We start from the raw sequence: 62,943 nt of genomic DNA, 5'->3' as shown, positions 1-62,943 counted from the left end.
TAATGTACTTATTATAAATTATTAATCGATCGATCGATTTATCAATCAATCATTTATTTATTTATTTATTATTATTATAATTTATTTATTTATTTTTTTTGCTCAACAGTCTTAATGAAATCATCTTGTGGTTTTTTTATTTTATTTATTTATTAATTAGTATATATATAAATTTTAATTTATTATAATTATTGTTCCATAAAATTACAATTATTTATTTAATTTTATTTAAAAAAAAAACTCTACGATTTTTAATTAATTATTAATTATAATCATCGTCATTATTATTACTATTACTATTATTATTATTATTTATTTACTTATTACTTTTTTTTATTTATTTATTAATTAATAAAATCCAATAAAAACCACGTCGAAAAACAGTCGTTTAGAAAACGAAGTTTACAAAAATTTATTTATTTATTTATTAACCTTTTACACATCTCGATGTTAAGAATATAATTAATAATAATAAAAAATAAAAATTGTGCGTGTACATGCACATACATACATACATACACACACGTACACACATGCACAACAAATTTAAACTAATATACACAATACTAATAATATATATCTACTTTCAAATTAACAAACTACATTTCAAACTAAATATATATATATATATATATATATATTAGCTCTCTCTTTTCGTGTTTTATTATAATAATATATATATATATATATATATAATTGGCATCAATATCGCTTATATGGTTTTTTTTTGTTTTTATATTATTATTATTATTATTTAAAAATAACTTTTAATATAAAGTAGTAACGAATAATTTTTTTTATTTATTTAATTATAAATGTCTTTTTTTTAAAATATTATTATTACTATTATACATATATAATTTTTTTTTTTACTATTTTTTTTTTAAATAATTTTTTTTTTTTTTTTTTTTTTAGTCTTTGATCTTGATCAGACTTGCAATAGTGAATACAGTTAATATTATCAAAGACCGGTTATTATTATTATTATTATTATTATTATTATTATTATTATTATTAAACTCTTTTAATACATTTATTTAAGAAAAACGAAAAACGAAAAATAATAATTATTATTATCATCAGCCATGAAAAAATGGATTTTATTTAAAAAAAAAAAAAATTTATTTATTAATTTATTTAATTAATGGGACGTTTAATTTAAAAAAAATTTTATTATTATTATTATTATTATTATTAAAATGTTACGACGACGAGCAGTTTACGAGGCAGTATATATTTATTTATTTATTATTATTATCATCAATATCATATATTTATTAATAAATAAATTGCTTTTCACGAAAAAAAAAATTTTAATTATTTAATTAATTAATTGATTTTCGTTTTACATTTAAATAATTATTATTATTAATATTTATTTATTTATTTTTATAAAAATATGGCTGATAATTACGGAAGCCTAAAGTTTTTTTTCCTATTTTTTATTTATTTATTTATTTATTATTAATCAAACGCATAATAAAAAAATATTTGTGGATTTTTAATTTTTTTTTTCGCGGTCAGTTTTCTTTTTTTTTTGAGCAAATTATTATTATTATTATTATTATTATTATTAACAGTCACTTTTTTTTAGCAAATCCATCATGTGTCATATATAAATCAAGATCTTTATTTTTTTTCTCTCTCTCTCCTCCTCTCCCCCTCTCTCTTCATCATTTTTTTTTTATTTTTTTTTCTTATTTATATATATATATATTTTTTTTTTCGAATTAAATTATTAAATTTTCTTTAATTTTTATTATAAATAATTTTTTTTTAATTTTAAATATGTATTAATATTATTATTATTATTCTTATCGATAATATTATTATTTATTACATATATAATTAAATATCAATAAAAAAATGCAAAAAAACTAACTACAAACACTATTTATTATATACTATGTAACATACTCTTAATTTTTTTAAATAATTTTTTAAATAATAATAATAATAATAATTTTTAAGTAAGAAAAAATAATAAAAAAATAAAATAGTAAAAAACTAACTCATAATAATAATAATAAGTTAATAGCGTAAACATATAATATCATTACAACACTATTAACAATTGATAATAATATTAAAAAAATAATAATAATAAATAAAAACAATATTAATAATATATATAAATAATTACTACAGGAGCGCCAAAAAACAATGTAGTGGCAGTTTTTCAAATCACAGCCTCGGCTGAGATTGTCTTTTTTTTTTTGTTTTAGTTTTTCTTTAATCTGACCAAAAGCATATAAATAAATAAGAAAAGGAAAAACAAATAAAAATATAAATAATACATCGTGTTGTGTTGTCATACATCAATTAAGTATCGAAATTATTATTATTATGATTATTATCATCATCCTGACACGTGGAAATATACAAATTTTCATTTATTTATTTATGTGGAACTTATTAAACGCGATTTGAACACAAAGAAATATTATTATTATTATTATTTTCATCACCATAATCGTCGTCGTCGTCGTATTAATTTTTCTTTAAAAATTTTCCAAAATTATTATCATTTTTTTTTAAATATTTTTTTTATTCTTAAACGACCATATAAGAATTTGTTTATATATATATATTTATATAAATTTGAAAACTTTAATAAATTATTATTATTATTACTTCCGTTCGGTACAAAAAAATTTTCTCAAATCCGAAAAGAGAACTCCTCGTGTGTGTATGTATATAAATATTTAAATTTTCAACTGTAAAAATAATTATTTAATATTATTAATAAATAAATAAATAAATAAATATATTTTTCTCTCTCACTTCCTCACATTATTTTAAAAAAAAAAATGTAGTCGTCAAAACGGAAATGACGTCATTTTAAAAAAATTTATATGGTGAAACGCAACGTAAAAATAATTTTTCTTTTTTCTTTTTCTTTCTCCCCACCCCCTCGCGTTAAATTTTTTTTAATAATAATAATAATAATAATAATTGTTATCGTTAAATATTATATCTGCATGTACATAAATATATATATTTAATTAATTAAATAAAATGAAAAATATAACTTTTTTTTTTTTTTTTAAACTCCCTGACAATTATTTCTCTTTCTCTGTTTCTATACAAAATTGGCAAGATTATTTTATAAAAAATTTTTTTTATCATTATTATTATTTAAATATACATATATATATAATCAATTTAATTTAAAATAATAATAATAATAATATCTGAATCTAAGTAATAATAATTATGTATTTTTTCATACTATAAATATCAATAATAAATATATATATATATATATATATATATATATATATATATATATATATATATATATATAGTGCATATTATTTAAATATATAGTTTTTTTTTTTTTTTTTTTTTTTTAAAAAAAAAAATTTAATAACTTATTGTACTTTAAGTAAACGAATTATTTATATATATAATTACAGTATTAATAATAATAATAAATGAAATATTTCTTCAAACTGTATGGAGAAAAAAATTAAAATTAAAAAAAATAACGTTAAATAATTTTTAATACTGACTTTGATAATGAAATTATTATACGGATTTGAATTATTATTATTATTATCATTATTATTGCCATCATCATCATCATCATCATCATCGTTATATTCATCATCGAATTACGAATGATAAATAATCGTTTGATTATTACTATTGTAAATGATTCGTTTTTTAATAAGGAAAAGTTTAGTTAAGATCATGTACCTGTTTTCCCACGACTGGAATTTTGGAATTTCTGGAAAACACACAGGGATGATCCTGTTAAAATTGTATTTTGTGCGTAATTTTAACTAACAAAATGTTTTAAAAATTTTTAAACAGAAGAAAAAGCGATCGGTTGGTAAACCTGTTCAAGAAAATTAGAAAATCATTTCCATGAGATTTGGATTGGACAAATAAGAAAAAAGGTACTTAAAAAGGGTATTAAAAAAAAATTATTTAAAGGTTATTTGGCACTTTGTGTGAACCTGTATTGGGTATGAAAATTGTATTTTTTTGGAAATACCGGATGCAGTTGGAAAACCACCGGAAAAATCACCATCAAAACGACATCGAAAAAAAATTTTTTTTTTTTAAAAAACATAATAATGTGCGTAAAAATCTGATAATTGAAGAAGAAAATTGTTCGTCATTAGAAAAAATTAAATAACAATTAAAATGATGATGATAATGATCATATTAATAATAATAATAATAATAACATCATTCATGCATATTTTATATATATTCGTAATTTCGAAAACAGAATTTTTCCCGACATTTCCACAAAATTTAAATTTTTTGTAATTCGACGACTACGACGACGACGACGAAAATAACAACAACAACAGTAATAATAATAATAATAATAATAATATATATTTATTATAATTATTTTCTTAGCCTTTAAAGCCTTTAAGCGCCGGAATGATTTTAGTTCTTTCTTTGGAGAGCAATTCGTTCAAATGGGGCAGTGAAAAAAAAGAAAATTAATTATCCGTCACTTTTCATGTTAATATATATAAATTTATAAATTTTTTTAAAACTTTTATTTCGTTTCAAAAATAAAAATAAAAAATAATAATAATAATAATAATAACAAAGAAGAATACTGTGCGGCCCACATTAAAAAAAAAAAAAAAAAAAAAAAAAAAACAATTTTAAATCATACGATGAAAGAACGGACGTGGTTATTCATAGTTAATATCATCATCATCATCATCAGACGAAAACAAAAACATAAAAATTAACTAATAGATCAAGTTCATGCACGGTTAGGCAGACCGAAAAATTAAAAAAAAAAGAAAAAATTAGACAAATTATTATTATTATTATTATTTTTTTTTTTGTGATGGCCAAGGCCAACAAACGTTTTCCCCTTAAATTAATGATTATTCATGCCTGATGTCACTAAATCGTGGTAGAAGATTTTTTCGTCCATTAAAAAAAAAAAAAAAACGGCCTCAAAAAATTTTTCTTTATAAATTAGCAATAGTGCGTTGTCTATTAATAATAATAATAATGATGAAAAGTCACACACATCCGCGTAAACAATGAAAAAAGAAAAAGAAAAAAAAAGAAAAAAAATCATTAACAAATATTAAAAGCATCCTTTACAAAATATATATATATATAACAATATTTCGGTAATTAATTAAATAATAATAATAATAAGTAATAATAATAATAAAATTAAAAAGTATTAAAAACTTATCTTAACGAATCCGTTTGATTAAAATACATATATATATATATATAAATTGTTTCTCCCAACATCATCATCATCATCATCATTATCACTCCAGGTACTAATTCCAACTCATAATAAGAGGTCAGGTCATTTTTGCAAAAAAAAAGAAAACAAAAGAAAAAAAAAAAAAGAAAACATATAAGTACAAAACGCCAAATAGTAAGTTTTCAACAAATCCCCAATAATAATTTTTTTTTTTTTTTCAAAAACAAACAAAAATGAACTCAAAAATATATATATATAAACACGTGGAACGCACACGTACACACGCACACACACTCCCACACACTCATTATACATATAAAAACGTCAAAAAATTAAAAAAAAAAAAAAAAATTAAATCTCATTTTCCCGCCATTTTTCTCAATGTGAATATGTAAATAAGTACATAAACACTCACCTTGTAGAAAAAAAAGAAAAAATGCATCGGAAAATTAAACTACTACCAACTGAACAAAAAAAAAAAAAACATAAACATGATCAATAAATATTATTTATATATATATGTGTGTGTATATATCACTGTTATAAAAATATAATCTGATGAGAAAGAAAACAGAAAATTAGCGTGTTATATGAAAATAAATTTTTTTTTTTTTTTTTTTTTTTTAGCCCGAAAAGCTAAAACTAAAAAACTAAAAAACTAAAAACAAAAAAAAACCTTCTTGGAAAAAAAAAAGTGTTTCGATTATACATCATCATGAGGGGAGTCAAATAATAATATTAATAATAATACTTTTTACACAACCTATATAACAAAAAAAAAAAAAAAAAAAACGTAACAAAACATAAACTAATTTCTCTATCTTTTCTCTCTCTCTCTCTCACTCTCTCTCTCTTTACTACTTCCTTCCTTTTTTTTTTTTTTTTTTGCTTTTTAAACTTTTCATAACAAGTATAACATAAAAAAAAAAAAAAAGATTCTACAACTGTTGTTGTTAAGAGGTCGGCCATAATTATTAATTAGTATTAAAAAAAAAAAAAAAAATGATAATAATAATTAATGCCTTCTTTCCATCTATCTCACTCTCTCTTTCTTTTTCTCTTTCCTTAGGAACAAAAATACTTGATAAAAAATTAATAAAAAAATAATAAAAAATAAAAAAACTTACACGTAGACAAATTGTAAAATTATATATCAATAAACAATCAATCAATCAATCGATAAAAAAAATTGAAAAATTTGGTACGAGGTTTCTGCGAATACTTTTTAATTTGAATTTTTTTTTTTAAAAAAAAAAAAAATAAAACTTTCTTAAAGCAAGAACAATAAACAAAACTAAAAAACTAAAAAACTAAATAAAAAATAAAAAACTTGGTCATGGTTATAATATATATATATACCAATTCGATTCTTACAAACTAACTAATAATAATAATAATATATATATAAATATATATGTATATATATTAATAATAATATAATAGCTAACATAATATTAAATAATGCAATTAATTTAGGCAGAAATCTCATGCCAAACATTAATCAATCAATCAATCATCAAATCAATTCATATATATTAATTATATATATATTATATATAAGAAAAAAAAAACGGAAAATAAAAAAGTAGTCTTTTCGTTCATTTTTTTTTTAAGTTTTTAGTTTTTTAGTTTTTTTTTTCTTTTTACATTTAACAGAAATGATAGGCAGAAAATTAAAAATTGGGGGGGGGGGGGTTTGAAAAAACGAGTGAGCTATATATATATATATTTTCTTAAGATAATATACGGATTGCTTGACATACTGTGCGAGAGCATATGGGGCAAGCGGGTTCGGTTCCCTCGCAAAGACGAGTAGCACAGTCTAAACAAAATAAATTGTGACCGCAAGGAACGAGAGCAGCGTTGATTTCCTTTTCCGCGCATACCAAGCAGTCTCGTTTGGTACCCAAACTCATGCCTGTGATGCTGGCAAGGGAATCAGTGGGAGACGCGGAAGCCGTGGGCGAGGGCCTTGTTGTTATTCCCGTTGTGCTTGCCGACGATGGAAACGACCAAATATTCGATGAGGTAGTTGTTGTTTCGAAACCGGGGGATTCTCCAATCCCTTCGTCGCGTTCTAAACTCGAATTCCAAATCGAAACGAGATCACCGATTCGACCCCCGTTCGACGATGAACTGCTGTTCGAGCTAAGAGAACCGGATGAGCTAAAAGCTCCCGAACTGGCCGAGGATGTAAGAGAAGTCGGATGAAACATGTTAAGGGCATCCGAATTCAGAGTCGTGGAATTTGTGTCGGAAGGTTCTAAACAACTAAAAAGGCTTCCCAAACCAGTCTTGTACAATGATGCAAGTAATTCAGAATTGTCTTCGATCAAAGGTGCCCCCAATAGATCGGCCATGTTCGTTCCGTTCAACGTTCCCGCTCCCGTTCGCATCGCTATATGCGCTTCGATTTCCCTTTTGGCAACTTGAACGTTTTCGGGCAATCCGCTCACTTCGAAAACGGGTTCTTTGTCACGCGAGGGAGTTACTATGTAAGTGTGTGTTTGCTGTTGAATTCTTTTTATTGTGGCGCCTTTGGGTCCCACCACGAGACCGACAACTCTATATGGCACCCTTACTTGAATTGTGACTTGACCGGGGATATTGGCAGGAGGTCCGGGGGGTGACAAACCTCCGAGTAATCCGCCCAAATTAGTCTTTCTCGAAGCTCTGATTTGTGAAAAGTGTTCCGCTGCCGAAAGTATTTCACGTTTCGCCTTGGCCACGTCTTCCTTCCTTCCCGTCACAACGAAAACCGGTTCCTCTCCACGTACGGGCGTTTTGATGTAAGTGTTTGTCTTTGCTCGGAGTGCTTTTATTTTACACCCTGAAACAAAAACAAAACGGAAAAAAACGTTAGTTAATTTTTTAAAATTATGTAAAAAAAAACTTTAATATTCCGTGTGTGTATCGACAAAGAAATTTTGACCCTGGAAATAATAATAATAATAATAATAATAATAATACTACGACGTTTTCACCGTGAAAGCAGATCCGTATATAACCTTTTGTTGATGAAATTCAACAACCACGAATTCTCGTTTTCTCTTTAAGTAAACTAAAACTTGTAATGGTCACCACCACCGCCACCACTACCGCCATCTTATATTCTTTTTAATATATACATTTATTTATTTATTTTTTCTTCTAGTTTTTTAATAATTTGATTATACCGTCTCTGCGAGTAATTAGGATTCATTACTGTCTGAGTTTACATAGAACAGTCTGTGTCACGATACATATATATGTGTACAAATACTAAAAATAAAACTAAATAATTGAAAAAAAGGGGATTTTTTTTCTTCTTTTTTATAATTTGGGGGGATTCCTCGCGCGACAGCGTGTTAAACAATCAAACAGAATAAATTTCTTTAAAAAATTATTATTCTTAAATTTTTCAAATAATTTAATTTGCAAAACAAATTTAAATATTTCTATCATCATCATTTTATAGAAGGTAGTGTACACACAACAAACAGATGGAATGTTTTCCAAAAAAAAAAAATTTACACCCCTAAACAATAGAAAAAAATTGTAATAAAGGAGAGGGATGTAATGAAAAGAAATAAAAATAAAAAATAAAAAAGAACAAAACGATGACCTCAAAAAAAAAAAAAAAAAAAAAATTATCTTTTTCTATGATGAACAAGAGAGTCTTTTAATGAAAAAGGAAAGAAAAAAAGAAAAAGAAAAAAAAGAGAGAGAGAGAAAGAAAAGAAATCAAAGAACTAAAAGAAAAAAAAAAAAAAGAAAGACGACGACAATGAAAATACAAAACTGTACATTTACAAATGCCCCGTAAGAATTTTAACAAAGGGGGAGAAATAAAATAAAAAAAAAAAAAGAAATTTTAAACCCCTAAAAAAAAAACTACCACCACCACCACCACCATCACCGTCAAACAAACCATTTCAGGTAAAGGTTACTTCTTGGAAAAAAAAAAAAAACTTTAAAAAATAAAAATAAATCCAAGTCATAAAAAAAAAAAAAATTTAAAATTCACGCGTTTATAGCAAGTTTTTTTTTTTTTTTTTAAATATTTGGATTTCTTTTAAGGGTTTCTTTTTTTTTTAAGGGTGAAAACGTTTTTTTTTTTTTTTCGGTTGGTACAATAACAAAACTACCTACTACTAAATAATTTTTGTTTCACAAATGAAAATTTACACTTCACACAATAAAAAAGAAACAAATAAGGTTGACCTTTTAAGAGATTTTAAATAATAATTTACAAAACTCGAGGGTCTATAAAAGGTTTTACTTTTCTTTTTTATTTTTTTGCTGCTGTTTTTAGTCGCATTGATTAATTCCCTCCCCTCTCCCCCACCTCTTTAACCACCTAACAAAAATTTTAAAAAATTTTCCTTTTTTTTTTTTTTATTTAAGAAGAAGAATTATAAATGCGAATAATTAAAAACAAAATCAATAAACGAAAATTTCCCCCGCCCCGTCCTCCCGTCCTCCACTTTTTTTCTATACATGTTATATATATACTTTTATGGCTTCTTTTTAAATTGGGGAGACACATTTCGAAAAAGACAAAATTAAAAAATAAAAATAAAAAACGAAAAAAAATAATTTAATTTTTTTTTTTTTTTTAAAAAAAAAAGGATTTTCATTATTTTTCTTACTGATCACATGACCTGAATTTACCAAAAAAAAAAAACAAACAAACAAAACAAGTTTTTATGCGTTTGTATATTTCCAAATGCAAACTTGTTGTTATTGTGCGAAAATTACAAACGAACAAACAAACAAACAAAAGTATGGATAAAAGGTGATGGAATATCATTTTAAAAGCGAGCTTTCAAATTTAAAATTTGGCGGGAAATTTACAAAAAAAAAAAAAAAAAAAAAATGGCCGAAATAAAAAAACATCAAATTATAGAGAGTGAAAGTTAGAATCGCATAATTAAAAGTTTCAAAATTTTCTTTTTTCCAAAGCTCAAAGCCTTGGAAATGTGAAAATGCCAAAAAATTTACATAAATAACCGCGTAGAAAAAGAAGAAGGCATACTCATCATCTATATGCATTAAAATATTCGGAGGTCCACATATCTCTCCCCAAAAAAAAAAAAATTTCCCTTTTGTTTCTTGTTTTCTACAACCGAAATTCCCCCCCCCCAAAAAAAAAAGAAAAACCGCAACGCACGATAAAAGGAAAACCGTAGACAATTACATTGGGAAACAACAAGACAAAGAAATTGTCGGTCGGTCAGTTTGTCCGACCTTCAACTGTAGCACCCAAGTATGTATATAATGATGGTATCACACACTTTGGTGGGGGAACCATCCTCGACTCTTTCGAAGGCCTCTCTCTCTCTCTTTTTCCATACAAAAAAGAACTGGACAATGTTCTCATATCACGTGGCCTTCATTTTTTCTTCTTTTTCTTTACTCACGAGAAAAGAATAGAAATAAAAAAAAAAAAAATACCGGAAACCACTCAAAAAAATCTCTTTTTTTTTTCTTTCTTTCTTTCCTCCAAAACAAATCATTTCAGGTATTTCCGCTTCGCAAATAAAAAATAAAAAAAAAAAGGTTTTATTTTTGTGTTGTACAAATCATTGTACATTTTAAAAACATCTGTTATCGAAATTAAATGTGATTAAAGTACACGATTTTTACTGTGCAAAAAAAAAAAAGAAAAATAGGTACCTGAAACCGAACAACAAGATGAAACCAAATAATAATAATAATAATAAAATTCTTTAAAATCATTTTCTCAGGTAAAAAGAGTTTCTTTTTTTTTTTTTTGGAAATCATTTAATGAATTTTTTTTTTATCTTTCCTTTCATTTCTAATATTTTCGGTTCGGTTTTAAATAAAAACTCGGCATTTTTTTCCTTTTTCCTTTTTCCTTTGCCATACACCGGCATAACCAAAATATTTTAATTGATACGCGCTCGCATTCCTTTTTTAAAGAAAAAATGCGCATAAATAAATTGGCTCGAGTCTTGGCATATTTTAGCGCCATAAAATTCGATTCAAGGAAATACATCTTAAAAAAAATTTTTTTTTTTTAATACGATTCCATCGCCCATAAGTTCACGCACACGCACGCACGCACACACGCACTCACGCACCGCCGCCTAGGATGAGTCATTTTAATTGCCGTGGTGTCACAATTATATTTGCGTGGGAGATGATGCCATTACAATCGTATTTATTTCCCGGCTTGAAAACTTATGGAATATGTTTTAAATCCGTAATTCTAAAACCACGTCAATCTCATTTACCAAAAATGTGACCCACATATTAATTACTAAACAAAAAAAATAATTACGACGACGAAATTTCATCAGTCGAACGTTTCGTTTCCTTTTTTTTTTTTTTTTAAATACCAAATATAACAAAACGTTAAAATGAATATTGATCCGACATTTTGAAATTAATTCGAAAAACGCGCCAATTGATTGTTTTTTTTTTTTTTTTTTCGTCTACGTACTAAAATCTGTAGGAGAACCAAAGACTCATATAATAACTCCTCGTTTAAGCGCCCCGCACATTTTTTTTACGACGAGAATAGAAATTTCAAGGTTTTTCAATGAATTCAAAAAACTTTTAAAAACAAAAAGTAATAAAAATAAAAAAAATGAATAGATTTTCGTAAAGGGTTTTTCTTTCGTTTAACTACAACTACAACAACTACTACTACTAATTCCCTCAAGATTCCCCTTAAATTTCATAACATAAAAGGGGGGCACCATTACTAAAAAGGTCAACGTGTGTGTGTGTGTATGCGCTTTTCCACGACAACTTTTCCACATTATTATTATTATTATTCATGGACCGATACATATAAATAACCAATTATTCATCAACGACACTCTTTTTTCCTTCCCCTTTTCTCCCATTCCTCCTACCCCCCCCAAGAAAAAAAAATGTATACATTTATACAAACTACTAATAAAAATAAAATGGAGTCACATTTTATATATTTTTATTTTTTTTTTTTTGCACAATAAAAAGAAAATGTTTTAAACTGATTAAAAAAGAAAATTTTTTATATTTCAAGGATAAGTCCGATAAAAAAAAAATTTTCTAAAATTCACAAATCTATAAAAATAGAAAAAACTTAAAATAATATGTATTGAGGTTGGTCAAGTTAAGATTGAGAGAGAGAAAGAGAAAGAGAGAGAGAGAAAAAACAAATATTTACATAACGCAAATTTTAGGCATGTCGAGTTTTCTTTTTTCTTTTTTGGTTTTGGCGCCATTTTAACTTAAACAAAGTTGTAAAACATAAAATGGCATTCGTTCGTTTAATAATAAATAAATACACATACACGTACACGTACGAGCACGTGTATAAAGCTTTCGATTGGAAATTTATCATTATTATTATTATTATTATTATTATTATTATTTAAAAATGGTGGCAATGCACTTTTCTTTTCTTTTTATCGATACGCACACAGTAAAATTTCATTTTTTCATCTTGTTAATTTACGAGATTCTTGTTTTTTTTTTTTTTTTTTTTTTTCTTTTTAATATAAATATTTCGATCTATAAATAAACTACTATTTAAAAAAATCGGGGGTGCATGTGGGGATTTTTTTTTTCCTTTCTTTCTTTCTTTCTTTTTAAAACGAAAAAAAAAAATGGAGAATGAATTGAATCGAGACGAAATCCTAAACGTAATGGCGGCGAAACAATAAAAAATTTTTTAAATAAATTTCAACTACGATTAGTATTATTCAATCGAAGGCCGAATGTGATGGTGGTGGTGGCGGCGGCGGCGGTGATGAAATTAAAATTTTGTGTCGTGATTTTCAACCCCCATCCCCACCCCACCCCCAATAACGAATCAAATTCTTAAAAAAAAATTGAAATTTTTTTAATGACTTAAAGAGTCTATGCATTATTATTATTATTATTACGGATAGTCGACAACGACAAAAACAAAGGTACGGCAATTAAGGCCGACGTCTCTCTCTCTCTCTCTCACTCTTTTAATAAATTGGAGAATTACTCTTTTTTTTTCTCTTTTTCCTTTCCCCGCTTCTTTATCATTATCATCATCATCATCATTATTTCAAAAGAACAAAGTATCTGAACCCACGAGTTACAAAAAAAAAAAAAAAATCTTTATTTACCGAGATACTTCCCAAAAAAAAAAAAAAAAACCTTGAACTCGGAGTTTTTGAAATAATAATAATAATAATAATAATAATAATCAAACTCTCATTTCCTCGAGTGAATGTCTCGACATTCCCAACTGGCAACCGCGTTGCCCAAACGTGTGTTCCTGGCTCATAGTCAATTTTCTATTCCTTCACAGACGTTTTATTATAAGAAGACGTGTCGGCGGAATACAATTTGAATATGTCTCTTTCGGGATACTATATATTTCCGCAGAGGAGAGGAGGAGGAGGAGAATACCCGTGACTAAAAATGAAAACTTGTCTATTGAAATTACTCGAAATGAAAGAGACAAAGAGAGTCAGAGAGAGAAAGAGAAAGAGAGAAGGAAAAAAAACAAACTCACGACACAATGATACCCGTCGTCGTCGTCGTCATCGTCATCGTATTCGCATTACAAATGAAAATGAAAGGCCAACAAAAAGAACGAAACGGATAGCTTTATCCATACTTAGACATAACCTCAAGTTCGAATTTTCGAAGTCGAGAGCCGTGTGAACCAAACATTCAAGGACACCTTCCTCCACACAAATTTCAAAGACAAGCAAACAAAGTAATATGGAAGATATTATGCCTGAATAATCAAAACAAAAAATAATAATAATAATATTTTGATGAATGGCTAGCCAGCCAATGGATTTTATTAAAAATTTCAACATTTTGATTTATCGATCGATCGATTAAAGAAGCCCAAGAAACGTAAAAATAAAGAGAAAAAAAAAAAAAAAAAAACAAAAAACAAAAAAAATAAAAATTCCAACAAGTATTCACACAGTTAAAGTATGGACTTTCTTTACTTATTTTGAATATCATTATCATTATTATTATTTATTTTTGTCTTTGCTACTACTTGTTCATTCTCGACTCCCACAAGAAAAAGAAAAGAGAGAAAAAAAAAAAAAAAAAAAAAAACGTAAATAAACCTTCAACCACTTCCATATGGCGCATCGTGACTCAAACACGTTTAAAATACATAACAGAATATATCGTCAAGGGAACAACGTACTAGTACTACGTTTTGGCAGTCAACCCATCTAAATCATCATCATCATCATCATCATCGTGAGGGCAGGAAGTGCCCTCGCCTACAAAACAACTCAATGCCCATTCATTCTCCTGCATTTTTTTTAAAAATTTATATATGTATTCCCGCTCATTTTTATGCGGTTTATATTTTTTATCTCGAACACGTTTTATTTTCCCACAGAATTTTTTTTTTTTTTTTTTTGCTAATTTTTCTTTTTGAATGAATGTCCTTAACGTCGAAACATTACGATGAATTGTTTTTGTTTTTATACAAATCAATAAATCGATACACGTTTAAAATAATAATAATAAATAAATAAATAAATAAAAATTATTTGAAGGTCCTCGGTCGAAAATTCAGTTAAGAAAACAAAACAAAACAGGAAACGGGATTCGATAAGTTTTTTTGTTTTTGTTTTTAATTAATAAAATTTCAAAAAACTTTATGTTATGTTTTATATATATATATATATATATATATATATATATATATATATATATATATATATATATATATATATATATTTTCGATCGATGTAAACAAAAATGTTTGTATGACGTAATCATCCAATAATTCAATAACAAACATGCACTCTGATATAAAAATAAAAAATTTTTTTTGATGAAACTAAATAAAGTTCTTAGCAACAACATTTTCCCGTATTGTATTCGCGTTTTAAATGTTTTTATTTGATTTAAAAAAAAAAAAAAAATAAGGGGGAGGGGATCCCAATAATAATTTCGATTTTTCTTTTTATGAAACAGAATTACAAATCATCACCGGATGTCATCTATCTATAAGAAATCAATACCATTTTTAGTTGTAATGTTTTCATATAAAAAATTTTTTTATAAAGTTGGTAGACCTTGTTGACGAGTTAAACACGTAACCATATAAGCAAAAAATTCAAATCCGTATAAAAAATGGATTCGAAATTAATATTTAAAGAAGAAAAAAAAAGAAAAGAAAATTATCGACGTTATTAAATAAAATATTCCTTCCCCCCACTACCCCTCCCCTACCGCCTCCGTCAGGTTTTGCAATTTTTTTAAAATTGCATTAGATAGACGTTGTCTATCATCGAGAGTACATTGTCCTGGGTCAAGGTTACAACAACTGGACTTAGTCATAGGCCTTCCTTTTCCTTCACCTTAACATTTTATAACTCTATGATGATGATGTTAGGAAGCAATGTCAAGGATTGAAAAAAAAAAAAAAAAAACTGCGCCATTTCAAAACAAAAACAAAAAAAAACCACAACAACAACAACAACAACCGAAACCGGAGGGGATTTTAAACAACCAACATTATTAATTCATGCAAATTCCAAAACCTTGTCAAAAATAAATAAATAAATAAGCAAATAACAACCGACTCTCGTGCAATATTCTAATCGTATATCTTTCACATAATAGATCGCACAATAACAATAACAACAACAACAACAAACAACAAACAACAATTTAAAGATTTTTTTTCCAATTATTAGATTGTGTGGCAACTCCTCTATATTGCCGGAATACATTAAAGAAAGAGAAACGTAGAACGAGAGACTAGTTAGTTAGTTCGTTGGCATTTGCTTTTTCCTCACATAATAACTACCCAAAAAAAAAATTCACAATGAAAAAAAATTATTAATAATTTCAACTCGGTTAACATCGATAAGCAAAGGATTGTACAGGCACGAGGTAAAAATACCTTCAGGTTCAAGGACACTCAAACTAATGACTAATTATCACTTCCTTTCATTAATGTAAGATTATTTCAATAGTTTTTTTTTTCTTTTTTTCTTTTCTTAAACTTTAAAATCATTTAGTTATTTACAAAATAATTAATGACCCATGTGTTTTAATAATAATAATAATAATAATAATAATAATGATAATAATAATAATTGACACAACTCCTTCAAGTATTTTTTTTTTATTAATATAATTCAAGCAGCAATAAACAAATAAATTAATGTTAAAAAAAAAATTTCTCATCAAAATAGAAAGTCACGTTATAAATTTAACTTCAATTATCTTCTCTCTCGTTTCATCATCGTAACAAACAAACAAACAAACAAACAAACGAACAAACAAAATCATCTCGATTAAAAATTTAAAAAAAAAAAAAAAAAAAAAAAAGAGAAACAATAATAATTTGAATACGCGATGTAGTTGGAAAATATCGTCATATACGACGTCACAATACGAATTTAAAATAAACGAACAAACATACAAACAAACAAACAAACGATCGATTGCAACAATAAATAAATTAATAAATTAATTAATTAATAAGAAAAACGACGGATTTTTGAAAATGCAAATGGATCGAATTCGAAAAAAAAAATTTCAAATCAAATATTAAATCGTCATTTCCGGAAATACAAACATTTTTTTTTAAATTCGTACGTTTTGCGATGGGAATCATACATGCATATCCGGTTTATTTATTTATTAATTTTTTTTCGTTATTCTCATTCATTAAAGATTTAAAAATGAATCATATATAAAATACATAAATAATCGAATAAAAATTTAAAATGTCTGATTGTAAAAAAGAGCAAACAGGAAATTTTAAATGAATATCGATAGTGAGAGAGAGAGAGAGAGAGAAGTATGTTTACACGAACGACGTGTGTGTGTGTGTATTGATGTTTAATAACAAATGTGGCAAAAAAAAAAAAAAAACAGGATAAAAAAAAAAAAATTAGAATAGGTGTAATTAGGTATGAGAGAAGGTTGGCCTCGAAGAGTTCATGAAACTCTCTCGAGGGATTCTCGGTTCGATCATACGAGTTCAACCGTGATGAAAGCCTACAGACTACAGAGCCTATTATTATTATTATTATTGATATTCCAGCTTCATTATCGGTTTTTTTTTTTTTTTTTTTTTTTTTTTAATGCCAATTAAACATTTTATTTTTTCTTCGAACTTTTCCTTTTAACTTTTTTAAATCATTATTATTCGACGTCAAATCAATGCTAAAATTTATTCTTACAGTTAAAAACGTCAATAAATATTAATAAATAAATAAATAAATTTAGATTTTTTTATTAAATACAAAACGGAAACTATTAAATTATAAGATAACGGTTTTTTTTTTTTTTTAAACAACCCTCACAACATTTTGTTAAAACACAACCTTCACGGATATTTTTGTTATTTGTTCTGGTTATTGTTACCCTTAAAAAAAAAAAATTTTTTTTTTTTTTTTAATCCAACCCCTAAAAAAGGTACCTGTTCTCCTTTTTTCTCGAAAATTTATCTCTCTCGTTTGTTTTAACTTTTTGTAGACATGTTTGTAACAAGTGATACTTAAATAAATTAATAAAAAAAAAAAATTTTATTTAAAAAAATATTTTTTAAACCGAGTTCAAAAAACTTATTCGAACGTATTAAAATCGTTTTTTTTTTTTATAAACAAAAAGTTTATTTGTTTATAAAAAAAAAAAATTTTTTACCACACATGAACGCATCATGATTTTATATCATCAGAGGAAGAAATCTAATAATAATAATAAAATCTACAATTTCGAAATTCGTGCTATCATAAGAGTAAATTAAACCAATCATTATTAAAATTTTCCCCCCAAGATTACTGTCGAAAATTAGCTACTGACAGCAGAAAAAAAAAAAACAAAAGACATTTTCAATATCCATCGTGATATCACACGCCCCAAATCGGGAAGTAAAATAGTCGAAAAAAAAACGAACATATCAACATTGTTTGAAATATTTAATTGTCGAAGAAGAAGAAAACAAACAAACAAACAATTGTTAAAGTTAGTTTGTAATCGGTAATCAGACAAACAAAAATACACAAAACATAAACGTTTTCGCAATGTTTTCAAATAAAAAATTTATTTTAATGAATGAGAATGAATTACGAATTTGTTGGCGGTTGTTAAAACAAACAAACCCAAATAACTTATAGGTAACAACAACAATAACATTTTTAGAAAGATTTTAAAGGAAAATAATTCGGAAAATGGGGGGAAAACACGCTGTCGGAATTATTTAAAAAAAAAAAAAAAATTAATACGAAAATCATTTTGTGAGAAAGAGATATAATAAGTCTGTGTAACCAAAAACAGATTTTATCTTTTTGTTGTTGTTGACATTAACTCGAAAATTCTTACAAAAAAAAAAAACATTTTCGAACAAGAGATCCCATTGTTTGTTACAATGAATTTTTTTTTCAAAAATTCACGACGGAAAATTTCGTTACCTTTCCTCCTCTTCCTCCCCCCCCAAAAAAAAAAAACTCGAATCTCTCGTTTTGCTATCAATTGATAACGTATAAAACTTTATAATAAAATTATCCGGAGGGGGGGAATAAATAAATAAAAATGTTTTCTAAACAAAACGTTTTGTTCGTTAAAAAAAAAAAAAATTCTTGTTTGTTTGTTCGTTTGTTCACTCGTTTGTACGTTTCTTCTTCCTTCAATCAAATCATAATTGAATATAGCAGAAGAAATAATAATAATAAAAAAAAATGCTTTTCGAGTTCGTTGTCGTCGATTTTAAAAATAAGATTTAGCTCGGCCACCACAAATTCAAATTCAAGGCCGTAAAGATAAAAATAATTATCTTTGAAAAGATTTGAAAAAAAAAAAAAAATAAAAGCAATCAATTACAAACTTTTTTTTGGGGGGTTTCAAGAGTAAAAAAAAAGGGGGGGGGAAAGGAAAAAAAAGGAAAACTTTTTTACGAACAAAACAAGGAAAGAAGCCTTCAAAAGTGAGTTTTTCCCCAAATTTTCCTTTTTTTGTTTTGTGAAAATCGAACAAATTAATTTAATAAAATTCGAATCAATTTCGAAAAAACTTTTTTTTCTGTATTGGCAAACCTAAGATGAAAATTCTTACCCCTTTCCTCTCGCAATTTCCCCCCCCCCAAACGTAAAACGTTCGTTTTGAAATCGCAGGAAAAAAGGAAAAAAGAAAAAAGGAAAATGACGTAATTCGCGTTGAAAAATTTATGTTTGGAAATTAATTCGAGCCCCCCTTTTGACGACTGGTATATCCCGGAGATGATCAGACAGATTAAATTAAATAATAATAATAATAATAATGATGCAATTTATGAGTATTAGGCAAAAGACCTTAATAAAAGTACGAAACGATTTACCCCCCTTCCCCCTACCCCTCCCCACGACTGGTAGCATATGAAACCCGTCTGATATTTTTTTTTTTTTCTATATCATTTCCATTGACATTGACTTCAAACAAGTTTTTTTTTTGTGTTGTTTGCCCATTATTTAAATTTTTCTTTAGACTTTTCTTTCTTTATCTACCTCTTATTACAATCACAGGTACAGGTAAAAGAAAATTTTAAAAATTTATACTAATTCTTTTATCATTATTATCATCATTTTCTTTTTGTTTCTTTTGCGGAAAAGGGGAGGAGGGGGAGGGGGAATCGTAAAACACGAATATTATATTTTATTCTCTTTTTGTTTTTTTGTTGTTCGGCGTGTAGATATTTATTGGAAAACACGATTTGTTCGGACATTTTCAAAACATCGAAACGAATTTGTAATTGCTACAAAAAACATTAAAAATCGTGATTTCGAAAAAAAAAAAAAATTTATATACACAAAAACAAACTATAATTCAAGGTTGAACAAATTTATATAATTGTTCTCTCTATATTACACCTCACTCAAGGGTCGTGAATCTATGTATGGCCTTTTCAAGCTTTCTAATGGCGTGAAAAAAAGAAAAAATTGTATTTACATACATTTCCTTAACACAACAACATTGACACTCTAAAGAAAATTTCAATTAAAAAATTCCTTTCTCCCCCGCCTTCGCCCCTACTCAAAATAAAGCAGACGAATAATAATAAAAACGACTACGAGAAATATTATTAATATTGTTAATATTTTATCAAATTAATAATAAAAAAATGGTTTTTTCGTCATTATGTTTAAATGTACGTGTTATACCACCACCACCTAGCACAGTCGCGTCTCTTCCGCCTGCCTCCCCCCTCCCATAAAGTCTGGAAATTTGACCTCTGTATTAATACAACCGTTTAACCTGGCCTTCACTTTGACTGAAACTCATAGGAGACACTGACCTCGTAAAATTATTATTATGCTCCTGAAAGTCAAGGAGTTCACAGACTACAACACACACACACACACACATATCGTCGTCGTCTTTTAAGCAACGATGTGTCATTGAAATAATAATAATAAAAAATTCTTCTTACGCCATAGTTATTATTATTACCAACATAATTAATTTTTTTTTTAGTAAATATTTATTAAAATCCAAAAAGATTATACGAAGAGAAAATTATTTATTATGACGGAGCTAAAAAGAGTTTTTAACACACACGCACAAGGATTTTGTATACGCACCGGAAATACGTAATAACTACGCTCGAAATTATTAGCCAATAGAGAGAGAGAGAGAGAGAGAGAGAGAAAAAAAAAATTACTTTACAAATCATTTCTTGTTAGCGTGTAATTTCTTTAAAAATAATTTAACGAAAAAGTAAAAATTATTATTAATTATCGGTGAGGGGGGTTCCCCTCCCTCCGATCCATTCATCATCGGAATATTTTTAGTAAAAGTCTATGGAAAGATTATAAAAATAATAAATGAGAAGTTTTTCTTTTTTTTTTTTATTAATTTTTGAAGAAATGAAATTTTCGTTTAATAAAAATATGATGCAACTCATAAAAATAAAATTCAAGGTTACTACTTTCCCTTATTATTATTATTATTATTATTATTACGATTATAAATCATTTAATACATTTCAGGTAAAAATAAATAGATCTTAATAACTTTTAACTTTTTTTTTTTAAAACTCATCTAACGCTCATTTTGTGTCACTGTTGTTGTTAAAAGAAAATGTAAGAAAACAAAAGTCAAGTTAAATGATGATTATTATGTCGGGTAACCAGACAACGTAACTTTTCATAATTATTCTTTCTTAAAGTTTTCCCCTCCTTCCCACTTTTCTAAATACGTAACAGAAGAAAAACAAAAGGTTCAACGTGGAGAACAAATTCAAAATATTTTTATAATAAAGGTGCAGCTAGCTAAATTTCCTTTCTTTCACTCTCTTTCTCGCTCTTCCTCTCCCTCTCCCACTCACTCTTCCACCGATATACAATTTTACTCATTTTTTAGGCGGACCTCACAAAAAAAAACTTAAACGAATTCTCTTTCGAGAGAATTAATGAAGCCTGAAAACCCGAATCGTGTCAATTCAGGTACATCAAGAGCTCAGAGTTTACACTATGATTATTTCTTTCAAAAGAAAAAAAGACGTGAACCCAGAACACTAGCCATTTTTTCCCCATTATGAGAGAGAAAAAAAAAGATCAAAAGAGAGTGTAAGTGTGCAAATTGAATGACGTAACAACAGCACACCCCCACCCCAAGGTTTCCTTTTTCCACCAATACTTAGGGGCGGTTTTCCATATTAAACAATTCAACAGTTGTAATAATCTAATAGAAAATTAACTACTACTATTTCTTAAAATTTCAAATTGGTTTAAAAAGCAACGAAATATCGGGGAACCCCCCTCCCTTTCAAACACAATAACTTACACACAAAGACAAATAAAAATTAAAAAATTAAAAAAAAAAAAAACCTTTTCTCTGGAGCGAAAAAATCTAAATATATAATTCATATCATCATTAACGACTCCAGACGATGACTATAACTTCTTATATTTTTTTCCCTTTGTTCCAGGAATGTATATATATAATATTATTGCGAAACGTTTTTTTTTTTTTTTTTTTTTTTTTTTAGAGTTTAGAGATCTTTTTAAAAATGAAATGACCTTCTACTATTTCTTTATTCATAACTTTATGAAATAATAAAGATTCATCTCTCTCTCTCTCTCTCTCTCTCTCTTTCCATTACGAAAAAAAATTTTATTATTATTATTAAACCGTTTTACTACTACATGTTCGTTTCTCTGAAGAACCAATACGATAATTGCACATTTGTAAAATAATATTTTCGAAAAACAGTTAAATAATAATAATGGACCGATCAACAAAAGAAAGAAAATGAGAAAAAATTGAAATTAAAAGCATTATTATTATTATTATTATTATTTAATATATCGTACGAATCCGCGTGTGTGTATGCATAATTTTCTTATAGTCTGGTTTGAATTACTTGCTTTTGATTATGTGAATAAGAATTGATACGAAATTATAAGAAAAAAAAAAAAAAACTAAAAGAAAAGTAAACGTCAAACTGGTTTTGTACTTGAAGTATCCTTCGCATTAACCTTCATTCACCAAAAGGCCAATGTACCCTTGCGCAATAGCTGACCTCGGAACTTGTATATAAAAAAAAAAATGTGTGTATGCGTGTGCGTGTGCGTGTACGTGTAGTAAAAGTTATCCGTCTGTGTGGGATCTTAGTTAGAAAATGGCAAATTTTTTTTACAAATTTGATTCTGACAGTGAAATGACACAAACAAACAAACTAAATTCAAATAGATGGCAAATATACGTTCCAGTAATAAAAAATAGAGAGAGAGAGAGAGAGATAGAGAGAGGGTAATAAAACTGTAACAAAAAAATAACCCAAAACGCCATTTTTATTCTTCGATATAAAACGTTAATAATTTATAGAATTTTAAAGGTGAGATACACGTATTTGTTGATAAAAACTTTTCGAATGGATTAGGAAATATTTCGATATAAGTTTCATCCCTCTAAATATTATTAAATTCATTTGTATTAGAGAGAGAGAAAGAGAGAGAGAGAGAAACTATTTGTAAATAAAATAATTTGTGATGATTTTATTGACGATTTATATCTATTACCACGTCATGACTTAACCAAAAAATAATAATAATAAAAATCGAAAGGTTTGTTTGCGCGTTTTAAAAAAAAAAAAACAAGAAAATGATTTTTTTTTTTGTTAAGGCAAACCTAAATGTAACATAATTATACAGGAAAGATCATGATTATGGCGGATGGATTCCAAATGTTACTACAACATTTCAAATCGAATACCTGAGAATAATTCGTGGGATCCAAAACCCAACCAGATTCATTTATTTCATAAAAACATTTTACTTTTCATTTCATTTGACAACTTGCTCAAGCAATCAAGTGCATGATTGTTTTTAAATATTATCATTATCATTGTTTTTAAAACAAACACAAACACAAACACAAACTTTTTTTTTTGTTTCACTCTCGCTATCATTTAATAATAGAAAACAAAATTTTTTTTCTTGTTATGTTTTTAAAAAATTATATTATCATAATTTATCCAATGTTTTGGCCACGTGCTTAAAACCGCCTTTTGACGTCAATTCAAAATTTTTCCCTTTTTTTTTTGGGGGGGGGGAGGGGAGTAAAAATGAATTTACTATTGATTAAAAAACATGGATGGCTACTATAGTATTTGGTGACGTTTGGTTCAAATGAAACAACCCTGAAGAAAATTTCAACCCCCATCATCTCACACAAGGGCATTATTTATAAGTAATTTACAATGGAATTAAATTAAATAATTAATAATTAATTAAATAAAATAATAATAATAATAATAATAAAACTTACCTTGGCGTCCAACAATTTCCGCAACATGTTCCGAACTAGGCACGGGAACACATTCCGTCATGTTTTGGCTCCTTTTATTTCTCACTTCTTCAATGATGGACGATGCAAATCCCACAGGATTTGACAGGGTTACATCCAAATTATCATCGGCAACCACACCGGAATTCGCCATTGTTGATGGCGATATGTGATCTAATCCCAACATAGAAAGTTCGAAAGCAAGTTGAAGGGTGCGTTCATCAACACCGTTACCCGCTCTTTCCATATCGCATAAATTCGCCGGCATTTTTACTTTTTTCCTTTCCTTTTTGATTTATATTGACGAGAATAATAAAAAACGAAAAAAAAAAAAAACGAAAAAAAAAAACGTTTTTCTTGCTGATATTACAATAATATTCCAATATAAATATATAAAACTCCAAATTATAATAAAACTCACTAATTAAAATGATAAAATTATTATTATTATTATTTGTAACGGTTATTTACCGTGTCTATAAAATAACATAAAACTTGCGATTAAAAATTATAATTTATAACGTTTTGGATAAAAACGATTATAATGTATTAAAATAAAATTTAAAAAAAAAAAAATAATAATAATTATTAAATATTTAAATAATTTACACCGAATATAAATTCACCATTTATTATAATAATAATAATTATTATTTTATTATTATTATTAGTCTCAACGAAAAAAATATATATAAAAAAATTATTATTAATTATTCTATTATTACTTTTATATAAAATTTTTTTTTTTTTTTTTTTTTAGAAAAATATTACTTAAAACATTTAAAACAAACAAAATTATTTAATTTAATTATCGAACTCAAATATATATAAAAAAAAAAAAAAAATTTTTTTTTTTTCCGATCTAAAACAAAATTATTTCACTTCACAAGATGTCACCTTACTCGAGAATTGTACCGCGTTTTGTGCATTCAAACCGGCATTGCGTTCTACCAAAGACCTGCAAAGGCTCTTTTTGAACATGTGCTCTCAACTTCGAGTCGAATTAACAATTAAACACGATTATCTCTCATGCTTACCTTACGGTCGATACATTCTATTTAAAATGATTTCATTTTTTACCCCGCTTCATTACTATCCAAAATTCGGCCCTTCCTTATTCTTATTAAATGGCGGCCGGAATGTTTAATTCATAACAAAATTAAGCTCGATATAATATATTATTATAAATAGTAAATTCGATTGATTTATAAAAAAAATTATTTTTTAATTTATAAATCGACGTGATTATAACACAATTTTAACAACAACTTATCATAACCGCTTTTTTTTTTCCCCCGGCTTGAAACACTAATGCTGTCAACGAATTAAAAAAATTTTAAATAACCGATTTTAACACGCGTTCGGACACATAAAGTAACACTCTATTTTTTTTAAAAAATAAAGGATTAAATGATATTTACTAATTTAAATTAATTATTAATTGATACTGAAAACAATAAGTGAAGAAAAAAAAAAACCGGTCCGCAAATACGGATAATTTAGGAGACATTTTACCCACGCCTCGATTAAATATAAATTTTTAAATGAACTCGTTGTATATGTTAACCATACGACGCCATGGTTTTTCTAATACTAAATAATACACTTAAACGATTGTTTTCTTTGTTTAGCTTATGCTAAAGCAGAAAGTACGTTCTCAAATTGATTCAATATTGGCGGGTAAATTCAGGGATTCAATGTCGTCTGTATATTTTTATTAAAAATGCCGGAAATAAGTACAATTATTTATTTTATTATAAAAATGTTTTGGAGATTTTATGAACTGAAAAATTTTCTAATTAATTTTAGTGTAATTTCTTTAAAAATTATATTTTAAATTTACCTTTATTAATTTTTCTTCGTAATAATTCTTAAAAACTTGCCCTTGAAATTTCAAGATCTTATGAATATCTATCAATTGCTTTACATAATTTTTTTTATTTTTATTTTTCCTAAAATAGGAATTATTCTAGTAGCGCATTTATAAAATCTCAAAAAAAAAAAATTATTTTTAATGAATTAAATATTAAAAACATTTTAATAAAACAAATTGATCCTATATCAAATTTGTCGATAGTTTTTTTTTTTTACAAAGTCAAATGATTTTGTTACATAAGTTTTGGGGTTGAAAGAATTTTTAAAAATGGATAACTTTTTCTTAAAAAGATTAGAAAAGTTCTTTATATTATTATGGATGTATCATTTGCATGGTTACAAACGAATTCTCATCCTTATAGCTTGATTGACTTGAATAAAGAAGAATGACTTTCATCGAGAATGAAAGTGTCTTTTATAAATATTTTTTACATTAATATGTTAAAATCAAACTGATGAGAATAAAAAAAATTTACTTATTATTTAGTGTCTGGTTCCGAAAAAGAAAAAAAAAATGTTTATGTTGCATATAAAAAAGTAAAATAAAACAGAATTAATATACCAGTCTCATATTTTGTTTTAATGTTATGTAATAATCATATATATATATTTAAGAAAAATAAAATATTTTTTACTAAGTAAAAACCATTTTCTAATAATTTTTAATCGTCATCATCATCAATGCCTTCATCTTCGATTGTGTCTACATATTTGGAAGTCTAAAAACAAATATAAAATAATATAAGTAATTTTATTTAAAAAAATACTTAAATTGGTTTTTTAAATTACTCTGATTAATTTTTTTTAAATTCATTAATCGAATTTACCTGAACTATACCCAACGATAAAGCATATGTCGCCATAGCCAAGACAGCAATTACACCTGCTATAAATTGATTTCGTTTCTTATTAGGAAATTCTTCATTTGTTTGTTGTTTTTGAATGTTTTCCTTTTGAGTTTTTTCAAATTCTGCACAAAATAAAAATTTATATCAAATAACAATATAAAATTTTTTAGAAATTAAAAAAAATTACCTTCAGATATAGCAGGAAAATATTTTTGAGATATCCTTATAACAAAGCTAACTAAATTATTACAAGCTTTTAAATGATTTTGAAGAGTTGGATTTGGAAATGGAGCCCTGAGCAAAGGAGCTAAATAAGAATAAATGATTGCATCCAATGAAGTTGCCTGATTTCCGAAAAAATATTTTGATTCTCCTAATCTGTTAGATAATAGCGTTAAACATTTTTCCGCATCACTATACACCTATGCAAAAGACAATTATCACATTACTACGAATAAAAATTAAATTTTTTTTTTTTTAATATTAGATTAAGTTTAAAAAATGAAATTAAAATATATTGTTAAGGTATACAAACTTGTGTTTCTATTGCTGCTAAATTTTCTTCTAATGATCCATATAATGCTGTTATTAAATTTTTAGCCTGCGCTTCATAATGACCAGGATAATAAAAATTTAATGGAAACATAAGCTTTTTGGCAAACCATGACTTTGTTAAATTAACACAATTTTTGTTATCTACCCACCTGTAAAACAATAACAAATTTAAATTTTGAATGGTAAATAAATTATAATGTATTACAAAATTCAAATTTACCAAACAAACTGCAAACCAGGGTACAACTTTTCTTTGAGTAATTCTATATAAGCTTGAATCTCCGATATATTTCTTGAAGATAATATATGATCGGCATAAAAGTTTTTACTTTGTAAATAAGACACTACATCTTGCAATTTATACAAAACAACTTGCCCGTGTCGGAATGTCGGCAAAGAAGTAGTAAGAGGATTATTTTTTACTTTTAATTGAACGGGTGCCCCAGATAATTTACAATAAACCTGAAATTTAAAAAATTATTAACTAATGACAAGAAGGAAAATATAAAAAAAAAAAAAAAAAAAATTAAAGTACCAAGATTTGCAAACAGTCCAAGTCAATTGATGGCAGTCCCCAATCTCCGCCCCAAACTTCCAATTCCATTGGCAATTTTAACCCGATATAAGTTTATCTGCATTTATTTAATTAAATTAAATTTTTTGGATTTTAATATCAAAACGCGGTCACTGCTTGCTAGTGCAGGATTTTTAAGAAGATTAGTTTTAGAAACGAATACAACTGCGGTTGACACACGCAGTTTTAATAATTTAATTAGTTGAAAATAAATTATTTAAAAAAGGCTTATGAATTCATGTATATATTTTTTAAACCATTTATTTACGAAAAATTGAACTAAAAAAAATTAAGCAGAGAATAAAAAACTTCAACAATAAATTTTTTTATTTTTCTTTTCATAAGTTTGTAAACTTGCTTTTTTTAAGGTTGGTACTTTTTTGAGAAAAAGCGGGTAAATGGTGACTTTTATTTAATTCAATGGAGTCGTAGTTTGAACTTTTTTTTTTTTTCGAAAACATTATTAAAATGTCACATAAATATATCACAGGACTTAAAATTAAATTAAAAAAAGCTCGCGCGAGTAACAGATTAAAAGAAATAAGCGAATATGCTTGTTCGCTAGCCTCGGTTTTAGGTGATAATGAAGAATATGAAGAAGCTTTATTGCTTTACAAAGAAAGTTTAAAAGCTTGTGAAAGTATTGGTGATAAATATGGTGTGGCTTTAGCTCAAAGAATGATAGCTGAAACTAATAATTGTTTAGGAAATTTTGAAGAGGCCTTAAAATTTGTACATTTGTTTTTAAAGTATGCCGTCAACGAAGATGATAAAGTAGAAGAGCAAAGAGGTTTAGTTTTAAGGGGGTTAGTTTATTTTACACATGCTGAGTGCATAGCAAACACTGAGCCTGAAAAGTATCAAGTCATAGAAAAACTTTTAAAGCAAAGTTTAGAGAGTTATCAGAAAAGCTATGCGATTTGTAATTCAGAGCTTAAAGAAGTAAATGAAAAAGAAGTATTACAAATGAAAGCAAGACTATTGCAAAACATAAGCTTGGTATTAATTAGGCAAGGAAACTTTGACGAAGGTGAAAAATGTCTTGTAAAATCTATAAAAATTTCGTCAGTAGAAAAATTTAATGATACGGAATGGATAAGTTACAACAGTTTAGGAGATTTGTATTCAAAAAAAAGAGATTATAAAAAAGCCTTAGACATTTATAACAAAGCTTTCAATTGTGCCTGCACAACACAAATGAAAACAGATTCTTTAATAGGAATAGCAAAATCTTATTTATTTTTGGATAACTTTGAAGAAGCAAAAATGACTTTAAAAAGAGCATATAAATTAAAAACAAATCCAGATGTTAAAGATATGTTGAAGCATGTTCTCTCCACGATAAAAACACAAAAAATGTTGAACAATACTCCTGAAACTAATATTGCAGAAAGAAAAATATTACATAGAAAATTGGGCAACTTATTCTTTAACTTAAAATTGCTGAAAAAAGCCATGGACAATTACATGCATTTGTTAAAATGTTGCAGAAAGAATCAAGATAATTATTTAAATATAATTATTTGCATTAAGCTTGTTATCAAAACTTTTGCAGAAGGTAAAGAATATTCTAAAGCTTTATTTTATGCCCATCAAGAATTACAATTATATTTAAAAAATTCACCAGAAAAGGCTTGTTATACTTATCTTAAAACTGGTAAACTTCATGAATTGAAAGGATCAGACTACGATGACATATCTTATGCATATTTCCAAGCAAAAGATACAGCTGAAAAATATGAAAATGATAAAATTAAAATTAAAAGTTTAAAAAGAATAATAAACATTGGGAAAAAGTTTGACAAACCAATGGTTGTCGAGCAAGCAACTAATGAGTTAAAGTGCTTAAAAGCTAAAAAAGAAAAAAATATTAGTAGTAGTGAATCTGAGAGTGATGATAATTTCTATTCTTTCGATTCTGACATTTGTGTTGATGAAGACATAGGTACAGACTCTGAATTTGAAGATGTTTTAAAAGAATCTGAAACAGAACAAGAGGAATTTGACAGACCGAGAGAAAGGTGTAAAAGGACAAAGTATTCAATTAAAAGAAATGAAAAAGGAGAAACTGAATTGCATGTTGCAACCATTAAAGGAAATCTAAAAAAAGTACAAAATTTAATTAGTCAAGGACACCCTGTTAACACTAGGGATGGAGCCGGATGGACTCCACTCCATGAAGCATGTAACCACGGGTATTTAGACATAGTTAAAATTTTAGTCGAAAATGGAGCCGATGTAAATGACAAAGGAGGCTCTGCGTGTGATTTAATCACACCCCTTCATGATGCAGCGATTAATGGACAGCATAAAGTGATTGAATATTTAATTGAAAAAGGAGCATCAACTTTAGTTTTAAATAAACAGGGTATGTACAAAGTTTTAGTTAATAATATGTTAAATCAATAAAATTATGATTTAATAGATTTTTTTTTTAAATAATTTATGCAGGATTGACTCCATTGCACTGCTTACTTGCTTGGCGAAAAAATTCTGCTTTGGATGCTGGTGAAGAAAAAGAATTTAACAGAGTGGCAAGAGCATTACAGTCTCCATTAGATTGTGACAATGGGAAAAGAAATTCTTCTATCATTGAAAATGAACAAAAGAAAAATAATAATTCTAATAATACAGCAAGTTCTTTAATACAAAGAAAAACTTGTCGTGAATTTTCCAAAAGTAAAAGTTCAGAAGAAAAAAACATCAGTAACATAACGCGAAGAAAACGACGTAGTATTATTGAGAGTGATGAAGGTTCAGATTCTTCAGATGATTTAGAAAGTAAAGAATGTAAATTATATAAAGAAGTAATGAATGGTTTTCGACGTTCTTCAAAAAAATATAAGGGTTCCGATTCAACTCAAAAAAATAATTTGTTACCAGCTCTTATAGACGAAAAAGACTGTTGTGAAAATCGTATTGTAAATGATGATTTTGAAGATGATTCAGGGGATGATTTAAAAAATGACGATGATTGTAGTAGTTGTACAAGTAACGAAATTTTAGGAAAAAATAAGTTGGAACAAAAATATGACAAAAAAATGGAAGAAAATATTGCGAGAAAAAAAAATAAAAAAATACGTTTGGATAATAAAAAATGTGCTGAGGAAAAAACGATTGAGGAAAAACCACATGAAAATCTTAGTGTCCATTTTGATGATAATTGGGATGACGATGTTGACGAATTTATATCAAATTTAGTGATTCCCTCTACGGAAAATAAAAACGATAAAAAATCTCATAACTCCGACATTTTTATCTCTCAACCGGATCCAGAAAATTTAATTTTTAATCCCTCCCAGGATAATTCTGAAATTCAAGATATCACCTACGAAATATTTAATAAAAAATTTGAAATTAATGTGAAAAAGTCCGAGCTCAATACTTTAAATTTTGAATGGTTGATGCAAACGGTTAAAAAAAGGTATCCGATTATCGACAATCCTGATTGTTACATTTCAATTAAAACGAATGAAAAACCATTAATTGAGGAATCAAATTTTTTGAGTATTTTAGAAGAAGATGAAAAAATTGAATTTGAAGTGATAAGATGGAAAAATTTTAAATTAGACGAAAGATACGTTAAAATCTGCACGATAAAAAATCATGGCGACATGAGAACAGGAATTAAATCGTATTCTTTTAAACACGAAGTACATCCGGAAGTATTTGAAATTTTTAAAAATCAATCTTTGTTCAGATCTTACGACTTGAGTAATTTAAAGCTGTCGTCAATATCATTAATCCCTGTTTGCAAAGCTTTGAAATACGAATCATTCATTCAAAAATTAGATTTAAGTAACAACGATTTCGGGGATCAGGGTATTGAATTAATAATAAAAATATTACAAATTTCCTTGATTGAAAAATTAAATATTAGCGGATGTTACGTCACATCTTTAGGTATACATAAATTAAATGATTTTTTAAATGTCGCCAACGAAATAAGTTTGAACGGTTTGTTATATTTAAATTTAAGTTGCAATCCGATCACAGATGATGCATTCAACGCTCTCGAAAACATAATTAAAAAATTACCTAATTTAACCGAAATTAACATAACTAATTGCAAATTGAATAAAAATTTACGAGAAGAAGACTACGTTACGGTGAAAATTTTTCAAGGTGGATTATTAAAACATAATTAACATTTTTATCATAATCTTGATTTTATGTATAAGTTATTGTTTTTTATCTATCAGTATAATAAAGTTTGTAAATTTTATTGACGTAGTTAATTAAATTTGAAGAGAAAAAAGGATACTTTAATCTGTTAAATATTTTTAGCAAATCGTTTTAAGTTTCTTTTTTTTTAAATTTGTTAATTTTCTGTTCGTATTTATACATTTATTTGTTTTATAATTATGACTTTGTATTAGTTCGTTTGTTTTTTAAATTACGTTTGTAATAAATTAGAAAAATGTGTTTTGTATATCTAGTCTTTAAATTAATGTAAATATATGTATCATTATTTGTTATAAAGTTTTTTAGTATTTTGTAATATGTATATGTTAATTTTATTAATATAATAAAATTTTTATATAACTGTAAATAATATAATTATTATCATTATTTGTATAAATATTTTATTTTTATATTTACCTAGTAATTCCCTCAAACGTTTCGTTATTTTCGAAAAGATGCAAATTATATGAATGATGACGTCACTAATTTTTCCAACGTTTCTATTGGTTGAAAAAATCGTTATTTTTAAAACCACGAACATTACAAGTTTTCATTCTCTATGATTTTTTTTTTTGAAACAGTAGTCGGTATCTTTTTTACTTTAAGTTTTAATACTTTGAAAATAATTAAAAATAAGTAAAATATTTGATATTTAAACTTAAAAAATAAAACAATTGAGATTTAAAGTTATGGAAAAACTAATTAAAATGAGTGGTAGTGCAAAACGAAAACCGTTACAAAATGAAACATCAAATGATTTTGATTCTGAGTGTTATAAACCTGAGGATGGTGAGAAATGTCGTTTATTTTAAAAAAATATATATATTTGTATTACGTGTGCATTATTATTGAATATTTTAGTAAGAATTTGTTTTTTTTTATTAAAAACAGACGAAAATTTCTTAAAGCTTTATCAAAACTACGATTATAAAGAGAAATTTGACTCTTTACAAACACCCTATCACAAATCGTGTAGAAAAAGAAAGCAAGATGAAGATTTAATGAGTAATTCGTGCAAAACATTATTTCAATATTTAAAACCATTTACGGATGAAAAAAAATTAGGCGATGTAAAAAACAGCCGAGAACAAAAAATAAATAAAACGTTTATATCGAAAAATTTCAGTCATAGAAAAGAAGCATTTAAAAAATTTAAATTTTTAACCATACGAAAAGAAACTCGTAATTCACATGAATTTTTATTCACAGAGTAAATAAACGTATAAAATATATAAATAAATTTGTTTAATTTCATTTAAGTTAAAATAAAATTAAGTTAAATCATTTTACAGGTGTAAAATATTATCGGAAAGTAAATCGAAAATAAATTTTTGTCAACCCAAGTTAAGTTTTTTTATGGATGTAAATACAAGTGAAAATCCAATTAATTATAAGGTAATAATTCAAAAATGAAATAATAATAATAATAATAATAAATGTAATGTCGTAATTTGTTTTGTTTACATTTAAATTTATTTAATAATTTACTTGAATTAAAACCTTTTTTTTGTTTTGTTTAAGGTTGAAAATGGGATTCAAATGACAAAAACAACAACATCTGATGATTTTTTAAATAACGTTTTCAATGGATCTTTTATAATTAAAAAATAATATTTTGTAATTATTAAAAAAAAAAAAAACAAAAATTAAATAAAATTTTATGAATAAAAATAAATAAGAATCATTTCTAATCATTTTAATAAATAATTAATTTTAATCTTATGTATTTCTCACGTTGTTGCTACAACAATAAAAAAAAATATTTATGTAATAACTCAAAATAAATGTAAAAAATAAATAAATAAATAAATAAATAAAGACAAAGTTATGTTTTATACGTTATTCATTATAATTAATAATAATAATAATAAGATAAAATAATGATAATGAAAGGAAAATAATAATTGGTTAAAATTTAAATAATTTAAAAAAGAAAAAAAAAACAAATCATAATTTTTTTTTTTTTTAATTTTTTTAAATTTTATTTAATTTAAAATTATTCATTTATATATAATTTTTTTTTATTTATTTTTATTATTATTATTTACCTTATCGTATATAATGAGAAAAACATTTTTAAAATAATAATAATAATAATAATAATAATAATGATGAAAAAATAAAAAATTATGTTTAATATTAATAAAGAATCTATAATATAATATAATATATACGCGACTCAAAAGACACAAAAAAAAAAAAATTTACAAATTAAAAACGCTAATTATTATTATTATTATTATTATTACCATATTCATAATAAGCCCTTTGGTAATTAATTAAAATAATCCAAAATAAAATAAATAAAAATAATTAATAAAAATAAAAATAAAAAATTGTAAAAAAAATTTTAAATAAATATTTCTTTTTTTTGTTTCTGTTTTTTTTTTTTACATTATTGTTATAATAATAATAATAATGATAATAATAAAGATAATAATAATAATAATAATAATAATAAATTTAGTTATAAATTTAATTTTTCTTGCTTTTCAACGTAAAATTTATTTATTTTTATTTTCTGTTATGGAAATATTTTTAATTTAATAATATTTTTGTGATATTGATTCAAAATAAATTTTATTATTATTATTATTATTTTTTGTTTTTAAATTAAGAAAAGCAACAAACAATATGTCGTTGGAAAATTATAATAAAATAAAAAAAAAAAATATATTAAATTCGTTTATTATATTATATAACGAATCGTCTTTAAAAAATTAAAAAAAAAAAAAAAAGTATATAATATTATAATATATGATAATTTGATTTTTTTTTTTTAAATATATTTAAAAAATACGTTTATTAATAATAATAATAATAATAATAATAATAAAATACTATATTGAAAATAAAATAAAATGGCAGTGTTTCAGTGTACTACTACTCATTCTCCTTGATAGCAAAAAAAAAATTTAAATAATTTAACAGTTTTAAATGTAAACAAACAAAACCTATGAAATTCTTATTTATTTATTTATTGATATCTCGATTCCCACTTTACATAGAAACTTTTATTAACATTTAAAGACAGTGTAATAGCATATATATTTTATGGGCGAAATGTTTTTTTTAGTTACTGTATTATTATTAACTTTGGCATGTAAAACCATTTCAATAGGTAACTAATATCAATCAATCAATCAATCATTCATTCATTATTTGTTCCCTGACTGTAATTATTATTATTATTATTATTATCAATTGTTTGAGAAAAAAAAAATTAAATTTTTAAAGTGGGGAGAAAAAAAAAAACCCAATATCACAGAGTTAAAAATGAAATAATAATAATAATAAAGAAAAGAGAAAACCATCATCAGGAGGTGGTTTAAAAAAACACTCGATGAACGGTGGGGGGGGGTAGAAGGGGGGGAGAGGGAGGGGAAGGTTTCGTGTATTTAAATGTTCCTTTAAACCTTGTTCGAACCTTTTCGAATTTTTGTGAAATGAAATAATAAAAACTAAAATTAAGTACATTTTCATATAACAATAAAAATTTTCCACTCCGGAAAAATAAACACGCGTGTATAATATATTTTCATTTGAAAATTATTATTATTATCATTATTATTATTATTATTATTTTAACGCCGAGTAATTTAAAACTATATTCATTTATCTGTTTCTTATTGGAAATTAAAAAATGTTTGAAAAATTTTGTTTTCCTCATTAAAACTTTATAATTAAAAATAATATAAGAGATAAAAATATATATATTTTATATATTTATATATATAATTTTCGAGTCTAATATTTCTGGTTGTGATTGGCTATTATAAAATATTTATTTACATTTTATCTTATCTAATTAAAGTATAATTAATATATATATTTATATATATTTATATAAAAATGCCTAATTGTTTATAATATATTTTAAAATTATCATTATCATTATTATTATTACTTTTTTTTGTACAGTTTTTTTTTTTTTTATTTTATTTTAAAACCACTTTAATTCTTACACAATACACGAGAGAAAACACGAATTATTATTATTATTATTATTATTATTAATTTGGGGGACCCGACTTGGTTGCGAACGTTAGAGTTAGTGCCTTATGTATGCTGTTGGTGTACAACAGCATTTGGGAATTGACTCGTCTAAAAACAAGTAGAAATTTTTATAACGTTAAAAATCTTTCGTGCCTTTTTTTTCCCTGTTGTTTTGCTGTTGTTTTTTAATTCCGGAAAATATTGAAAATTATAAACTTACTTAGGTTTAACTCCGAGCACCGCGAGCTGTTTCCTCTAAAGCTCTCACTTTAAGTTCACGTTCTCTTTGAGCTCGTATATATTCGTCGTGAGCTACCAAAGATGGATGAGGAAATCTTTCCCTTTCGAGCATGATTTGGCGTTGTAACTGTTCGTGAGCTGTCGCCTAAAATTTTCAAATATTTTTTTTTTTTTTTTTATTAATTTTTCTCGGTAAAAATGTGAAGAAAAAAAAAAAAAATTGATAAAATAATTACTTGATGCGCTAATTGATCAGCATATGGTCTCCCTAAGAGATCGGCTGGGTGATGAAGACCAAGTGGCATATCTCTCGGAGGTAATAAGTTAGGTCTCGGATACCCAGGAGGTGCGGAAGCTGTAATGAATTAAAAACCCATAGGAGTAGTGTCATCAATATGATGTAAATTTGAAACGCTTGATTATAAATTAAAAGTACCTGGTAAAGGAAAACCAGCAGCTGCGGCGGATGCTTCTTGTTGCGCTTGCGCTTGTTGACTCGGATGTAGGTGAAGATGAGTATGAGAATGAGCATGTGTATGGGCGTGGGTGTGAGCGTGATATTCTGGGGATATACCTAAAGTCGTTAGTTATACTAAATTAGCACTCACTTTCGTAAATAATTAATTAAAAGAGTTTTTATTGAAACCCACCGGCCATTTGTAACCGAACCATGGGATCAGTTGCGAGCGCAAGACGTTCTGCCTCGAGTGCAGCCACTGATGATGGATGAGGATGAGCTTGAGAAGGTCCCCCCGGACCGGGTGGTGGTGCACCAGGTCCCGCAGGAGGAATACCAAGCCTTTCAAGACGTTCACGTTCTAATTGACTCAAAGCAGGAGGTCCTGCTGTATGTTCCGTAATCCCGATAAAAAAAAGTTATGAATTAAAATTTTCTATGATGTGACAATCTATAACATTGTAAGATGATCAAAACTAACCAGGATGCCCGGGAGAGGGATATAACCCGAATTGAGGCGGAGGTCCACCAGGCAATCCACCGTAACGCCGATGCAATTCCAACCAATGAGGATCGAGAGGTGTAGGCATTCTTGTACCTGGTGCACCAGCCACTCCAGCATTTTTCATTAGTTCCTCTTTAAGTCGATCATTCAATTCTCTTTCTCTGAGTTCTCTTAATTCGCGTTCTCTTTTCTCCCGTTCAAGATGTTCTAACTCGAGCCTGTTTAATAATATCAAAATTGTTATTTACACTATTAGAAATAAAAGTACGGTACAAAAAAAATACTCGAATCTAAAAGACTTGCCTGTCTCGTGGCCCATACATAGAATTTAGTTGGTAATGTAACATAGGATCGATACATTGAGGAGGCAAACCTAAGGCAGCTGCACGTCCTGGTGAAAAACCTGCATGTGGTCTAGCATACTCACTGCGTAACAAATATTTAAATTTTCACAAAATTATATAATATAAATCGCCATTAAAATTAATTTTACAAAATGTACCTCAGCTGCCTCAAAGCCGGTGTGTCAGGATAGCCTGGCCTTTGCCCAAACCTGTCATACGGTGATGATATTGTTTCTATGGGACCACGTGAAGGAGGTTTAGATGCACTTTCTTTATTTTCAGGAGTATTTGCTATTTTACGCTATAAAAAGCAAATGTACAAACATATAAATACATTCGTGCATATTATTAGAATTAATTGGGTAATTAATTTATTTAAAAATTTAACTCACCGTTTGTGCTTGTTGAGCAGCTTTTTCCCTTTCTTCTCTTTCTCTTTCTGCCTGCTTTCTCAGACGTTCTTCACGCTTTCTAGCCAACTTTGAATCGGGAACGGGTTTGAAAGTCAAATCCGTTCTTGTACATGAATTATAATCCCCTCGATTCCAATGTCGCACAAATCTGAAAGAATTTATTATAAAATATTAACTAAATAAAAATTTAAATGTTTTTTATAAAATTTGAAATGCTTACATAGCACTTTGACTTCGATGACATTCAGTATCTTCTATTTTTGGTTCAGGGCTTGGAACCCTAGGTATATGTTGCGGGCTACCTTCATCCTCTTCGGGAGTAATATCAGATGATTCGGAAGCCGGCTCGCTTTTTAGTTCCTCCTGGGGGCCATGTCGAGAGGAATGATGCAAGGCTAAAGTATTTAAATAATAATCTAGGTTAACAAAAGAAATAAACTTTTTGTGCCACCGTAATTTTCATTCGTACTTTTACCGTGAGAAGGAGAAGGCTGCATGTTTGCGGCAGCTACGGCATGAGCTCTAAGTGCTTCTAAACTGGAACCGCTTAGGCTTGGAGGAGGAAGTCCCATTGCAGCCATCGGATGTCCAATTGGTGGAATGGCCATAATACCAGCTGGATGATGAGGTTTTGAGCCTCTGTTAGGACTTGAACCCAACACCATTCCAGGAACAACGTCTATATTTAAAAATTAATTGTTTTAATTTTTATTAATTTGAAAAATTAAAAATTAATTTTCAAAGGTTAATTATACATACCACTTTGATGATGGTGACTATGATGATGACTGTGATGGTGATTATTTCCACCGAGGCTTATACTGGTGGATTGTGTTTGAGACATAGTAGCACTCATGTGAGTCAGAGGACTAGATACTCTAGCAGATGGATTGTTTTGTTTTTTGACTGACGAAGTGCTCGATGAAGTTGTTGAATGACTTATGTGAATGCCTTGTTGCTTATCTGTACTTGAGTGCGAATGATGAACACTTGAATGATGCATAGTAGTAGTTTCCTAAAAAAACGTGTTCGAATTAGAAAAGTTACAGTAAAATTTTTTTTTTTTTACATAAAAATGTTTTTAAATCAATATTTACTTGATGTCGCTCTGTAGAACTACTATCTCCTATATCATCAGTTCTTTCAGTTTCTCTGACCCGAGTTGTGACGCTGCTTGAACTATGGTGAGTAAGAGTTGTTTCTTTTATTGGCGCATTTAATCCCTGAGGAGGAGGAATAGGATATGGATAGGGATATCCAAAAGGATAAGCAGCATATGGATGATATGGATTGTGCATTGCTGCAAAAAGAGGAAGTGTATGTTGAACAAGAGGGTGATGGGGAGGAATATGAGGTGGAAGAAAAGCTGGATGGTGAGCGGGAGAAATACGATTTAAAGGACTGGGTTGCTGTGAAGGATGCATTACTGAATTAGGTATGGATGTGGGGCAAGGTTGCATTATGTGGCTAGAACCTAAAATATAATGTCAGTTAAATTTTAAAAAAAAAAAAAAAAATCTTTTTTTACTTTTAAATAAAAGACTTTAAAATCAACCTGGCAATTGTGATGGAGAAACCAAAGCTCCGGAAGGGCTTTGGCCATGATGATTGTCTTTACTGTGAGATGATGAGGACTTGGAAGAGCTGGACGGTCTTGGCGGAACTGCTGATTGAGTAGTAGAAGTACTAGTGGAAATCAAATTAGCACTTGTATGCACAATCAAAGGAGATCTAAAATTTTTGTGAAGTAAATTAAAATAAAATAAACTAAAATAAATAAATTTGGAAAATTAAGAACTGACAAAAACTTACTCTGTATGATTAGAATTAAAATTTGTTTCGTTTGTATTTTCACTGGATTTTAAAAGAACTTCAGATTTCGGTTGAACAAGAGGCATTCTCATTCCAGGTTCGCAACTAGTTGGGAAGTTGGGGCGAGGTATTATCAAGTTTATTTCTTTCATTGAATTTCTCATGGGTACTTTTATAGAGTCATCAGAATCTTTATTTTCAGTTATGTCGTCATCCCTCACAATGACTTTGGTAGGAACATTTTTAATAGACGATTGCCCCTTCAAATCCATCATCATTTCAATAGACATCACTGGTAAATCGCTCGATAAATTTGATTTTTTCATGGGAGGCTCTCCCTCTGATTTTTCCGTTTCCGGCCCTAATAATCCTGTTTTAGGATCAACGGTTATAAGTTTATCTGAATCATTGTTTACCTCTGTATTACATTTTGGTTTTTCTTCTTCTTCTTCGTTAACTTTTTCTTTACCTTCAGAACTTTTATCTGTAGTATTAGCTATAAAAACTGACATTGGAGTTATTGCCATTGGATTTATCTTTATTGAATCACGTTCGACATCAAGTTTTTTATTATCTTTTCCTACGGTTAGGTTTTGCTTTAAATGTACCATTACAGAAGTTAATTTTTCACCCGCAACTCCAGTAAAGGTATTTTTATCAAAGGCCATATCTTCTTTTTCTTGTTTTATTTGTAATTTTTCTTCTTTTTCAGGTTTTATTTGCAATTTCTCTTCTTTATCCATTCTAAACTGTGATTTCTCTTCTTTTTCTTGCTTAATTTGTAATTTCTCTTCTTTTTCTTGCTTGATTTGTAACTTTTCTTCTTTTTCTTGTTTTATTTGTAATTTTTCTTCTTTCTCAAGTTTGAATTGCAACTTTTCTTCATTTTTATCGCATTTTTCTACTTTCAATTGCATAGGACTATTTTTTTCTTCAAAATTTTCAGTTTGTTCATCATTTATTTCCATGTCCTCACTTTTCTTTTTTTTGTTCGGAGTATCTTTTTCATCTTTTTCATCTCCATCGCTTTGATTTCTTTTACAATTCTTAGGTGGTGTTTCCTTATTATTATTATTATTATTATTATTGTTGTTGTTGTTGTTGTTATTATTGTTACTGTTGCTATTGTTGTTGTTGTTGTTGTTGTTATTGCTTATATTATTGTTGTTATTACTACCGTTATTATTATTACCGTTGTTATTATTATTATTATTTATATTATTATTGTTATTGTTGTTATTATTATTATTGTTGTTGTTGTTATTATTATTATTAGCTCCCGTCGCTGTATTGCTATTGATTATATTATTGTTACCAGTTGTTGAATTCATGCTTTGTTTTTTCTCATTAGGAGAGCTATGAAAACCTGGAGATTTTGTGTGTTTTTTGTCTTTATCAAGTTCGTCAGGTGTATTTGTGCCATTTCCTCGCTTAGGTCGTGTTACATTTCCAGAGGAAATCTTAAAAAAAAAAAAATTAGGTCATCGTGAATTGATTACTCATGTCAAAAACTTTTGTTTATGATTGATAATTACCTGTTCTTTAGTTTTTCCCCGAGTGCGCATCCTTCCCGGTGAGCTGTCGGGGCTTTCATTTTGTACTGGCCTAAATAAATACGGTGTGTCAGATGATTTAGTGACTCCTACGGGAACAGGAGGAAGTTCGCCATGTTTTTTGAGGTGAGTACGGCATTCGTAACATAGTATTTGACGATCTTTTCCATACTGTTGCCAATCTCTCGAATCTTATAGAAAATGATAAATTTTATCATTACATTATCAGTAAAAAAAATTTATATTTTTCAAATAGTTAACAGTTGCCTTACTTGCGCTAAAGCAATGCTGGCATCTAAATCCAGATTGATCTCTAGAATCGGAATCATCTTCGGAATTTTCTTCTTCACTGCCAGAACTACAATCATTATTTTCCTTTGGATTAGGCGATGGACGAGTAGACTGTTGACCTTCTTTTTCTTCTTTAGGTTGTCCTCTGAAAAATCATTTCAACAATAAAAGATAATAATAATTTTAAATACGAATTAATATAGGTAAACTGCAAGCCTTGAATATTTGACATACTGAATTTGCATAATATTAATAATTTTAATTTCTAATGGTACAATTTTAATTCACCTTGTATTTCTCGTATTGCGAATACGTCTCAAAGACCCTTGCCTTCGATTTCTCCTGTGCGGTCTATTATTATTGGCACCTGGAGTTTTTTTCCACAAATAATAAAATTCTACCAATTCCGGCTAAAAAAAAAACAAATTTTAAAGTTTGAATAATGCTTCAAAAACCCCCCCAAAAAAAAAAAGTTAAAAACAATTTTTTTTACTGTATCTTTGTGGGGAAGTAAATCTTTTCTAATTCTGTAAAAATTTTTCCCAAATTGTCTTAAGCCTTTAACAAAACGTTTCTGAAAGATAATAATTAAAAAATAATAACTAAATTTAGTCAAAAGAAAAAAAAAAAAATTTTACTCTAATTTTATAATTAATTTAACATACAATTTCTTCTTCTGACCACTTTTTTTCAATTCCTTTTGGGACAGGACATTTAACAAGAGCTTGTAGTGCCTTTCCTGGATCATATCCAGATGCATGAAGCTAAAAACATATATCATTAATTAGATAACTAAATATTCAATCTTTAAATCAAAATCATGAAAAATAAGTAAATAAGTTTAATCATTACTCAAATTATTATTTTAAGCCCCTAGTCCAATGAATTACTTTTTTATCATTAATATTTAATATATATTTTCTAAGCAAAATGGTATTTAGTTACTATTATTATTATTATTTCGTTTATACATACAGTGTCTAAAGCATTAATAGTTGTATCATCTTTGGAAGCTGCTAAACACCCATCATCAGGACTGCCACCATCGCACATTCCTGCAAATGCAGCCATCGATCTAGCAGCCCTGAGGAACATAAGAAGGTCACCATCTAATGTCTGTGCAGGCACCCATTTGATTTCTTCTCTATCTTTACTAAACTCAGGGTCTGGAGGAATATCTACATCTGTCAACCCTGGTCTATAGTCAGGCAGCCTAGCTTGATGCCCTGGGCCCACCCTGATCTCACCTTGAGTTGAAACCATTTCTGAGTATTTACATGATAAAACTTAACTTTTTCTAACAGATTTTTGTTTAGTTTATATTTTTAAGGAACTTAATCGAAGGAAAACAATACAACTTAAGTTTTTGTAAATGACTAATAATAATAATAATAATAATAGGTGATAATATAAGTAATAATAATTAATAATTTTCAATTTGCCAATTTGAATGATTAATTGCTGATGAAAATAAAAGGTGATAATACAGTCTTTTTGACTTTATAACTGGCCTCACTCCAAAATATATGTGTGTGTGAAAACAAAAGAATCCCACGTAATAATTGTTTTTAACATTAAACATTTAATTATTCACACACATTTGACGTATACACTATCCGTTCCAGAATTGATTTATTTTGATAGTCTATTTTAAATTTATACTTTACTTTTTTCTGGAACATTATTTTTTACAGAACACATGACGAATTGAGATATTGACATTCCAAAACGCGTTTAATGAAATCAAAAACAAAAAGCCTAGGCGTAGGCCCTGTAAACAATAACTTGCAAATATTTAAAATCCTTTTACGGAGGCACAAAATAATATAAAAAACTTAAAAATTCTTATCCGACTTTTATTTAAAAAGCAATTATTAGAAAATATAGTATAATATTATGTAAAACAGTAAATAAAGGAAGCAGTCTTAATATTGATTTTTCACTCGACACACGCCATTTTTCTTTACCTTGATCGTGCGTCATCTTCGAACGTGAAACTAACTACTAATTCTAAAAAAAAAACCAATGAACAAATTTTAAATTATGTTAAAATAATTATTAAAACTATATCCTTAAACAAAAATACATATTTTATTTTATATTAATTCTAAATTGATAAAACTAAAATCATTAGGATTTAAAATTAAAGTAATTCATTGCAAATACTACTGATAATTTTTTGCAAATTATTAGAAATTATTTTTTGGCGCGTAATAAGAAAATTTAAAAAATGCTTATGTTTAAGGTTTTTTTTTTAAATAAACTATTGAAACTAATAAAACAATAAAGAAAAATAATTAACCTTTAAAAAACCAGTTATTTTCTTAAAATAATGTGTAATAAAACCATTTTTTCTTTTTTAAATTTTATTTATTTTAATTAAAATACTTATTAAAAAAGTTTGAAAAATTATATATACTTTGCTTGGGAAATATTTTTAGATTTTATAATTGTTTAAAAAGGCTTATTTTAAAATAATAAGTTGTGACTAGGTTATTGTAAGAACTAAAATTAAAAATAAATAGTTTTAAAAAGTTTTAATAAATAAAATAATTTATGTACTATTATATTTCAAAATAAAACTATAATGAATCACACGGAAATTAATAAAATAAATAATTTTTTTTTTTTTTTTTTTTTTAAAACAACATATAATATTTTTTCATTGAAGCCTGCAAGAATCTGCAAATATAAATTGAAAATATTTTAAAAAAAAAAAAAAAAAGTAAAAAAAAATAAAAGCATGAAATATGCAAACCTTCTTTTTCAACGGCTGAATTCGCATCATTTAAATCCAATGCTGATAAAAGAGCCTTTGCAGCTTCAGCTCCTTTCATCCAATGCTGAACCTGTAAAAATATATTCCGACTGAGTAAAAAAAAAAAAAAAGTAAGAAATGTGATTCGATTCGTAATAAATTGAAAAGGAAAAATATTTGAAACCATTCAACTGATTATTTTCCATAATTTAAAAAAAAAAAAAAAATTAAAAAACCCGGGGCGTCTTAAAATGTTTCATTCGAGATTTTTTCATCGCATTTTCCTGGTTATAATTAAAATTTAAAAAAGATAGCCAAACCTGATTGTGTAATAAATCCCTCCTTCGTCCAGATGGTTCTGTTGATAAAACATTAAGCAAGATTCTGATACATGTTTGAAACTTATTGAAAGCTAAACGATATTCACCTTCAGCATAATGCTCTTCAGCATTGCAACCCATTTCTAATGCTTCTCCCAATCGTGCATCCTCAGCCCATAGTAAATCTTGAAAATTAAAATTTTATGATTTTTCATTTGAAAAACAAAATTAAAAACTGAACAAGAATAATAAAATAAACTATTACATAAATTAAAACGAATTTTTTAATAAACAATTAACGTTATTGTTTTAATAAAGAAATAAATATGACAAAATAAATTTCTATATATTTAAAAAAAAAAATTTTAGGCAAAGTTTAATATCGTATCAGAGTTGCAAAGTTAGTCACCAAAAATTAAAATTATTTTAAGAACTATTTATAAAAAGAGGTAAAAAGAAAGTTTTTACCCAATCAATTTTACTGGAGTACTTACTTACTAAAAATGAGTTTGCAACTGCAAAAAAAGTAGTTATTATGTTTTTTGAAATAAAAAAAATTTTAGCTCAAAAGATGAGTAGAGAGAGAGAGAGAGGAAATTTAACTTACTTAACTCTCTGAATACTGCTCCTTCTGTAATATGGTCAAAACCATTAATATCACTATTAACAATATCATTATTCTGACTACTTATACAAACAAATTTTTTTAAACTTTCTGCACGAGCTATGTATTCATTTACTTTAGCTCTCAAAGCATTTTTCTTTTTGGTATTAGTTTCAGCTGAAAAAAAAAAACAAAATTCTACTGCTGACTACATTTGAAAATGTTAAATTTCTTAAAATATTTTTTAGTTTAGTTAGTAGTTACCAATTATTAGAGGAACAAAATATCTTAAGGCTTCACAATATAAATTGAAAGCATCTATATATTTTTTTTCTTTATCACATTGCACAGCTTCGCAAACAATTTGTACTCCTTTACGGTAAGATTCTGGACTAGCTATATGTTCTAAATCAAGAAATGAATGAGAGAAAAATTCATTAAATGATATTCTTTGATTTGGATTATGCTGCAGCAGTCTTAAAAGTAAATCTCTGCATTCAGAGGATATACCACATTGTTCTGGAATCTAAAAGTATTAATATGACAGAATAAATTTTATGCAAATCATTTATAAAAAAAAAAAAAAAAGATTTATTTAAAAAAATACATTTAGAATTAACCTCGATAGGTTTTTGCAATTTAATTTTTTCAATCAATTCTTCGACTGTTTTTGAACTATATGGTGCTTTTCCAAATAAACACTCATATATGATTACACCAATGGACCATAAATCAACTTTAGCATCATAATCTTGAAGTAATAACATTTCAGGAGCCATATATAAAGGCGAACCTCTTAATGAATTTTGTTTTTCCTGTAAACTTAGAAATTGAGAAAACCCAAAATCTAAAATCAAAAAACTAAACAATTACTAACAAAATTATGGAAATTATTTGAAATATATTTAAAAAAATATGTACCAGCTAATTTTAATGTTAAAGTCGGTTTTGTACTTAACAACAAATTTTGAGGTTTTAAATCCATGTGTGAAATGTTATTATTTCTTAAATATTTAATTGCTAAAGCTAATTGCTGCAAAAATTTTTTGCAAGTTCGTTCTGATAATTTTTTACATTTTTTTATATAACCTGATAAATCCCCTCCATCACAGTATTCTAAAATTATATAAATATGGGTCTGATCCCAAAAAAAATTTTTCATTTCTACTATATTGTCATGTTTCAGTAGTTTCAGCACTTTAATTTCTGTTATAACATTGTCAACAGCTGAGCCTTTTAAAATACTTCTTTCTATACATTTTATGGCTACAATTTCTTTATTCCCAGTCTAAAAATTTAACAAATCATTATTATTATGAGTTTCTTTCTGGAATTTGAACTGGAATTTAGTATCAGGTTTTAAGCTGTCTTAGAAGAAAAATTTCTGCACTATTTATTAGCTTCTAATAAACTTTTAACAAGTTCTACTTTACATTAATTTAATTAATAAATAAAATTTATAAGAGTTTAAGTTTTTTTTATTGTAAAGTATATAATAAAAATAAATGCCGCGAGAAAAATTAAAATAAAATTGTAAGATTTAAAATTGTAAGTACCTTACAAGCGGCTTTATAGACGGTCGAATAACTCCCTGAACCTAATGTTTCCAAGATAGAAAAGCCATCAATTTTCGGAGTTGGTTTTCTTTTAAAAGAACCACTCATTTCAAATAAAACAAAAATACGGAGGGTCAGAATTCAAGCATTTGTGGCTTAACATTTTGAAAAGTTATAAGATCTACAAATTACTTTGCAAACAATGCTACCAACCAATGAAACTGTTACTTTTAAGTTATGAATCAATGTTCAAACCTATTTAAAAAAAAAAAAAAAAAATTAAAATGGTCTGTTTGCTGTTAATTTTAACCATTAAAATTTTTTTAAAACCTACATAAAAGAACTTTCACTTGTTTTAATATCCCTTACTTTGTTAAATTGTTTAGGTTGTTTTATTATTTCAACAAATTCTTCCCAAATTATTTGCAAGGAGATTTTTGTCCATTTCTTTTTATTACTTTCGAGTTTTTTTACTTGCATATTTAATTGTCAAAATTCAATTTTATTAATTACAATGAATCAGCACAAAAAATAAATAAAAACACATACACACTTATTTGTATGTATGTCATGTATTTATTTTTTATGTATCAATTCATACAATTATTTATTTGCTTTTTTTCGCTTTCTAAATAAAACTAATTTTGTTAAAAAAAGAGACAAATCAAAAGCAAGATACAAATAGTACACAAAAAATGATATATATATATATATTTTATATTATTGTAAACTTAAATACATTTAAAAGTATAATTTTAATATTTAAAAAATCCTGTTTGTATCAAAATTTGCTAGTAAAATAAAAAAAAAATTTTTTACGTTTAAAATTCAAATATACAAGATTATACTTATTTTTCCCAAAGTTGATATTTGTAGTTTTAAATTATATTACTTCTAATAGTTTTTAATTAAAAATGCTTTTTATATCTTGAATAGTATGCAATTATATTCACCAATGTAAACAATTTAAAGAAAAAAAACTAAAAAATTGTTAATGAGAATAAACAATTCACAAAATAAAATAAAATAGTTATTACGATAATAAAACAAATTATTATTATAAATAAATTTAAATTGACATACTTTGAATAAGTGCTCTCGGTTCAATTAGAATTTGAGTTAAACTCAAGTCAACCTATATGATTACCAATTTTTAAATAATTTATTTAATAATTACCTTAATGAAGTTCATAATTTTATTAAATAAACAATTTAAGAATCATTTTTTACTTTTTTGAATGTCGGTTATATATTTTAATAATACTTTTTCTTTATGTTTTATTCCTTCTATTTGCTTTTCAAAGTATTGGTTTAATATAATTTTTCTAATATCAAATAAAAGTATTAAGAAATCTTCAACAGTCGGATTGGTTTTTTTTTTGAAAATCACAAATGGGCATTTGCTACCTCTTTTGACATGCTCTTGCCATGGATCATCATTTTTTTCCCAATCACTAAGCTCTTTGAAACAGGCAAAACATTTTACATTATCTGGAAATTTAACTGAACTACTATTATAAAAGCCAGCCTCAGCAAAATTTTTAGGTGTACAAAATTTAAATCCTTTTAAGTCTTTCCAATGTTCATTAAATGTTTCTAGTCTATCTTTTTCAAATAGCATTTTCTTCGAATGCTGGACTTGTTTCTCAATCTCAGGGCAAGCTATTTCTTCCATTCTAGAAAATAAAATAAATTTTTAAAAAACAGAAATAAGTTTTACATTGTAAATTAAACTAATACATGAAAAAAAAAAAAATTATTTAAATAAAGGAACCCTATATACCTTTGTCTCTAAGTTAGCGCCGAAAGCTTTGAGACAAAAAAATGCTTGTTATCCTTAAATAAATTATAAAGAACGCAATTTAAATAAACAACTCAACCCTTATTTATATTGTTTTTAAATAAACTGCTTTTTAAAATTAAAACATACGTTTTTTATAAATTAAATGTATTGTATTTAGCATTGACGTTATGCATCCGTTAAGTTTTTAAGCTTCTATATTTAAAAATATTAAATCAAAGGAAAACAAAAATCGTGGCACTAGATGATATTTATACTGTATTTGTAACGGTTTTGTTTTAAAAATAAATTTTTTATTAATTTTTTTTAAGTTAAAATTTTTCTAATAAGCACAAAGCTAGACAATAGTAATAAATAAGTAATTAATATATTAGAATATTTTATTATTAGATTAAATCTACACAATCCTTATAAAAAACTGATAAGCCTGTAACATCCAGTAAGTTATTTTTGGAAAACAGAAATAGCAAAATACAAAAATAAATTTTTGGTTAATATTTTGAATTTAATTTATGTATTTGGAATTATATATTAATTTTTAAAAAAATTGTCATAATATTTTAATTTAAGTATAATTTTTGTTTAGTTTTTACTTATGAAATGCTTTTCAAAATGAAAACTTTTCCCTTAATTTCATTTTTAATGTATACTTTCTTTGATTTATTGATATAATCTTGAAAAACACATAAATAATTTTTAAAAAATGAAAATGTGATACTTTTAATATGTTATTATTTATTTTTATTATTTAAATTTTTTTGGTTTAATAAATTTAAAATTTAAAATCCTCTTATAATTTTTGTATTTTAAAGGAATTTTTTTTTTAGGTATGTAATTATTATAACTCACTTAAATCGAATTAATCATGTGTTACCAATAATATGTTATTCAATTTATTCTTAAAGAATAAATAAAAAATAATGAATTCTGTCAAAAATACCTTCCATGCTGATTTTGAAATACTTGAAACATATTATAAAACTCATGGAGGAGGTCAAACTCAACAATTTAAATTAAATAAAGACTTTTCTGAAATAGAATCAGATTTTAATTACTTAATCCAGGCACATGAAAGTGAAATAGAAATTTTGGATGAAAACAAAAGTTTGGCAAGTATTAGTTGTGTTAAACATTTTTGATTTAGAGAAATATGAATAAGCCTTTTTCTCTTTATTAATTTTAATTATTAAGTGTTGTTTTAAATTTTATTATTTATAAATATTAATTTTATTAAAATTTGATAATTATTAATTTCATGATTATTAAATTAAAAATAAAAAAATTCTTAAATAAATTTTTACAGAAAAGCAATGGAATAAAAAATGAAAGTATTATTTCTCCAGTTTTGTGTAAATCGAAAAATGGTGTCTTTGTTTCTACTCCCATTAGAAAAAAATGTTTGCTTCAAACATTAAATGACTTTAAAGAGAAAAAAAATTCAAATCAAGGCAATTCAAAACATTTTACTGAAAATTCTTCAAAATTTAATTATGAATATGCAGATTTTGACTTATTCGAAGATTGGGATATTGATATATCCCAAAAGAAAAATGAAGACAATAAAAATTTAATTATCTTGCCTCAGACTGCCATAGATACTTCTGCTGATTTATTTACTATGCATAATATTAGTATAGAAAAATGTGCCATTGAAAATTTATTTACAGAATCATTTAATTTATCTCAAACTGAATCAAATGTAAAATTTTCATCAGGTATTTAAACCTAAATTTTATGATCAAAATTCTTACTGATCTTTCTGATTTATGTGCTTGACTAATTAATAGATAATAATATTAATTGTAACAATTCACTTACAGCTCATAAACTTCAGTTAGAAAACAAAGAAATAGAATCTTGTGCAAAGCCTGGAATTGAATTTGATAGTGACAATAGTTTTGATGCTTTTTTAAAAACAAGTTTCATTGAAAACATTGATACAAATGAAGTGTTAAATAAAAAACCAAAGCAATATTTTACCCCATTAAAAATAAAAAAAAATACCATTGACATTGTAATTCCTAATGATGTTGAAGAGGATGATGATGAAGTTTTGTATTATCCGAAAAAAAGAAAAAAATTATTTGTAAGTGATGAATCTGACACTGATGAATGTTATCCAAAGGAAATAGTTAATAGAAAATATGACATGGTTGATGAAAAAGAGGTATTTAAAGTAGATTTAAAATATTACATTAACGTTCATGAATATTACATTCTTCATGATATTTCTTTAAATAATTTTTTTATTTTATTATATTTTCATTAGACTTTTTTAGATTAACCTAATACTGTAATTGTATAAATTTGAATGCTTTTAATATTTATGCTATTTAATGCTTGATATTTAAATTATAAACAGGAACAACTAGAAAAACAATATTTAGATGAAGAAGCTGAAATAATAGATAAAAGTAATTTCTCTAGCGATGAAGAGATTGAAAAAGATGATAATTATGATCAAAGTTTTGTTGATGATAATTCATATTTGACACAAAACACTGCTTGTGATATGACATCAAAATATTTAGAATCTGTTAAAACTACAAACAATAAACAAGGAATATTTAAAATACCTAATTTAAAACCATATTATGTGGAAGATGTTTACAGTCAGATGTCTCCTGAAACTCATTCAGATTATGAAATTGTAAGTTATTAAGTTATTAACTTGTATTTTCTTTTTCTGTACTAATACCTACAAGAATTTTTTTAAACTTAAAAAATCTTTAAACTTTTTTTCAGGATTCTTTCTGTGTAAATGAAGTTGAATATGATCGTAGTGAACTTTCGGCTTTAGAAATTGCAGAACAAGTTTTAGAAATGGAAAGAAAAAAAAAAAGAAAAAATAAATATAGAAAATTTTAATTTTACAAAATAAATTATAAATGTATTTTTTAATTTATTTTTATGGTTATCATTATTAAATCAACTTATTTTTTAATTTAATTATATACATTTTATATGATTTTAAACAGTGCGCAGCATTAAATTTAGTATATATTGATATTGTATTGACAATTTCCGTTAAAAATAAGGATAATGAAATGCTTATTAAAGTTTGAACAAAAATTTGGGTAATCATATATAAAAATTTTTCTTATTTATTTAAACAAATTATTTTTTACAAATATCGATAATTTTTTTTTTTAAAGAAAGGATTATAAAATAAGAATTTGAATTTATGTGATTTTTTTAGCTATTTTTTTTGTACACCTTAGATAAATTTATAACGAAAAACTACTTTTGACATACTCTATTGATAACTAACTAACTTGTGCCACGTTTAAAAAAGTACCAAAATCCTTTAATTAACAAAATGACGTCCGTTGAGGAATCGGTATTTGACGTTTTAAAAAATGATGGTAAATGCCGCTTTTGTTGAAAGTTTTATTAATATTATCTTCCATTTTATTTAATTTATAATGCTTATTCTTTTGTTTAGATTTTCTCAAAAACTTTATAACCCCAAGTAACAATGTTTCAATGGAACAATGTAGTCAGATTTTATCAGTTAATGAGCAGGTTTTAAAGTTATGTGAAGGTATTGAAGCATTAAATAAAGAAATACAAAGACAAGTATCTGAAAATCATGAAGATTTACTATTTCATGCTACTTGGATAGAAAAACTTGAAGACGTAATGGAAATGATGTCGGTACATATGCAGGTATGCATTAATACAAAATAAATCTACATTTTTTTCTTATTTTTTTTTAATTATCCGGTACGTCCGTTTTTTTAGTCCTTGATTTCAGGCACAGAACGTATTTCATCTAAAATAATAGAACCTTTTCAAAAAATGGAACAGCAAAATTTAATTATGGAAAATATCTTAAAAACTTTGGACATTTTAAGAAAAATCGCTAGAGTATTAGTTGTTTCTCATCGATTGCCACTTCACATTTCTTCTGAAGCTGACATCCTTAAAATTTCTCAAAATATTAGAGAACTTGGTAAAAAAAATTTTTTTATTAGAAACTTTTATTGTATTATTGAATTTTACTTTGCTTAGAATTAATATAAAATTTACTCGAAAATAAATTTCTTTATATTTTTTTTAGATCAACTCTGGGTTGAAAAGGATTTATCCAATTTAAAAATTTTAGAATCGAATCAAAGGACATTAAAAACCATCAGAAATGATGTAAGTGAAAAAACAAAAGTACAACTTGTATCAGGCATAAAAAAGCAAAAAATGGAACAAATTAGTCAATCTGTTCAAATATTGTATAATTTAAATATGCTTGTGACTTCAGTTAGTGATTTTGTAAATTCTTCGTTAAACTCGTTAAAACAATTAATTACTGATAATTTAAATACTTTATTGGATTCAGCAAAACCTAAAAGTGGATCCAGTACAGAATTATCTAAACGAGGCCCAGGAAAAGCTGCAATGCCATCAATGGGGAACACACTGTCATTTCGTCCTAGACTGTGGTCAGCTCTTGATGAAATATTTGATGTTATTTATTCATATGCTATTGAAATTGAAATTTTAGAGGCTAGTTTATATCAAAGCAAAAATGACTTTACAAACATAAAATCTCAGAATTTTATCGAAATATTTCCTGAAAATAAAAGGGAAATCACTCAAAATTTTTGGTTGTCGATTAATTCATATTTAGGCGATCAACTCATTAAAAGTTCCAAGTCTTGCAAATTTATAAGGGAAGCATTAGAAGGAGAATACCCTAGATTTTTGAGATTATACATAGATCTATGTAAAAAATTACAAACATATGAAAAACCGGAAAATTTTTCTTATAATTTTGTTATATGTAAAAATGTAATAGCAACATTCGAGCAGGCTTACCTATCTAACCTGGATTCAGTTGTTTCATTTCCTGTGCATAATATGTTTTCTTTGGATGTCGTACCCAAACTCGTGCCCAGCACAGAAGACATTGATACTTTAATAAGAATCATTAGGAGGTTAGCTTTTTTCTGTAATTTTTTTCAGACTATTTTACTTAAAACACAAAAAAAAAAGGATTTTGTTATTTATTGGAGTTTAAAAATTTATTTTTAGTGAACTTTCTGTAGCTTTGTTTGATGCAAATTTAAGTTCTACAATTGCTAGAAATATTACCAAATCAATTGGAATATTTTGTAATCTTTGCGAAGAACATATTGTTGTTCAGGGACCAGATGCTGTTCAAGTTATAGGTATTGTCACAAACTTATTTTGTTTGCTTTTTTAGATATTTTTGCTTAAAATTGACTTTTTCTTAGTTTAAATTTGAATTCAATATTTTTATACCATTAGTATAAAAATTTGTATTTTTTTTTTTTCTAGGTCCCAGAAAAGCAGCACAAGATAGAAATATTGAAATTTCAAATCGTTTGGAATATTTAAAATTGAAATTAAAAAGTGTTACATCTAATTTAGGAAAAAATACAGATGCAGCAGACATTTTAAATTTATCATTGGTCACTTATGCAGATAGTTTGATCACAAAAATAATTAGCGGAATGCTTGATTCGATTGTGCAAGCCATTAAGAAAATAATTTCGACTATTCATGTGGAAGATTTTTCTAGGTATGTACCAAATAAATAAAAAAAATAAACTTGGTGAAATAGTGAAGTTTTTTTTTTTTTAGGGAAGAAGAAAAAGAAAATTCTATTTCTCTGTATATGAGAGAACTAACTGCATTTGTTTCAAGGGCATATAGTAATTATTTGAAACCTTTTGAAAGTCAAGATGTATTAAAAAAATGTTGTGCAGAATCGGGAATGAGTTGTATAAAATTCTTTTTGAGGCACATTTCATTAATTAGGCCTCTGGGCTCAGGAGGTAGGGTTAGACTCGTATCAGATTGCACAGAGGTAACTAATTTTTTTTTATTATTATATTTATTATTGTATTGAAAGACTTGATCGCAATAAATAAATAAATTTTTTTTTTTGTTTTATTTTGAGTTTGAAACAGCCATGATGGTATTTTTGGGAGATGAACCAAAGTCCTACAGAATGTTGAGAGTGTTCAAGTTGATTTTGTCTCAATCTCCACAAGAAATTTTAAATAATTCTGCCATAGGAGAAACCATACCGTACAGCCTAGTTTTATTTTATTTATTTTCTTACGCTCCAGAAGAAATGAAATCACCACATGAGGTAAAAATTAATTTTTTTATTAATAAATACTTTAAAATTTTTTTATAAACAATAATTTTTATTATTTTTGCGACAGAGTGGAATCGATCCGAGAATAAAATCTATTGAATCATTATCTGAATATTTAGACAATCACGAATCTGAAAGAGAAAAAATTGATTTGATTAATCGCACAATGGCGAAATATTGCGAGTCCGTGCGACAAATTCCAGGGAAAAATTTTGATTCAATTTATGGAGTAATGGCTCACTTAATTCAGAAATTTAGATCCACAATTTAGAGTATATATTATTATTATTATTATTATTATTATTATTATATTGATTTTGTATGAATTATAATAGTTTAACGGAAGAGAAAATTTTTTTTATTTTAAAAATTAAATAATAAAAATTCGTTATACTACGTTGGTCAATGTAACGTTTTAATAAACGTTGCAATTGGCAAACAAAAAAAAAAACGTTTTTATAACCGTAAACACGGTTTATTTTTTAAAAAAAAAAAAACATGTTTTCAACATTCCTAAAAAATAAAACTTGAGATTTTATTTTGTATGCACATTAATTAAAAAAATATTTTTATTAGTTTTAGTTAAAAATTTATTTGAAAATTCTGGAGAATTTAACCGAATCATTTGCCATATGAATACAAATGTGAAGCAGCCATTTTGAAATATTTCGAAGGGGAAAAGAATAATATAGAAAAACATTAAAAAAGGTGGGTTTTTTTTATGAGAAAAAAAAAAATTATAAATGCGACATTAATAATTAATTTATTTTCACATAGATACATATACACTTAATAATAATATTATTATATTTCAGTTCATCATTAATTTATTTTAAATGTTTTTATTTATTCTCTCACAAAATTTATATATAATAAATTATGATATAAATATCTAAATAATTAAAAAATACAAATTATAATTTACAACGTGATATCATTTATAATTGAATTATCATTCGATAAAAATTTAAAAAAAAAAAAAAAAATGTCAATTTAATTTTTCTCATTAATTGTAATTTAATTTCAAATGAATCAGACGAAACTTTAAATTTTATAAAAAAAAAAAATCTTTTGTTGAATATAATATGGCACATTAAATGTAAAATTTATTTAAAATGAAAACATAATTATTTGAATTATTTTTTTATAGCTGGATTTAAAGGAATACTGTCTGTTTTTCCATAAAATAATAATAATAATAATATCGATTGATAACAAGGATTTATGATGGCGATTGATAATCATTATAAATTTTTTTTGTTTTTTAAAGAAAAAAAAAGTCTTGAGAAAAATTTAAAATAAATATTTATTTAAATTGAAGAAAATGGTAAGGGAGGTACACAAGGTAAAAATTATTATGGATAAAAATATCATTTTTTTTTTTTTAATATTATTATTATTTAAGTCTCGTCCGTATCGAAATCAAATTGATATTTTCTACTCCTGTGACTTTTTTTATTTTTTGAATTTTTTTTTTTCCTTAACTTTGGTACCACTTCGCAACTACATCCCGATCTGACTCTTATGTAATCCATTTTCCAGTCTTTAGACATGAAATTTCCCCGTTCGTGATGATGACGGGTAACGGTTCCGCTATGACCTGACACAGTCGTATCTCTCACTAAAGCATACGTGTAAGAATACTTTTGCACACATCTACTTTGGTTATAGAGCTTTCTATCGAGAAATCTGCAAGGTTTATTCGTTACGTCTTCCCTGCAAGATCTCTCGTAAAACCTTTGTCTGTTTTCACCGTCACTATATAGTTCAACGTAGATGTCATCTAGATTTTTACCACCTTCCGGTTCAATCATATCAAGAACCGATGGACAACACTCAACTGCGTGTCCTTCTTCACCGCCTTCTTGTCGTAAAAGCATTAGATGATCACGGTGTGTCAGCCAGGGCCGACTTTCGCTTTCTTCAAATTCAAATCCGTTTGCTTTGGAAAACGACCTGAAACAATATTTAAAAAAAAATTTTTACAATAAAAAATTGTTGATGATGGTAGATTTAAAAGAGACCAAAAACCAAGGGACAAGAAAGAACAAACGTCGCACCAAAAAACCTGCTCATAATTCACTCTTAATAGTTTGTTGTTTCTCCCCGGATCCACTTTGTATTCATTAAAATATTTGTTTTTAAAAAAAAATTAAATTTAGAACAAATTATATTAATGGTTTTTGTTATTAATTTATAACATTTGTCAAAATTTTTTTTTTTTATTTAAAAAATTACATTTTTAACTAACAACCGACCGTCTTTTTATTATAAATTGTAAATAGTTTGAAATTTTTCTTTTTTGAAGGTAAATAATACTCCTTTCATTGATGACGTCATCATCTTAAACAATAATTTACATGAGGATACCATTGGATTTTTATATATTTGGCAATATTTTCTAAACTGTTGGAAAGGAAAGGACAAATATTGAGGGGGAGAGGGGAGAAGGGAAAACGCTTACATATTATTAAAAAAGCGGTTTTGAAAAGAAGAAGAAGAAAGGAAAACTCTTAACAAGTATGTTATTCGCCTCATTATAAGAATAAAAACGTTAAGAATAATAATTAAAAAAGAAGAAGATGATGAAGAAGTAGAAATACTTAAAATTTTTTTTTTTTTATTAATCTGCGTTATTATTATTATTATTATTTTTTTTTTTTTTAGAAAGCTTATAAAAAAATGTTTTTTTTTTTTTTCATTTAATTTTCGGTAGTCACCGTGATGCGTGCATCAACATTTAATTTAAATGGGAGTTACCGAGTCGTGATTTATTAAATTGTTGTTCTTGTCTTTATTTAAACATTCGTCGGATTTTCAACGGAAAACTTTTTATGAAATTCAGATTGATGTTTGTTATCTTACATCATACAAAAAAAAAAAAAAAAAAAAAAAAAAAACCTTTAATGTTTTCCGATTCTACGCCCGGGTGGTCTTTTCTTTCTTTTTTTTTTTTTTTTAAATGATCCATTTTGTAATTTTGGTACCCAAGTCATTCGGTCTCTTTATTTAATGCTTTTACACCCACATATATACTTTCGGTAAAAATTTTTCAAATGCAATTCTTGACCTAGGTACTTATTATTATTATTGACGAAGCATTTTACAAAAATTTACCCGGCAAAAATTTTTTTTTTTTTTTGCAATATCATCGTTAACCTTTTTAATGAATTGATTTTAAACCTTTTTTTAGAGTCTTCCTAGGAATCTGGGGATACGTACGAGAAAAAGCTCCGATGATAATATATGAAAAATTAAACAGAAAACAGGTTCGCATTTTTTTTACATAACTTTATTAAAATTTTTTTAATTCAATCAATCAATCAATCAATCAATCTTATCGATTATTTCAGGTAAAAAAAAAAAAAAATCGGTCAAGAAATGAAAGAAAAAAATAAATAAATAAATATTCATCAAACTTATGGAGCATTTAGTATTCTTCTCCTGTCCGGAAAAAAATTACATAAATACATATTATTTAAGGTACGTAGAAACTTCTCCCAGGTTGTTACATATAAAAATTATTAACTTTTGTCAAAAACAATTTAATAATCAATTATTTTTATTATTATTATTATTTTCAATACTACAACATTCTTCATTTCAAACGAAAGGGATAAAAAAAAAAAAAAAAAAAAAAAACATTGTCAGACTTAAAACAATTTCGGATTATAAGCTTCGGGCTTTTTTTATTTATTATTATTATTATTTTTATTTATGTCGAAAACAATACAGATGAACAGAATATAATAAATAATTGTCGATAAATCGATGACCACGAGTTTCAATAAATAAATAAATAAATAATTGATTTTTTAAAGGGATTCGATCATGATAAGACGACCATATTGTTATTCCCATCATCGACATATGAATTCATTTAATTCATTTTTTTTTTTAAAGACCCATCAATGATTGATTCGATTAAAATTGTCAGTCTTATTATTATTATTATTATTATTATCGTGTACATAATTTAGATTTTAAAAAATTTATTCTTTTATTTTTGGTCACGTTTTTTTTTAAATTTAATTATTTATATCGATGTTAATCGTAGTTAGAGGAATTACTTAGGAAGTTTTTCTCCTTATCGCGACATAATAATAATAATAATAATAATAATAATAATTTTTACGTTTGCTAATATCATCATCATCATCATCATTGATTGTAATTCTTAAAAAAATTCACTTTGTTATTGTTATGTCGTGGGTACAAATTGTATAAATGTAGGACAAAAAGTCGTTTATTTCTAAAAAGTTTACCATAAAAAGCGAAATAAATAAATAAAATAAATAAATAAATAAATAAAAATAATTAATTATTTTTACGGTACAAAAAGATCCGAAAAATTTATATGGAAACTTACCAGTCAGAAATCTTGTGTTCTCTGCGATTACCAGATCTTCGAGATTTCTGGCCGAATAATATCTGATCGTTTTGCTGTGACAAACAGGGAAACAAAATGGCGGCCAGGAAGAGCACCTACAACATAAAGATATTTTAATAATAAATAAAATCCTCAAAAATGTTTTTTCTTTTTTTAATTTTTTTTTTTAAAAAACAAGTGACACATTTAAACTAGGTACATTTATTGTTCTGTTAATTTTTTTTTTATTTTTTTTATTTTAGGTGTGTGTGTGTGTGTGCGTGTGTTTGTGTGTGTGTTTGTGTGTGTGTGCGTGTGAGTATGTGTGTTGTATGAAACTCTTACAGCATACTTGTGTCACTTTCGGCTCCTGTAAAACTTTATTATATTTAATGGGATAAATATTTTAATTAGGTAACTTGTATTTCCTCCCACTTACTAATTAATCAAAAATAATAATAATAATAATAACTTTATATCAACACACACTTTAATACTTTTCATCGCATCCATAAAAGTAATTTTGTTCGCAATAAAAAAGTAAAAAGGTAACGAATGAGAAAAAAATTTTTCATTTTTTTTTTTTTTTTGTTTACAGAGAAATCTGTTGTGTGGTGACTTTCCATATTATTATGACCTGATGTAAATATTTGTAAGATGCCATAACTATTTTTACAAGAGGTTAAATTGTACAGAAGTCATCCCATTTTGAGGAGTGTCAAGAAGAATTTATTTCGAGAGGGAACTCGAAGAACAGATTTTGACACTTAACTTATTTAATGATGTACCAGGTATGTAAGTAAAAAAATAATAATAAATTTTCAACGGTTATCACTTTCGATATGTATTGAGTTATCGAAAGGAGAAATAGTAGGAGGTGGAGGAGGGATCAGGGGAGAAGGACGAGGAGGAGGTCGTATCGGACATTTATTTATTTTTTCCCCCGTCCTTTTATATTATTGTTTTAATTTTTTTTTTCTTTTTTATGATTGAACCCATCGTTATTTTTTTTTTTTTTTTTTAAACGTGGATTTATTTAATCGTAGACATGAGAACGTTAATTAATAATGGCGAGTTAATAATAATAATAATACTGTTTTTTTTTTGATTTATTTATCGTTTGACATGATTAACTTTTGGTGTGTGTGTGTGTGAGTGAGTGAGAGCTCTTGAAAATTTTTCGCAAAGTAATTTATTGTAATTTAATGGAATTCCATTTTGGAATTTTCCAAAACTTTTAAAACATTTTTTTTTTGATTTTAACAATGCAGAGAAATTAATAAGAAACATTTGGGAAAGGAAACCCTATGTAAAATAGGTTTTACATAGAATTATTATGAATTGTCACCTTGACATTTAGTTTTAGTAAACTTTTTTTTTTTTTTTTTTTTTTTTTTTTTTTTACAGAGCAAAGATAGAGACAAAGATATCAATAATGTATATATACGTGGGCTTTTTTGGTTTAAATGATAGTTTTTTTTTTTTTTTTTTTTTTTAAACTTGACAACGATTTTATTTTTTTGGTCAGAGAAAAAATTTCAGGTTTTTTTTTTTTTTAAATGCACAAAATTTATTTCATTTATCAGAGGCATTAGTTAAAGAAATAATCAATTTATTAAATATGTCTCGTACGTAAAAAAAAAAAAAAAACCTGTAGGTTTAAACTTGCTACTTTTTCCCACCACAAAAAAAAACCATAATGTCTTTTTTTTTTTTTTTTTCTATGACGTCATCTTATAATTTCTTTTGCCAAAAAACCTGCCGAAATAATTTTTAATAAATATTTTTTAAAATAATTAAAATTTTAATAAAATCGTTTCGAATGCTTTTAAGTAGTTTTGTGTGTGTGTGTGTGTGTGCGCGTTTGCCGTACATAAAAGAACGGAAAAATTTTATTTGTTAGATATACTAATAATAGGTTAATGATAATAAAACAGTATTAAATAAGACATCAAAAAAAAAAATACCTGATTTCTCTCAAAGGATCAATTTTTACTGTCAAATATAAAAACGTAAACGCAAATTATATTTTTACTTTCAAAATGATTGCAGCTGTTTTTTTTTTTTTTTTTTTTTTACATTTAGTTAGTAAAAATCGTAAACTTGATTTAATAAGAGAAACTTTAAATTTATGTTTTAAATTTATACAACAACAACAACAAAAAAAATTAAATAAAAAAAATACGCGCGACAGGGTATCTCCTCCATCCATCCATCCAGTAAAAATTTTTTTTTTTTTTTAATATCTCCTCTGAGTATTTTGTATACCACCATTTTTATATTTATGTCATTCAATATATATATATATAAACGTGGTATTATTATTATTATTATTACAAGTCAATTTTGCGGTTTTCCGTTTGGATTTTACGACGTTTTTAAATTAAATTAATATGTCGGTAGTAGTACTTAAAGAAGAAGAAGAAAGAAAAACAAAATAAAAAATTAGTAAAACATGTGTAATTTGTGTAGTTAATTATGAAATGATAAAATGTCAAACAAAAATAAATTTAACGGTTACGCCTTTTTTTTTTTTTTTTACCTTCGAGTAATAAAAACTTTTTTTTTTTTTTTTTTTTTTTTTTTATTGTTATTTTCCCGTTATTTTTTAAAATAAAACGTTAGTTCGTTTCTATTTCGAATAAACCGCTGCTATCATTTTATTAATTCCATAAAGAGAGGAAAAAAAATAATTTTCTTTCCTTATGAAATTCTATTCCAACGATTTTATAAAAAAAAAAAAAAAAAAACTCCGTGTCATTAAATATAAAAAAAAATTTTAATCGAGTTTTTATTTATTTAATTACACAAAGTCGGCTTTAAAAAAAAATAAAAAGTCGTTAATATATTTTTTTACGCTTACGTATTTACTTATTAATTAATTAATTAATTTAAAAAAAATAATTCAATTGCATGCACTGCAGCCAACATTTAAAAAATAAACCTGACAATGATTTTATTGCAAAAAAAAAAAGAAAATGACATATATATATGAAATAATAATAATAATCGCCTTGGAAATTAATTTTTTTTTTTTTATCATCATCTTAACCCTGAATTATAATTAAATACGTAATTAATTTTTTATGCGACTGACATATTATCATTATTATTATTATTATTGATTTTTTTTTTTTATTAAGTTGTTTGTTTTTTTTTTATTTATTTTATTAATAATAAAATAACCTGTTTGATTCGTTAATTAAATAATATTTATAAAAATAATTATTGTTATTATTATTATTTTGAAATACTCGTAACAATTTAAATATTTTATTATTATTATTATTATTTCAACGTAATTTTTTTCTTTTTTTTTAGTTAATAAATAAATAAAATTTATTATTTATTCATATTACATATTTAAATATTATTATTTTCGTCAAATTTATTTATTTATTTATTTCAGGTGATACCTCCTGAATAAGATTTTAAAAATGGCGGATCATTTTGCAAATTATTATTATAATCGATTAAATTTAATTCATTTTAATCGAAAATGGACAATTTATTTAATTATAACTTTGGTTATAAAAAGATACCGCCGTTATAATAATAATGATAATAATAATGGTGGTGGATTTTAAAGAAGCATTAAAAAAAAAAAAAAATTGAAACTCGAATGGATTAAATTACTCGTACCGCGTAATTAATACACAGGTTCGAGTTGAACCTGAAAAAGAGGCGGAATCAACGGTCTGCCGGATTTCAATGGAAAATGGTGGTGGTGGTGATTAATGAATTTTTCTAAGAAACGGAGGAGATGGAGAAGAAGACATCAGTCAGGTACAGGTACGTGTGACTTTT

The 62,943-nt window shown here is 26.0% G+C and overlaps 11 protein-coding genes across 11 annotated transcripts; 4 read left to right on the top strand and 7 right to left on the bottom strand.

Annotated features, from left to right (window-relative positions):
- Positions 1-6,945: 6,945 nt before the first annotated feature.
- On the bottom strand, positions 6,946-8,317 carry Phum_PHUM418100 (uncharacterized protein; the record flags this gene model as incomplete). The annotated part of the gene is made up of 2 exons (XM_002429015.1): positions 6,946-8,042; positions 8,245-8,317. The coding sequence occupies 2 exons, from the start codon at positions 8,315-8,317 to the stop codon at positions 6,946-6,948; spliced, it is 1,170 nt and encodes a 389-aa protein (XP_002429060.1).
- A 5,240-nt stretch (positions 8,318-13,557) lies between these two features.
- On the bottom strand, positions 13,558-14,176 carry Phum_PHUM418090 (uncharacterized protein; the record flags this gene model as incomplete). Its single annotated transcript, XM_002429014.1, has 3 exons — positions 13,558-13,603; positions 13,820-13,931; positions 14,155-14,176. The coding sequence occupies 3 exons, from the start codon at positions 14,174-14,176 to the stop codon at positions 13,558-13,560; spliced, it is 180 nt and encodes a 59-aa protein (XP_002429059.1).
- Positions 14,177-23,748: 9,572 nt separating this feature from the next.
- Phum_PHUM418080 (uncharacterized protein) lies at positions 23,749-24,221 on the bottom strand (the record flags this gene model as incomplete). Its single annotated transcript, XM_002429013.1, has 2 exons — positions 23,749-23,807; positions 23,936-24,221. 2 exons carry the CDS (start codon positions 24,219-24,221, stop codon positions 23,749-23,751), a joined length of 345 nt encoding a protein of 114 aa, XP_002429058.1.
- Positions 24,222-26,490: 2,269 nt separating this feature from the next.
- Positions 26,491-27,835, bottom strand: Phum_PHUM418070 (Metaxin-1, putative; the record flags this gene model as incomplete). Its single annotated transcript, XM_002429012.1, has 6 exons — positions 26,491-26,547; positions 26,656-26,798; positions 26,864-27,098; positions 27,212-27,380; positions 27,452-27,693; positions 27,767-27,835. 6 exons carry the CDS (start codon positions 27,833-27,835, stop codon positions 26,491-26,493), a joined length of 915 nt encoding a protein of 304 aa, XP_002429057.1.
- Positions 27,836-28,273: 438 nt separating this feature from the next.
- Positions 28,274-31,953, top strand: Phum_PHUM418060 (tpr and ank domain-containing protein, putative; the record flags this gene model as incomplete). Its single annotated transcript, XM_002429011.1, has 2 exons — positions 28,274-30,173; positions 30,257-31,953. 2 exons carry the CDS (start codon positions 28,274-28,276, stop codon positions 31,951-31,953), a joined length of 3,597 nt encoding a protein of 1,198 aa, XP_002429056.1.
- Positions 31,954-32,697: 744 nt separating this feature from the next.
- Positions 32,698-33,403, top strand: Phum_PHUM418050 (uncharacterized protein; the record flags this gene model as incomplete). The annotated part of the gene is made up of 3 exons (XM_002429010.1): positions 32,698-32,779; positions 32,882-33,200; positions 33,283-33,403. The coding sequence occupies 3 exons, from the start codon at positions 32,698-32,700 to the stop codon at positions 33,401-33,403; spliced, it is 522 nt and encodes a 173-aa protein (XP_002429055.1).
- Positions 33,404-36,041: 2,638 nt separating this feature from the next.
- On the bottom strand, positions 36,042-42,864 carry Phum_PHUM418040 (grunge, putative; the record flags this gene model as incomplete). The annotated part of the gene is made up of 21 exons (XM_002429009.1): positions 36,042-36,094; positions 36,218-36,371; positions 36,463-36,581; positions 36,663-36,800; positions 36,877-37,071; positions 37,165-37,406; positions 37,504-37,614; positions 37,691-37,833; positions 37,925-38,093; positions 38,166-38,340; positions 38,421-38,624; positions 38,705-38,960; positions 39,043-39,419; positions 39,501-39,676; positions 39,758-41,217; positions 41,293-41,501; positions 41,583-41,746; positions 41,890-42,011; positions 42,095-42,175; positions 42,267-42,365; positions 42,577-42,864. The coding sequence occupies 21 exons, from the start codon at positions 42,862-42,864 to the stop codon at positions 36,042-36,044; spliced, it is 4,935 nt and encodes a 1,644-aa protein (XP_002429054.1).
- A 1,399-nt stretch (positions 42,865-44,263) lies between these two features.
- Positions 44,264-48,460, bottom strand: Phum_PHUM418030 (cAMP-dependent protein kinase catalytic subunit, putative; the record flags this gene model as incomplete). Its single annotated transcript, XM_002429008.1, has 10 exons — positions 44,264-44,283; positions 44,360-44,450; positions 44,680-44,864; positions 45,287-45,460; positions 45,548-45,809; positions 45,904-46,130; positions 46,205-46,571; positions 46,840-46,927; positions 47,174-47,312; positions 48,070-48,460. 10 exons carry the CDS (start codon positions 48,458-48,460, stop codon positions 44,264-44,266), a joined length of 1,944 nt encoding a protein of 647 aa, XP_002429053.1.
- Positions 48,461-49,560: 1,100 nt separating this feature from the next.
- Phum_PHUM418020 (uncharacterized protein) lies at positions 49,561-51,890 on the top strand (the record flags this gene model as incomplete). Its single annotated transcript, XM_002429007.1, has 6 exons — positions 49,561-49,753; positions 49,984-50,355; positions 50,461-50,807; positions 51,003-51,290; positions 51,386-51,454; positions 51,840-51,890. The coding sequence occupies 6 exons, from the start codon at positions 49,561-49,563 to the stop codon at positions 51,888-51,890; spliced, it is 1,320 nt and encodes a 439-aa protein (XP_002429052.1).
- Positions 51,891-51,959: 69 nt separating this feature from the next.
- Positions 51,960-55,038, top strand: Phum_PHUM418010 (uncharacterized protein; the record flags this gene model as incomplete). The annotated part of the gene is made up of 9 exons (XM_002429006.1): positions 51,960-52,005; positions 52,086-52,309; positions 52,385-52,595; positions 52,704-53,574; positions 53,672-53,808; positions 53,939-54,182; positions 54,245-54,470; positions 54,564-54,758; positions 54,835-55,038. 9 exons carry the CDS (start codon positions 51,960-51,962, stop codon positions 55,036-55,038), a joined length of 2,358 nt encoding a protein of 785 aa, XP_002429051.1.
- A 1,166-nt stretch (positions 55,039-56,204) lies between these two features.
- On the bottom strand, positions 56,205-56,647 carry Phum_PHUM418000 (uncharacterized protein; the record flags this gene model as incomplete). The annotated part of the gene is made up of 2 exons (XM_002429005.1): positions 56,205-56,210; positions 56,288-56,647. 2 exons carry the CDS (start codon positions 56,645-56,647, stop codon positions 56,205-56,207), a joined length of 366 nt encoding a protein of 121 aa, XP_002429050.1.
- Between the last annotated feature and the right edge of the window lie 6,296 nt (positions 56,648-62,943).

Source organism: Pediculus humanus, genomic scaffold (genome assembly GCF_000006295.1).
Source record: "Pediculus humanus corporis 1103172108185 genomic scaffold, whole genome shotgun sequence".
Classification (NCBI taxonomy): Eukaryota; Metazoa; Arthropoda; class Insecta; order Psocodea; family Pediculidae; genus Pediculus; species Pediculus humanus.
The sequence above is the reverse complement of the archived record's forward strand: the minus strand, read 5'-3'. Positions and strand labels throughout refer to the sequence as shown.